At 45.8% G+C, this 71,227-nt stretch overlaps 2 protein-coding genes across 5 annotated transcripts in view; one reads left to right on the forward strand and one right to left on the reverse strand.

Moving 5' to 3' along the window:
- Positions 1 to 3,555: 3,555 nt before the first annotated feature.
- Positions 3,556 to 42,608, forward strand: LOC112253773 (protein FAM131B). 4 transcript variants are annotated; one of them, XM_042305000.1, is made up of 8 exons: positions 3,556 to 3,702; positions 28,200 to 28,234; positions 32,501 to 32,606; positions 33,787 to 34,011; positions 34,383 to 34,523; positions 36,016 to 36,323; positions 36,735 to 37,004; positions 38,950 to 42,608. In XM_042305000.1, exons 1-8 carry the CDS (start codon positions 3,675 to 3,677, stop codon positions 39,202 to 39,204), a joined length of 1,368 nt encoding a protein of 455 aa, XP_042160934.1. In that variant the 5' UTR covers positions 3,556 to 3,674; the 3' UTR covers positions 39,205 to 42,608. The 4 variants fall into 4 exon arrangements, with proteins under 4 accessions (XP_042160934.1, XP_042160935.1, XP_024281521.2 ...); XM_042305001.1 differs by having other exon boundaries at positions 32,501 to 32,597; XM_024425753.2 differs by lacking the exons at positions 3,556 to 3,702; positions 28,200 to 28,234 and adding an exon at positions 31,303 to 31,633 and having other exon boundaries at positions 32,501 to 32,597.
- A 4,211-nt stretch (positions 42,609 to 46,819) lies between these two features.
- Positions 46,820 to 71,227, reverse strand: part of clcn1b (chloride channel, voltage-sensitive 1b) — a 52,390-nt gene continuing 27,982 nt past the window's right edge. The window contains exons 4-23 of the mRNA XM_024425751.2: positions 69,645 to 69,773; positions 69,364 to 69,497; positions 67,243 to 67,320; positions 65,596 to 65,674; positions 60,758 to 60,883; positions 60,514 to 60,598; positions 59,996 to 60,097; positions 59,169 to 59,253; positions 57,958 to 58,113; positions 57,693 to 57,762; positions 57,328 to 57,438; positions 56,261 to 56,474; positions 55,977 to 56,110; positions 55,426 to 55,580; positions 55,162 to 55,243; positions 54,706 to 54,785; positions 54,088 to 54,132; positions 53,805 to 53,909; positions 53,606 to 53,692; positions 46,820 to 48,108 (exon numbers count right to left, since the gene is read on the reverse strand). Of these exons, the coding sequence (XP_024281519.2) occupies positions 47,563 to 48,108; positions 53,606 to 53,692; positions 53,805 to 53,909; positions 54,088 to 54,132; positions 54,706 to 54,785; positions 55,162 to 55,243; positions 55,426 to 55,580; positions 55,977 to 56,110; positions 56,261 to 56,474; positions 57,328 to 57,438; positions 57,693 to 57,762; positions 57,958 to 58,113; positions 59,169 to 59,253; positions 59,996 to 60,097; positions 60,514 to 60,598; positions 60,758 to 60,883; positions 65,596 to 65,674; positions 67,243 to 67,320; positions 69,364 to 69,497; positions 69,645 to 69,773 (2,603 nt within the window). The 3' untranslated portion in view covers positions 46,820 to 47,562. The remainder of the gene's footprint in view (positions 48,109 to 53,605; positions 53,693 to 53,804; positions 53,910 to 54,087; positions 54,133 to 54,705; positions 54,786 to 55,161; positions 55,244 to 55,425; positions 55,581 to 55,976; positions 56,111 to 56,260; positions 56,475 to 57,327; positions 57,439 to 57,692; positions 57,763 to 57,957; positions 58,114 to 59,168; positions 59,254 to 59,995; positions 60,098 to 60,513; positions 60,599 to 60,757; positions 60,884 to 65,595; positions 65,675 to 67,242; positions 67,321 to 69,363; positions 69,498 to 69,644; positions 69,774 to 71,227) is intronic.

Genomic DNA, 71,227 nt, shown 5'->3' on the forward strand with positions numbered 1-71,227 from the left:
ATCCATAATGGAGATGTATGGATAAAACACTTCTCCCATCGTTTTGGCTCTATAACAAACAACAACACAAAGAGCTATCTATCCATAATGGAGATGTATGGATAAAACACTTCTCCAATCTTTTTGGCTCTATAACAAACAACAACACAAAGAGCTATCTATCCATAATGGAGATGTATGGATAAAACACTTCTCCAATCTTTTTGGCTCTATAACAAACAACAACACAAAGAGCTATCTATCCATAATGGAGATGTATGGATAAACCACTTCTCCCATCGTTTTGGCTCTATAACAAACAACAACACGAAGAGCTATCTATCCATAATGGAGATGTATGGATAAACCACTTCTCCCATCGTTTTGGCTCTATAACAAACAACAACACGAAGAGCTATCTATCCATAATGGAGATGTATGGATAAACCACTTCTCCCATCGTTTTGGCTCTATAACAAACAACAACACGAAGAGCTATCTATCCATAATGGAGATGTATGGATAAAACACTTCTCCCATAGTTTTGGCTCTATAACAAACAACAACACGAAGAGCTATCTATCCATAATGGAGATGTATGGATAAACCACTTCTCCCATCGCTTTGGCTCTATAACAAACAACAACACGAAGAGCTATCTATCCATAATGGAGATGTATGGATAAACCACTTCTCCCATCGTTTTGGCTCTATAACAAACAACAACACAAAGAGCTATCTATCCATAATGGAGATGTATGGATAAACCACTTCTCCCATCGTTTTGGCTCTATAACAAACAACAACACGAAGAGCTATCTATCCATAATGGAGATGTATGGATAAACCACTTCTCCCATCGTTTTGGCTCTATAACAAACAACAACACGAAGAGCTATCTATCCATAATGGAGATGTATGGATAAACCACTTCTCCCATCGTTTTGGCTCTATAACAAAGAACAAACAGCAAAAACATAAACATGATCAAATACAGATCTTAGAATCAACTATTAAAGACTCCCAGAACCCACTGGATTCTCCAATTACATTGAATGAACTACAGCACCAAATACAACCCTCCAACCCAAAAAGGACTGTGGTGTTGATGGTATCCTCAATGAAATGATCAAATATACAGACAACAAATTCCAATTGGCAATACTTAAACTCTTTAACATCATCCTTAGCTCTGGCATCTTCCCCAATATTTGGAACCAAGGCCTGATCACCCCAATCCACAAAAGTGGAGACAAATTTGACCCCAATAACTACCATGGGATATGCGTCAACAGCAACCTTGGGAAAATCCTCCGCATTATCATTAACAGCAGACTCATACAATTCCTCAGTGAAAAAAATGTTTAACAAGTCAGCTAAGAACAATTATCAAAATCCAGAAAAGAGCCATTCAATTCTACAATCACCTAAAAGGAAGTGATTCCCAAACCTTCCATAACAAAGCCATCACCTACAGAGAGATGAACCTGGAGAAGAGTCCCCTAAGCAAACAGACCCCACAGAGCCCCAAGACAGCAACACAATTTGATCCAACCAAATATAACTACTTGACACTGGAAAGAATTAACAAAAAAACAGAGCAAACTAGAATGCTATTTGGCCCTATACAGAGAGTACACAGTGGTAGAATACCTGACCACTGTGACTGACCCAAACTTAAGGAAAGCTTTGACTATGTACAGACTCAGTGAGCATAGCCTTGCTATTGAGAAAGGCTGACATAGCCTGTCTTCTCTTGAGAGCCAGGTCTGCCTATGTGCACACTGCTCATAAAATGAGGTGAAAACTGAGCTGCACTTCCTAACTTCCTGCCAAATGTATGACCATATTAGAGACACATTACTCTCTGATTACACAGATCCAAAAATAATTTGAAAATTTGATTTTGATAAACTCCCATATCTACTGGGTGAAATACCACAGTGTGCCATCACAGCAGCAATATTTGTGACCTGTTGCCACAAGAAAAGGTCAACCAGTGAAGAACAAACACCATTGTAAATACAACCCATATTTATGTTTATATATTTTCCCTTTTGTACTTTAACTATTTGCACATCGTTACAACACTGTATATATACATAATTTTACTTTGAATTGTCTTTATTCTTTTGAAACTTCTGTGAGTTTAATGTGTACTGTTAATTTGTATTGTTTATTTCACTTTGGTTTATTATCTACTTCACTTGCTTTGGTGATGTTAACATATCTTTCCCATGCAAATAAAGCCCTTAAATTGAAATTGAATTGATAGGGGCTTTATATTTGGTGGGAGGTGTATGCAGGTCAGATGAGATGAGAGAGATAGATGGGTGCAGATAATGAGGCTACTCCTCTCATTGTTTTTGTCACTAGGAAAGAGGGGGATGGAGGGGAGGGGAAGAGTGAGAGAGAGAGGGAAGGTAAGAGGAGGAGAGGGAGGGAAAAACAGAGAGGGGGAGGGAGAGAGAATAAATGGAGAGAATACAGAGAGAGCTAAATCAAGAGAGAGAAGGAGGGAGATGAGAGAGAGAGAGAGAGAGATGACAGAGAATAGGATCGATGGAGAGAGGGATGACACAGAGCAAAGGCTTTGGAGAGCTTTGATGCTGAAGGAATACCCTCCTGTGTTTTGTCATGATTCTGTGTATGTGTGTGTGTGTGTGGTGTGTGTGTGTGCGTGCGTGTGTATGTGTGTGTGTGTGTGGTGTGTGGTGTGCGTGTGCGTGTGTGTGGTGTGTGTGTGTGTGTGGTGTGTGTGTGCGTGTGTGTGTGTGTGTGTGTGTGTGTGTGTGTGTGGTGTGTGTGTGTGCGTGTGTGTGTGTGTGGTGTGTATGTGTGTGTGTGTGTGTGTGTGTGTGTGTGTGTGTGTGTGTGTGTTATTTGAGAGTGTGAGTGTGTGGTGTGTGTGTGGTGTGTGTGTGTGTGTGTGTGTGTTATTTGAGAGTGTGAGCGTGACAGAGAGGGGGAGAGAAGGATGGGTAGAGGGGCTGGGAAACCGCTGCAGTGCGTTGTTAGGCAGCTCGTGCACAGGAGAGGGAGACAGAGAACCCCGTTTTACAGCTCCAATATTACAGCAGTGCAGTTATATCCACAACAATGACAACAATGACAAAGCCCACCACTCAGTCCCCTGCTATTGAACCTCTAATGGTATGGCTACAAGCCACAGCATTCAACACACTGGCCTTCACAGGCTAATGGACAAGAGTATTGCCTGTCAATAATATGATGCTTCCCTTTCCTATTAGCCTGATTTCCCAATTACCATATCTCTAGGATTTCACTACAGATATAATACAGATATAATACGCTTATGGTAATAATAATGTTCACAATGTCAACACATGTTGATGATAATAATAGTAATAATACAAGTTATAGTTATAGCAATAGTAGTAGTCGTAGTAATAAATATGATATCACTCTTCCATATTTAACTAAAAGCTGTCTTCCTCAGTCATACTAACTTACTAACGGGATCGTATAAGAGTCTCACTGCACTGGTAAAGAGAGAGGGAGAGAGACTGAGCGAGCAAGCGCAGAAGAGAGAGAGAGCCAGAGAGGGAGGGAGAGACAGTGTGCAGGACAGCGAGTGAGAGCGAAGCGAGCAGGAGAGAGAAGCGCAAGAGAGAGAATGTATGGTGTCAGGGTAACGCTTCCTTGCTTGTATCCAGGGCCTTTGTGAATACACCATGGGATGCATCGGCTCACGGAGACTCAGTAAGACCTGCTATTCTTCCCTAATGGCTGGGGGCTGTGGTTGGGGCTGGGGGCTGGGGCTTGGGTGAGGGGACAGGGCTCCTGCTTGCTGCTGTTACGTACAGTGTGTGTGTGTGTGTGTGTGTGTGTGTGTGTGTGTGTGTGTGTGTGTGTGTGTGTGTGTGTGTGTGTGTGTGTGTGTGTGTGTGTGTGTGTGTGTGTGTGTGTGTGAATAGGCTGTGAGGACCGCGGGATGAAGAAGGGGGTGGATGGTAACCACGTCACTGTTTAGATGGGGCTTGACAATTCACGTTTGGCCAAGATGTCAGAGACAATATGTGTTAAAATGCGCTGCTGAGTGTGTGCATTCTCCCCCCCTCCCTCCATCCCACCCTCTTCTCCTGCCTTGATTCAGGATGATGCCTGGCAGAATATATGTGTGTGTGTGGGAGGGAAAGAGAGAGAAGGATGGAGAGGAGGAGACGGGGGAGGCAGATTGAAAATGCTATGACAGTTGCTGTACACAGAGAGGGAGAGATAGATAAGGGAAGAGAAGGAGAGGGAAAGATAGATGAAGCAAGAGAAGGAGAGGGAAGAAAGAGGGGAATATTCTACTGTGTGGTGTAGTATTATGTGTATAAATAGAGAGAGAGAGAAAGAGAGATGAGGTGGGCTGGAGGGAGAGAGGCAGGCAGCGAGAGGGAAGACATGCTGAATTGTATTGCAGGCAAAGAGGAGGGGAGATGGAGGGAGGGGTTGAGATGGAGAGGGGGAGAGGGAGAGGGGGAGAGGGAGAGGGGGAGAGGGAGAGGGATACGTGAGGGAAAGAGTGTATGGGATTGCATGGAGGGCTATTCAGGTTGGGATTGTCCTGGACAATACCCATCTGTGACACTTTAGGTAAATCAACGTCAGGACTGCTGAGGAGTCAGGGTGGGGTGGGGTGGCGAGGTAGTAAATAATAATGCATATGATTAAAGGTAAACACACCTCAGAAATCATATAATGTATGTACAGAATGAGAATATGAAATGATTCATGTGTACAGTAGCATCTTCAATGGGAAACATCAACAACAAGTGGATTGTGATATGCCACAGAAAAACAGAGGAGGACGTCCCAGTAGTCTATAGATGATGACTGCATTGGTCTGTTCTGTGTGCAAAATGTGTACATCGGGTTTACTTTGGATTTAAATACAGGCCTAAAGTACTGACATAAAGTGCATTGTGAAATATTTGTCATCCACTTTGTACATTCACAAACGAACGTTGAATACATAATGATTCATGAACACTCAGTACAGCATGATGGTGTGGCCGGTGACACGTTGCTTCTTGAAAGTCCAATCGCTTGAAAACTCGGACTGTATCAACAGTGGACTACTGAAAAGAACACCAAAATGTTGTTTTTGAGTGGATTTTCCCTTTAAGCAAAAACCTCTAGACATACTGGAGGCTACTTACTTGAAGTGATATTAGTATTGTAGTAGTCTTTTTCAGCACTGAGATACAGTACCTAGTAGTTTTAAATGGCTGAAGGACACTGGTAGGTTAGAGGTGAACAAGGATGGGATCAATTCCATTTAAATTCAGCAGGAAATTACTTGAAATTCAGTTAACAAATTTAAAGCTGCCTACTATTATCATTATTTCAACTGCCTGAACTGAAATGGAATTGACCCCAGCTGTGGTATTGAGGTCAGCAGTGTGACATGGTGGTGAGTGAGTGAGGTGCCCCCCCCCCCCCTTTAGAAATAACTGCGAACTAGAGATAACAACACATGAAGTATCCAAAGGATGAAAGACATTGTAGAATGAGTTGATGTCCAGAATGTAAACCAGCTGGCAGCGGGTGTGAGGTGAATAGTGAAGCCATGATAACTGTGTTAAACTAGCGCTATACACATAGAATTAGAAGTTTGATTATTAACAAGTGATTTAATTGTATCTCCATGGATATACAGTTGAAGTCGGAAGTTGACATATACTTAGGTTGGAGTCATTAAAACTTGTTGTTCAACCACTCCACAAATTTCTTGTTAACAAACTATAGTTTGGCAAGTCGGTTAGGACATCTACTTTGTGCATGACACAAACAATTTTTCAAACAATTGTTTACAGACAGATTATTTCACTTATAATTTACTGTATCACAATTCCAGTGGGTCAGATGTTTACATACACTAAGTTGACTGTGCCTTTAAACAGCTTGGAAACATCCAGAAAATGATTTCATGTCTTTAGATATTTCTGATAGGCTAATTGACATCATTTGAGTCAAATGGAGGTGTACCCGTGGATGTATTTCAAGGCCTAGCTTCAAACTCAATGCCTCTTTGCTTGACATCATGGGAAAATCAAAATAAATCAGCCAAGATCTCAGAAAATAATTGTAGACCTCCACAAGTCTGGGTCATCCATGGGAGCAATTTCCTAACACCTGAAGGTACCACATTCATCTGTACAAACAATAGTACGCAAGTATAAACACCATGGGACCATGCAGCCGTAATAACGCCCAGGAAGGAGACGCGTTCTGTCTCCTAGAGATGAACGTACTTTGGTGCGAAAAGTGCAAATCAATCCCAGAACAACAGCAAAGGACCTTGTGAAGATGCTGGAGGAAACAGGTACAAAAGTATCTATATCCACAGTATAACGAGTCCTATATCGACATAACCTGAAAGGCCGTTCAGCAAGGAAGAAGCCACCGCTCCAAAACCGCCATAAAAAAGGGTTTGCAACTGCACATGGGGACAAAGATCGTGCTTTTTGGAGAAATATCCTCTGGTCTGATGAAACAAAAATAGAAATGTTTGGCCATAATGACTATCGTTATGTTTGGAGGAAAAAGGGGGATGCTTGCAAGCTGAAGAACACCATCCCAACCGTGAAGAACGTTGTGGGGGTGCTTTGCTGCAGGAGGGACTGGTGCACTTCACAAAATAGATGGCATCATGATGTCGGAAAATGATGTGGATATATTGAAGCAACATCTCAAGACATCAGTCAGGAAGTTGAAGCTTGGTCGCAAATGGGTATTCCAAATGAACAATGACCCCAAGCATACTTCCAAAGTTGTGGGAAAATGGCTTATGGACAAGAAAGTCAAGGTATTGGAGTGGCCATCACAAAGCGCTGACCTCAATCCTTTAGAAAATTTGTGGGCAGAACTGAAAAAGTGTGTTCAAGCAAGGAGGCCTACAAACCTGACTCAGTTACACCAGCTCTGTCAGGAGGAATGGGCCAAAATTCACCCAACTTATTGTGGGGAGCTTGTGCAAGGCTACCCAAAACGTTTGACCCAAGTTCAACAATTTAAAGGCAATGCTACCAAATACTAATTGAGTCAATGTAAACTTCTGACCCACTGGGAATGTGATGAAATAAATAAAAGCTGAAATAAATCCTTCTCTCCACTATTATTCTGACATTTCACATTCTTAAAATAAAGTGGGGATCCTAAATGACCTAAAACAGGGATTTTTTTACAATGATTAAATGTCAGGAAATGTGAAAAACAGAATCATTCTTAAATGTCAAGCATGTTGTAACTATGGCAATGTTTCTGTCCTACGATTTTAACCACCATGGTGACTGAATATAGGCTAGGGTTCTTCTAAGCTGTTTAACACTTGATTTAGTGAAGAAGTGAGTGTGTGCTGCTGATACTGCAGTGTAAAGAGCTGGAGAGAGCAGCGGGGTGTGTAGGTCCGCCTGCCTGGGTGTGGCAGCAGTGTTTGTCCTGGGTGAGAAGGGGTTTAGTGTCCAGTATTGATCAGCCTCCTCAGCTGCAGTCCTCCCTGCCAACCACAGATCAACAGGAGGAGGCAGAGGAATATCTACACACTGGAGTAAGACAGAGTATCTACACACTGGAGTAAGACAGAGTATCTACACTGGAGTAAGACCAGAGAATCTACACACTGGAGTAAGACAGAGTATCTACACACGGGAGTAAGGCAGAGTATCTACACACTGGAGTAAGACAGAGTATCTACACACTGGAGTAAGACAGAGTATCTACACTGGAGTAAGACCAGAGAATCTACACACTGGAGTAAGACAGAGTATCTACACACGGGAGTAAGGCAGAGTATCTACACACTGGAGTAAGACAGAGTATCTACACACTGGAGTAAGACCAGAATATCTACACACTGGAGTAAGACCAGAGTATCTACACACTGGAGTAAGACCAGAGTATCTACACACTGGAGTAAGACTAGAGTATCTACATACTGGAGTAAGACCAGAGAATCTACATACTGGAGTAAGACCAGAGTATCTACACACTGGAGTAAGACCAGAGTATCTACACACTGGAGTAAGACTAGAGTATCTACATACTGGAGTAAGACCAGAGAATCTACATACTGGAGTAAGACCAGAGTATCTACATACTGGAGTAAGACCAGAGTATCTACACACTGGAGTAAGACTAGAGTATCTACATACTGGAGTAAGACCAGAGAATCTACATACTGGAGTAAGACAGAGCATCTACATACTGGAGTAAGACCAGAGTATCTACATACTGGAGTAAGACTAGAGTATATACACACTGGAGTAAGACCAGAGTTTCGACACACTGGAGCAAGGCTCATGCAGGTCTGTATGTGTAACGGTATAGCTTCCGTCCCTCTCCTTGCCCCTACCTGGGCTCGAACCAGGGACCCTCTGCACACATCGACAACAGCCTCCCTCGAAGCATCGTTACCCATCGCTCCACAAAAGCCGGGGTCCTTGCAGAGCAAGGGGAACAACTACTTCAAGGTCTCAGAGCGAGTGATGTCACCGTTTGAAACTCTATTAGGGCGCTCCCCCCTAACTAGCTAGCCATTTCACATTGGTTACATATACAATGTCAGTTTTTAGTAAGCACCTGATAAATAGCCTACTAACTGATTGACTATTCTGTACCACTAGAGGTGTGGATAACTACAGTATACCACATCACTATACTGTACCACCAGTGGTGTGGCAACCTATACCTCATCACAATTCTGTACCACCAGTGGTGTTGATTCCTACAGTTTACCACATCACTATTCTGTACCACCAGTGGTGTCCATTCCTATACCACATCACTATACTGTACCACCAGTGGTGTTGATTCCTATACCACATCACTATTCTGTACCACCAGTGGTGTTGATTCCTACATTATACCACATCACTATTCTGTACCACAAGTGGTGTTGATACCTACAGTTTACCACATCACTATTCTGTACCACCAGTGGTGTCCATTCCTATACCACATCACTATTCTGTACCACCAGCTGTGTTGATATCTATACCACATCACTATTCTGTACCACAAGTGGTGTTGATTCCTACATTATACCACATCACTATTCTGTACCACCAGTGGTGTTGATACCTACATTATACCACATCACTATTCTGTACCACCAGTGGTGTTGATACCTACATTATACCACATCACTATTCTGTACCACAAGTGGTGTTGATTCCTACATTATACCACATCACTATTCTGTACCACCAGTGGTGTTCATTCCTACATTATACCACATCACTATTCTGTACCACCAGTGGTGTTGATTCCTATATTATACCACATCACTATTCTGTACCACCAGTGGTGTTCATTCCTACATTATACCACATCACTATTCTGTACCACCAGTGGTGTTGATACCTACATTATACCACATAACTATTCTGTACCACAAGTGGTGTTGATTCCTATATTATACCACATCACTATTCTGTACCACCAGTGGTGTTCATTCCTACATTAAACCACATCACTATTCTGTACCACCAGTGGTGTTGATTCCTATATTATACCACATCACTATTCTGTACCACCAGTGGTGTTCATTCCTACATTAAACCACATCACTATTCTGTACCACCAGTGGTGTTGATTCCTATATTATACCACATCACTATTCTGTACCACCAGTGGTGTTCATTCCTACATTATACCACATCACTATTCTGTACCACCAGTGGTGTTGATTCCTATATTATACCACATAACTATTCTGTACCACAAGTGGTGTTGATTCCTACATTATACCACATCACAATTCTGTACCACCAGTGGTGTTGATACCTACATTATACCACATCACTATTCTGTACCACCAGTGGTGTTGATTCCTATATTATACCACATCACTATTCTGTACCACAAGTGGTGTTGATTCCTACATTATACCACATCACTATTCTGTACCACCAGTGGTGTTGATTCCTATATTATACCACATAACTATTCTGTACCACAAGTGGTGTTGATTCCTACATTATACCACATCACTATTCTGTACCACCAGTGGTGTTCATTCCTATATTATACCACATCACTATTCTGTACCACAAGTGGTGTTGATTCCTATATTATACCACATTGCTATTCTGTACCACCAGTGGTGTTGATTCCTACATTATACCACATCACTATACTGTACCACAAGTGGTGTTGATACCTACATTATACCACATCACTATACTATACTATATTCTGTACCACAAGTGGTGTTGATTCCTATATTATACCACATCACTATTCTGTACCACCAGTGGTGTTGATACCTACATTATACCACATCACTATTCTGTACCACCAGTGGTGTTGATATCTATACCATATCACTATTCTGTACCACCAGTGGTGTTGATACCTACATTATACCACATCACTATTCTGTCCCAACAGTGGTGTTGATACCTACATTATACCACATCACTATTCTGTACCACCAGTGGTGTTGATACCTACATTAAACCACATCACTATTCTGTACCACCAGTGGTGTTGATACCTACATTATACCACATCACTATTCTGTACCACCAGTGGTGTTGATTCCTACATTATACCACATCACTATTCTGTACCACCAGTGGTGTTGATTCCTACATTATACCACATCACTATTCTGTACCACAAGTGGTGTTGATACCTACATTATACCACATCACTATTCTGTACCACCAGTGGTGTTGATACCTACATTATACCACATCACTATTCTGTACCACCAGTGGTGTTGATACCTACATTAAACCACATCACTATTCTGTCCCAACAGTGGTGTTGATACCTACATTATACCACATCACTATTCTGTACCACCAGTGGTGTTGATACCTACATTATACCACATCACTATTCTGTACCACCAGTGGTGTTGATAACTACAGTTTACCACATCACTATACTGTACCACCTGCTGTGTTGATATCTATACCATATCACTATTCTGTACCACCAGTGGTGTTGATATCTACAGTTTACCACATCACTATTCTGTACCACCAGTGGTTTTGATATCTATACCATATCACTTTTCTGTAACACCAGTGGTGTTGATACCTACAGTTTACCACATCACTATTCTGTCCCAACAGTGGTGTTGATACCTACAGTTTACCACATCACTATTCTGTCCCAACAGTGGTGTTGATATCTACATTATACCACATCACTATTCTGTACCACCAGCGGTGTTGATATCTATACCACATCACTATACTGTACCACCAGCGGTGTTGATATCTATACCACATCACTATACTGTACCACCAGCGGTGTTGATATCTATACCACATCACTATACTGTACCACCAGCGGTGTTGATATCTATACCACATCACTATACTGTACCACCAGCGGTGTTGATATCTATACCACATCACTATACTGTACCACCAGCGGTGTTGATATCTATACCACATCACTATACTGTACCACCAGCGGTGTTGATATCTATACCACATCACTATACTGTACGACCAGCGGTGTTGATATCTATACCACATCACTATACTGTACCACCAGCGGTGTTGATATCTATACCACATCACTATACTGTACCACCAGCGGTGTTGATATCTATACCACATCACTATACTGTACCACCAGCGGTGTTGATATCTATACCACATCACTATACTGTACGACCAGTGGTGTTGATATCTATACCACATCACTATACTGTACCACCAGCGGTGTTGATATCTATACCACATCACTATACTGTACCACCAGCGGTGTTGATATCTATACCACATCACTATACTGTACGACCAGTGGTGTTTATTCCTGTACCACAACACCATACTGTACCACCAGCGGTGTTGATATCTATACCACATCACTATACTGTACCACCAGCGGTGTTGATATCTATACCACATCACTATACTGTACCACCAGCGGTGTTGATATCTATACCACATCACTATACTGTACGACCAGTGGTGTTTATTCCTGTACCACATCACTATACTGTACCACCAGCGGTGTTGATATCTATACCACATCACTATACTGTACCACCAGCGGTGTTGATATCTATACCACATCACTATACTGTACGACCAGTGGTGTTTATTCCTGTACCACAACACCATACTGTACCACCAGCGGTGTTGATATCTATACCACATCACTATACTGTACGACCAGTGGTGTTTATTCCTGTACCACAACACCATACTGTACCACCAGCGGTGTTGATATCTATACCACATCACTATACTGTACGACCAGTGGTGTTTATTCCTGTACCACAACACCATACTGTACCACCAGCGGTGTTGATATCTATACCACATCACTATACTGTACCACCAGCGGTGTTGATATCTATACCACATCACTATACTGTACGACCAGTGGTGTTTATTCCTGTACCACAACACTATACTGTACCACCAGCGGTGTTGATATCTATACCACATCACTATACTGTACGACCAGTGGTGTTTATTCCTGTACCACAACACCATACTGTACCACCAGCGGTGTTGATATCTATACCACATCACTATACTGTACCACCAGCGGTGTTGATATCTATACCACATCACTATACTGTACCACCAGCGGTGTTGATATCTATACCACATTACTATACTGTACCACCAGCGGTGTTGATATCTATACCACATCACTATACTGTACCACCAGCGGTGTTGATATCTATACCACATCACTATACTGTACCACCAGCGGTGTTGATATCTATACCACATCACTATTCTGTACCACCAGCGGTGTTGATATCTATACCACATCACTATACTGTACCACCAGCGGTGTTGATATCTATACCACAACACTATACTGTACCACCAGCGGTGTTGATATCTATACCACATCACTATACTGTACCACCAGCGGTGTTGATATCTATACCACATCACTATACTGTACGACCAGTGGTGTTTATTCCTGTACCACAACACTATACTGTACGACCAGCGGTGTTGATATCTATACCACATCACTATACTGTACGACCAGTGGTGTTTATTCCTGTACCACAACACCATACTGTACCACCAGCGGTGTTGATATCTATACCACATCACTATACTGTACGACCAGTGGTGTTGATATCTATACCACATCACTATACTGTACCACCAGCGGTGTTGATATCTATACCACATCACTATACTGTACGACCAGTGGTGTTTATTCCTGTACCACAACACCATACTGTACCACCAGCGGTGTTGATATCTATACCACATCACTATACTGTACGACCAGTGGTGTTTATTCCTGTACCACATCACTATACTGTACCACCAGTGGTGTTTATTCCTGTACCACAACACCATACTGTACCACCAGCGGTGTTTATTCCTGTACCACATCACTATACTGTACCACCAGTGGTGTTTATTCCTGTACCACATCACCATACTGTACCACCAGCGGTGTTTATTCCTGTACCACATCACTATACTGTACCACCAGTGGTGTTTATTCCTGTACCACATCACTATACTGTACCACCAGTGGTGTTTATTCCTGTACCACAACACCATACTGTACCACCAGCGGTGTTTATTCCTGTACCACATCACTATACTGTACCACCAGTGGTGTTTATTCCTGTACCACAACACTATACTGTACCACCAGTGGTGTTTATTCCTGTACCACAACACCATACTGTACCACCAGCAGTGTTTATTCCTGTACCACATCACTATACTGTACCACCAGTGGTGTTTATTCCTGTACCACAACACTATACTGTACCACCAGTGGTGTTTATTCCTGTACCACAACACCATACTGTACCACCAGCGGTGTTTATTCCTGTACCACAACACCATACTGTACCACCAGTGGTGTTTATTCCTGTACCACAACACCATACTGTACCACCAGTGGTGTTTATTCCTGTACCACATCACTATACTGTACCACCAGCAGTGTTGATATCTATACCACATCACTATACTGTACGACCAGTGGTGTTTATTCCTGTACCACAACACCATACTGTACTATGTCCTCATTTAAAACCATGGTTATTACACATGCACATCATTTACAGTGATTATATACACTGAGTGTACAACACATTAAGAACATATTATGTTGCACCCCCCTCTGCCTTCAGAACAGCCTCAATTCATCGGGACATGAACTCTACAAGGTGTCCAAAGCGTTCCACAGGGATGCTCCACAAGGTGTCCAAAGTGTTCCACAGGGATGCTCCACAAGGTGTCCAAAGTGTTCCACAGGGATGCTCCACAAGGTGTCCAAAGTGTTCCACAGGGATGCTCCACAAGGTGTCCAAAGTGTTCCACAGGGATGCTCCACAAGGTGTCCAAAGTGTTCCACAGGGATGCTCCACAAGGTGTCCAAAGCGTTCCACAGGGTGCTGGCCCATGTTGACTCCAATGCTTCCCACTGTTGTGTCAAGTCGGCAGGATGTCCTTTGGGTGGTGGACCATTCTTGATCACATGGGAAACTGTTGAGTGTGAAAAACCCAATGTAACAGTATTGCTTCCGTCCCTCTCCTCACCCCTACCTGGGCTCAAACCAGGGACCCTCTGCACACATCAACAACTGATACACTCCAAGCTTCGTTACCTATCGCTCCACAAAAGCCACGGCCCGGCATGGGAAACAACTACTTCAAGGTCTCAGAGTGAGTGATGTCACCGATTGAAACGCTATTAGCGCGCACCCTACTAACTAGCTAGCCATTTCACACGGGTTACACCAGCAGCGCTGAGGTTCTTGACATACTCAAACCGGTGCACCTGGCACGTACTACCATACCCCGTTCAAAAGCACAATCTTTTATCTTGCCCGTTCACCGTCTGAATGGCACACATGCACAATCCATGTCTCAATTGTCTCAAGCCTTAAAAATCCTTCTTTAACCTGTCTCCGCCCCTTCATCTACACTGATGTAAGTAGATTTAACAGGTGATATCAATAAGGAATCATAGCTTTCACCTGGTCAGTCTATGTAATCCTAAAGTTTTGTATACTCAGTGTAAAACCATAGTGATTATACAGCCACATAATTTACAGTGCATTACCTGGGCTGATGTTGAGGAAACGAGTAAACAGATGTGATGTCAACTGGTGCATAAGGAAGGCTCCACCAGCTGACTGTCTGGTGTGTGTCTACATGTGTGTGCGTGTGCACGTGACCTGTAGGCAGACCCCGTCTGCAGGGTGGGCATAGTGTGTTGCTGCTGACATGTCGCTGAAGGTGGGCAAAATAGGCACTATAATCTAATTCTAATAATGCAGCCTGAGTGCCTGTGGGATTGTGTGTGTGTGTGTGTGTGTGTGTGTGTGTGTGTGTGTGTGTGTGTGTGTGTGTGTGTGTGTGTGTGTGTGTGTGTGTGTGTGTGTGTGTGTGTGTGTGTGTGTGGGGGGATTCTCATGAAACCAGTTTTAAAATGTCTGCAGCAAATTGGGTTACAAAGCCATGATGCATCTGCAAAAATCAACTGTCAATTTGACTAAGATGTTTCGTTTTTGGCTAAGTGTCTTATTTGAAATACGTTTTACATTTTCACCTCATTTCAAATCAAATCAAATGTATTTATATAGCCCTTCGTACATCAGCTGATATCTCAAAGTGCTGTACAGAAACCCAGCCTAAAACCCCAAACAGCAAGCAATGCAGGTGTAGAAGCATGGTGGCTAGGAAAAACTCCCTAGAAAGGCCAAAACCTAGGAAGAAACCTAGAGAGGAACCAGGCTATGTGGGGTGGCCAGTCCACCTGTTTTTTGTACATTTTCAGCCCAAATTCTCTATACCGAACTGCGTCCAGATTCAATTCCCAGGTCATTTTATACCATTTTACTTTAGAAAACCTAACTTATTTGAATAAAACACATAACAGGTTGCTGTAGTTTGTCCATAAATCATGCAAATGAAAGTCTACATTAAATAATATGTATAAGGTAAAAACAGTGTCTGTGGTCTCATTACACTTTTTCAAGTTCCTTTAAAAACCTTTAAAAAAAATAATGTTTTAGGCACCCATGATGCATCATCTAGAGGAGTAGTCCTAGATGAGCACAAGTTAAAGTGGCACTCCAGTCTCCTTTTCAGCTCATTCAACACCTGATCTTCTTAACAAAAGACACATCTCAATAGGTGGTACAGGTAAGTAATGAGGGGGGGGGGCTTTCCTGTTTTGTTCCTCAATCAAGGGGGGAGGCTGATGACATCAGAGGCCACCATCAGACCAACTCCTTCAATGTCCTACTCCTTGAAGTTTGCAGTTGTGTCTAAAAAACACTATTTTGCTCAAAACATACTATTTCATCCTTTAGTGTGTTTATTTTACTGTATTTATGCTTGGCATATCGGTTTTCAACAGTAGAAGTTCCAAAATGGCTGGAGGATGTCTTTGTTAGTTTATTTGCTTATATGCCTTCAGAATGTGGTTCTTATTTTCAAACACCCCCTTCACCCCACTTGTCCTCATTCCCAAAACGACTAAAATTGGAAAAAGTCAGAGAACCATTACTTTACCAAAGTGGAGGCACGAATGGACTTTAGCGATGTGGTCAATTTTTATCTGAATCATAATGGCTGTTTCCTAATATTTGCAGATTGAGCTAAGGGTCCCTTATTACTGAAACACAAACTTCTCATTACCATGTCATTTTGGGAATGAAAACATTCCTTTTGGTAATCGAGAGCTTCTTAATTATTGACATAGCCTTGCTTTGTTCAATGTTCTCTACCTACAGTGCATTCAGAAAATATTTTCCACATTTTGTTGTTACACAGTGGGATTCAAATGGATTTAACTGTCATTTTTTGTCAACGATCTACACAAAATACCATAATGTCAAAGTGGAAGAAAAATTTTAACATTTGTAAAAACAAAAAACAAGTAATATATCTTGATTAGATAAGTATTCAACCCCCTGAGTCAATATATGTTAAAAATCACCTTTGGCAGAGATTACGGCTGTAAATCTTTCTGGGTAAGTCTCTAGGAGCTTTCCACTCTGGAATGTGCAACATTTGGCCATTATTCTTTTAAAAATTCTTCAGGCTCTGTCAAATTGTTTGTTAAACAACCATTTTAACGTCTTGGCATAGATTTTCAAGCAAATTCCTCTCTGGCAACTGAGTTAGGAAGGAAGTCTGTATTTTTGTAGAGACTGGGTGTGTTGATACACCATCCAAAGTGTAATTAATAACTTCACCATGCTGAAAGGGGTATTCAATGTCTGCTTTTTATTTTTTACCCATCTACCAAAAGGTGTTCTTGTTTGCGAGGCATTGGAAAACCTCCCTGATCTTTGTGGTTGAATCTGTGTTTGAAATTCCCTGCTCGACTGAGGGACCTTACATATATTTGTATATGTGAGGTACAGAGATGGGGTAGTCATTAAAAAAATATTTTTGCACACAGAGTATGCAACTTACTTTTTGACTTGTTAAGCAAATATTTACTCCTGAACTTATTTAGGCTTACCATAACAAAAGGGTTGAACACTTGACTCAAGACATTTCAGGTTTTCATTTTTAATTCATTTGTAAAACATCATTCCACAACCCAGATGTTTTGGGATGAGTTGGACTGCAGAGTGAAGGAAAAGCAGCTAACAAGTGCTTAGTATTCACCCCCCTTGGCATTTTTTCTATTTTGTTGCCTTACAAACTGTAATTAAAATGGATTTTGTGTAAGGGTTTCCTTAGGTGAAGTAGAGGCGGACCAAAATGCAGCGTGGTTTCTTTGATTCATGTTTAATAAAAAAAAGATAAACACGAACACTACAAAATAAACGTGGAAAACCAAAAAACAGCCCTATCTGGTGCAAAACACAGAGACAGGAACAATCACCCACAAACACACAGTGAAACCCAGGCTACCTAAATATGGTTCCCAATCAGAGACAATGACTAACACCTGCCTCTGATTGAGAACCATATCAGGCCAGACATAGAAATAGACAAACAAGACATCCAACATAGAATGCCCACTCAGATCACACCCTGACCAACCAAAACATAGAAACATACAAAGCAAACTATGGTCAGGGTGTGACATTTTGTATAATTTGATTTACATAATATGCCTACCACTTTGAAGATGCAAAATATTTTTTTTTATTGTGAAACAAACAAGAAATAAGACAAAAAAATTAACTTGAGCGTGTATAACTATTCACCCCCCAAATGTCAATACTATGTAGAGCCACCTTTTGCAATAACTACAGCTGCAAGTCTCTTTGGGTATGTCTTTATAAGCTTGGCACATCTAGCCACTGGGATTTTTACCCATTCTTCAAGGCAAAACTGCTCCAGCTCCTTCAAGTTGGATGGGTTCCGCTGGTGTACAGCAATCTTTCAGTCATACCACAGATTCTCAATTGAATTGAGGTCTAGGCTTTGACTAGGACATTCCAAGACATTTAAATGTTTCCCCTGAAACCACTCGAGTGTTGCTTTAGCATTATGCTTAGGGTCATTGTCCTGCTGAAAGGTGAACCTCCGTCCCAGTCTCAAATCTCTGGAAGACTGAAACAGGTTTCCCTCAAGAAGTTCCCTGTATTTAGCGCCATCCATCATTCCTTCAATTCTGACCAGTTTCCCAGTCCCTGCCGATGAAAAACATCCCCACAGCATGATGCTGCCACCACCATGCTTCACTGTGGGGATGGTGTTCTTGGGGGGTGATGAGAGGTGTCGGGTTTGCGCCAGACATAGCGTTTTCCTTGATGGCCAAAAAGCTCAATTTTAGCCTCATCTGACCAGAGTACCTTCTTCCATATGTTTGGGGAGTCTTCCAGATGCCTTTTGGTGAACACCAAACGTGTTTGCTTATTTTTTTCTTTAAGCAATGGCTTTTTTCTGGTTACTCTTCCATAAAGCCCAGCTCTGTGGAGTGTATGGCTGAAAGTGGTCCTATGGACAGATACTCCAATCTCCGCTGTGGAGCTTTTACAGCTCCTTCAGGGTCATCTTTGGTCTCTTTGTTGCCTCTCTGATCAATGCCCTCCTTGCCTGGTCCTTGAGTTTTGGTGGGTGGCCCTCTCTTGGCAGATTTGTTGTGGTGCCATATTCTTTCCATTTTGTAATAATGGATTTAATGGTGCTCCGTGGGATGTTTCAGATATTTTTTTATAACCAAACCCTGATCTGTACTTCTCCACAAATTTGTCCCTGACCTGTTTGAAGAGCTCCTTGGTCTTCATGGTGCCACTTGCTTGGTGGTGCCCCTTGCTTAGTGGTGTTGCAGACTCTGGGGCCTTTCAGAACTGGTGTATAATTCCTGAGATCATGTGACAGATCATGTGACACTTATATTGCACACAGGTGGACATCTGAAGGTAATTGGTTGAACCAGATCTTATTGAGGGGCTTCATAGCAAAAGGGTGAATTCATATGCCACTTTGGATTTGTGGATTTGTTTATAACTTTTTTGGACTGTTTCGGTAATGCGAATGTTTGTGTTGATCGTTGTGGGAATTGTGGTAAAATACATCATATCTAATAGAAAAAGCATAGATAAGTACAGATCCTAATCTCAGTTATCCAAGAGAAAATTACAAGAAAAATTACACTTCAGAATTTATGCGTCAAATGTCAGTTCCGTGAGAATGACGCATGTGTGTGTGTGAGCATACTCACTCCTCTTTTTTGGAGTGTGTGCTCTAGTGTGTGTGTGTGTGTGTGGGTGTGGTGTGTGGTGTGTGTGTGTGTATGGTGTGTGTGTGTGTGTGTGTGCAAACTCTCTCCTCTTTCTGAGGTGTGTGCTTTAGTGTGTGTGTTGTATGTGTATGTTGTCATGACGTTGGCCTGTTGGGGGAGGTTTATGACCCCTGTAAATACCTTTCCCCTTTTCTCTCTCTCTACTTTATAGAGTTGACTCTTGTAAAGACTTTGTAACATAGAGAGTCTGGTAACATCCAAAAGGTGGGAAACGGAACCATATTTCGGTAATCCAACCAGTTGAAAATATGCGTTGGTACTTAATGAATATGATCTCAGATCAGTTGTTGTCTGAGATATTACTACTAATGACAGGATGACATAAACTGTACCTTGGAAAGTCGACACATTCTAGATATCAGATTAAATGCTTGAATGCTTAAATATGAAACTATTTGTGAAAAGATTAAATGTAATTTTAGCTTCTTAAATGAGAGAACGGTGTGTCATAGAGAAACTCTGCTCACTCAGAGGCCCCGCCCAAGTGAACAGACATTGGTTGTAAACAATGAAACATACAAGAAAATTCAACTTTCTGTTCCGAGGACGTGAGGATGACAGTCCTACGTTAAAAGGGCTCAGAAAATAACCTAACGAAATTAGCATCGTGTTCAATGTGAAGGTGACTATCGACACACCGAAAGGATGAATTTCGACTATAACTCCAAGAATATAGCACGATCTTAAAAGTATGGCAACTTGGTATGAACTTTGAACTCTTATTCACTCCAGAAGTGATACCTCCTAGCCGTTGAGTTAGCAGCAGCCACTGTTGATTGTGGGCTAGGAAAGGACAGACGACATATGCAGTCTAACACACACAACAATACTACAACGTATCCAGTTTACCACCAAAGACATTCTTCAGAGGACAAGAGATCCCTGCTGGGCAACCCAGCCTTCCATCTACGGCAAACCTATTGAAGCGCAGCTCAGAGTAAATATTCCTTGCATTTTCCTTTTCCAAATGGGAGGTTATTTAGAATGCATAAGATTCTGTATTTACGATAGCATAGCTTTTCCCTTTGTTTCTCAGTCTTCCCGCTCTTTCATTCAAAACCCAACCCCCTTTCTTTGTGTAACCAGCCGGTATATCTGTTCTGTCCACCAGGGACGTTTTCCTTTATGACATAATTTGTAATCAATGTATGATCAATTCTGTGTAGATGTAATTCTGTGTGATTATTTAGGTATTTAGTAAATAAATAATTAAACCAAATTTTGTATTGCTAATTCAACTTGTTAGCCAGGGTTCGTGAAGATAACCAAGAATTTACAACTTTCAGATGAGAATGAATAAAGTGACGATTAAATATTGACTGCTACTGATGTAAAAGATTACTAGGTCTTTAAGAGTGTATTTGGAAGATAACAGCTCTATAAACATTATTTCGTGGTGCCCTGACTTTCTAGTTAATTACATTTACCTGATTAGCTTAAACAGGTAATATTAATTACAGAGAAATTATTTTATAGAATAGCATGTCATATCACTTCATCCGGCATAGCCAAAGACACAACAATGTATTCAGTGTGTATGTATAAACTGTGTGTGTGTGCATACTCACTCCTCTTTTTGAGGTGTGTCCTTTAGTGTGTGTATTGTATGTGTATGTATACAGTGTGTATGTATAAACTGTGTGTGTGCACGCATGCTTGACTGCCGCCAGCTTACTCCATTACACTGCTTTGTTTATGATATTTCGTTACTGAAAGGGATTCCCTGACATTGATTTGATTAAAAATGCTGACAGACAGACAGACAGATACGATTCACTCCACACTCTTAGAAGAAAAGGTGCTATCTAGAACCTTAAAGGGTTCTTCGACACTCCCCATAGGAGAACCCTTTGAAGAGCCCTTTTTGGTTTCAGGTAGAACCCCTTTGGTTCCAGTTACAACCCTTTTGGTTCCTTGTAGAACTCTTTCCACAGAGGGTTCTACATGGAACCCAAAAGGGTTCTACCTGGAACCAAAAAGGATTCTATCCGGAACCAAAAAGTGTCATCCTATGGGGACAGCTGAAGAACCCTTTTGGAACGCTTTTTTTCACAAGCACAGTGATTGGAGCATTGATTGGCTGAGGACTGAATCAACTGACACATAAACACAGTCAAGGTGAACGACTCAGTGAAGAACTACTTCAGTGAAAGTGTGTGTGTGTGTCATCTGGCCTTGCCAATGTGTCATCATTCTGTTGCTCAATTATGTGAGTGTCTCGGTGACGGTGTAGGGTGACAACCCTTGATCAGTGTGTTTGGGAGAAAAAGGCAGTGATTATGAGAGTGCCTGCGTGTGTGTGTGTGCGCGTGTATGAGAGTGGCCGAGTGTGGGCGCAGGGTGGTAGTCCTTGCTGGTGAACACAGTGACACAGTCTGAGAGTGAGTTATGAAACTGACACGCCATCTTGCCTTTAATGCTGACAGGAGAATATTATTATCAGATTGCTGTGTGTGTGTTGGCATGTGGACAACACTGCGACTGTCTATATCATTACCACTAACGACAGATAGAAGAAATAAAGCACAGTTATCTATTACAGAGCACCGTGCTTCACATTTGCTTTGAAGAATCAATTGGATTTACTGATATTGAGGGTGAACAAATAAAGTGTGACTTAAACCAGCAACCATTTGGTAGACTGAAGGCACTTCCATCTGTGACAAAAAGCTCCAGACAGACCACACCTTTCCCCACTTATCCCCCGATTGTACAGGCCTTTATTAGTTGAATCAGATGAATCGGGTTAGTGTAGGGCTGGAGAAAGAACTTGGTGACCACTGCTTAGTTCTTAGCCCAGGCTGTCAGTCATGGTAACCCATGCAAGGTCCTACAGGTGGTGGGGTTAATAACTAAGCTGGAGTAATGAGGCATGGCCTACCCTCTCATGACAGGTGTATGTATCATTGGAGGGTGGAGCAGAGGGAAGAAATTTTTTCAGGAACAGGCCATCCACCCGTATCTTTCTCTGTCTGACAGACTGGCTTTTACACTTTCACCCACAGCCTCCCCATACGCTCTCTTTGTACCATCTGGAGCTCTGGTGCTCAGCTGTTTCCCAGCCAAACTCTCTCACACACCAGCCCGCTACAAGTTTAGCCTGCCTCCCACGTGTCAACTAGCCTCACCACAGCTGTCACCACCAGCACCAGCCAACCAGAACAGAGACCCCACGTTCATATCCAGCTCTGCATCGCTTGTTTGCAGCAGGGCCTCTGAAATAAAAAGACAGATGATGCTCAAGCGCTTCTTCCCATGTCAGTGGGAGTTGTCAGGTCGCCGCCGGAGTCCGAGCTGCAGGGGCAGCTGCTGCAGATCTATGGTTATTCGTTTGGCATGGCCGCCATGCTCTGTCACCCCCCCCTCTCTTCCTCCTCTCTTGCTCCTCTCTTTCTCCTCTCTTCCTCCTCTCTTCCTCCTCCTCTCGTTCTCCTCTCTTTCTCCTCTCTTGCTCCTCGCTTCCTCCTCTCTTTCTCCTCTCTTCCTCTTCTCTTCCTCCTCCTCTCATTCTCCTCTCTTTCTTCTCTCTTCCTCATCTCTTCCTCTCTTCCTCATCCCCTTCACTGCCTCTCACTCTCCAGAGTGGCTGCGTCTTGGCTGGACCCGTCTCCTCCGTTGCCGCAGGGGGATATCTATCTAAAAAGAGAGCTGGGCTGGGTATAGGGGAGAGAGCTGGGCTGGGGATGGGGGAGAGAGCTGGGCTGGGGATGTGGGAGAGAGCTGGGCTGGGGATGGGGAGTGAGCTGGGCTGGGTATAGGGGAGAGAGCTGGGCTGGGGATGGGGGAGAGAGCTGGGCTGTGGATGGGGGAGAGAGCTGGGCTGGGGATGGGGGAGTGAGCTGGGCTGGGTATAGGGGAGAGAGCTGGGCTGGGTATGGGGAGAGAGCTGGGCTGGGGATGGGGAGTGAACTGGGCTGGGGATGGGGGAGTGAGCTGGGCTGGGTATGGGGGAGAGAGCTGGGCTGGGGATGGGGGAGTGAGCTGGGCTGGGGATGGGGGAGAGAGCTGGGCTGGGGATGGGGTAGTGAGCTGGGCTGGGTATGGGGGAGTGAGCTGGGCTGGGTATGGGGAGAGAGCTGGGCTGGGGATGGGGGAGTGAGCTGGGCTGGGTATGGGGGAGAGAGCTGGGCTGGGGATGGGGGAGTGAGCTGGGCTGGGGATGGGGGAGAGAGCTAGGCTGGGGATGGGGGAGAGAGCTGGGCTGGAGATGGGGGAGTGAGCTGGGCTGGGGATGGGGGAGAGAGCTTGGATGGGGATGGGGAGTGAGCTAGGCTGGGGATGGGGGAGAGAGCTGGGCTGGGGATGGGGAGAGAGCTGGCTCATCGCTCTGCTCTGGTCATGTGCTCCCTTGTTGTTGCTGTGGAGGCTCCTAAAGCTGCAGCAGTTACTCTTCATCAGAAAAGATGATGTATGTCGAGTAGCTGTTGTGTTGATTTGCTTTCCTTGCATCTTGTAGCTGACTAAAAATAGCGTTCAAATGCAGTTGTTCAAGGAATATTGTGCTGATTTGAAATATATGACCTCAGAATAAGACTCTTATCTGATCTGATGTTTGTGTGTGTATGTAAGTAAGCATTTCACTGTAAGGTTGTTGTATTGTGACAAATAAACCTGTTTGCACCTGGCGCACATGACAAATAAACTTTTGATTTGATGTGTGATGCCGTATTCATATGATATGTGTGTTTTTATTAGTGCATATCTATGTGTGTTTGTGTCTTTTAGCCACACAGAGGAAACCTGGGACACTCTATGACCCTAGAGAGAAAGAGACGGAGAGATACCCGCTAATTATCAAAATCCAGAAAAGAGACGTTAAATTCTATAATCACCTAAAAGGAAGCGATTCCCAAACCTTCCATAACAAAGCCATCACCTACAGAGAGATGAACCTGGAGAAGAGTCCCATAAGCAAGATGGTCCTGGGGCTCTGTTCACAAACACAAACACACCCCACAGAGCCACAGGACAGCAGCACAATTAGACCCAACCAAATCATGAGAAAACCAAAAGATAAATACTTGACACATTGGAAAGAATTAACAAAAAAACAGAGCAAACTAGAATGCTATTTGGCCCTAAACAGAGAGTACACAGTGGCAGAATACCTGACCACTGTGACTGACCCAAACAAAAGGAAAACTTTGACTATGTACAGACTCAGCGAGCTATTGCTATTGAGAAAGGCCGCCGTAGGCTGACCTGGCTCTCAAGAGAAGACAGGCTATGTGCTCACTGCCCACAAAATGAGGTAGAAACTGAGCTGCACTTCCTAACCTCCTGCTAAATGTATGACCATATTAGAGACACATATTTCTCTCAGATTACACACTTCCACAAAGAATTTGAAAACAAAACCAATTTTGATCAACTCCCATATCTACTGGGTGAAATACCACAGTGTGCCATCACAGCAGCAAGATTTATGACCTGTTGCCACAAGAAAAGGTCAACCAGTGAAGAACAAACACCATTGTAAATACAACCCATATTTATGCTTATTTATTTTCCCTTTTGTACTTTAACCATTTGCACATATTTACAACACTGTATACAGACATAATATGACATTTGTAATGTCTTTATGCTTTTTGAACTTCTGTATGTGTAATGTTTACTGTTCATTTCATTGTATATTTCACTTTGGTTTATTATCTACTTCACTTGCTTTGGAAACATCAACATGTGTTTCCCATGCCAATAAAGCCCCTTGAATTGAAATGAGATCTAGCCTGGTAGGCTGACTAACTGTGTGTCTCACACCTCAGCTGTGTCAGCCCCACAAGGTCAGCCTGGAAGACACTCAGACTGGCTGGAGGCCAGGGGGTCACACTACAGGAAACTCTAACAGGGTCATGATGGGGTCAGACAGACCTGACTTCATCTGTCAGCTTTAATCGCTGAAACTCTTTATTTATCCAGATGGAATAGGTGTAAATGGTGTGGCGGGAATCAGATGGAAGCAGGTGCTAACAGCTACTCAGTCAGCTGAGAGCCCTGTAGAGGAGTCAGGCAGGGCAGACAGACCTGACTAACAGCTACTCAGTCAGCTGAGAGCCCTGTAGAGGAGTCAGGCAGGGCAGACAGACCTGACTAACAGCTACTCAGTCAGCTGAGAGCCCTGTAGAGGAGTCAGGCAGGGCAGACAGACCTGACTAACAGCTACTCAGTCAGCTGAGAGCCCTGTAGAGGAGTCAGGCAGGGCAGACAGACCTGACTAACAGCTACTCAGTCAGCTGAGAGCCCTGTAGAGGAGTCAGGCAGGGCAGACAGACCTGACTAACAGCTACTCAGTCAGCTGAGAGCCCTGTAGAGGAGTCAGGCAGGGCAGACAGACCTGACTAACAGCTACTCTGTCAGCTGAGAGCCCTGTAGAGGAGTCAGGCAGGGCAGACAGACCTGACTAACAGCTACTCAGTCAGCTGAGAGCCCTGTAGAGGAGTCAGGCAGGGCAGACAGACCTGACTAACAGCTACTCAGTCAGCTGAGAGCCCTGTAGAGGAGTCAGGCAGGGGAGACAGACAGGAGGAGGCAGCGTGTTGGAATGTCCTCTCTGTAAAGCTAACACTACTCTACTGGTGGGTCGCTGGACATCAAGTAGCTCAGTGTATTAACTGACTGGTTTAATTCAATACTTCTACAGTCTGCAGATACAGCATTACACACACACACTGTACACACACTCAGTGTACACACACAGAGAAGCAAACCCCCCAGAGAGAGAGAAAAGGGGGAGACAAGGCCACAGACTCTGATAAAGAGAGCGAGCGCCCAGAGACGGCTGCTGTATTTAAACTCCATTACCACCAATGTCTCACTAATTAAACCTGTGTTTTAATTAGGATTTGGACAGCCAGGAAAAGAGGAGGGATAAAACAATTCATTATTCCAACATAATGTTGGGAATGTACTTGTAGGTTCTCTCAATCCCTTTGTCACCCCCAGGAAGGATTCACAGTGTGTGTGTGTGTGTGTGTGTGTGTGTGTGTGTGTGTGTGTGTGTGTGTATGTATGTGTGTTTTTATTTGCGGGTGTATGTTGAGTAGCAGTGTCCTGTGGTCAGTCAGTGAAGTGATGCTCTTCTCTCTAACACAGTTAGACAGTAATGATTAGCCTACTGTTTTATGACTGTTTAGTGTTACAGCCAGTCACACCTTATCCCCCTGACCATGCTTTTCCCTCTCTATTGGCCGTGTGAAGGAACTTGCATCTATTTACATTGCTAAAACAAATTCAAACGATTTATCTCTCCTCGTTTCTTCTTCTCTCTCTCTCTCTCTCTCTCTCTCTCTCTCTTTCTCTCTCTATTTCCCTCCCTCCCTCCCTCCCTCCCTCCCTCCCTCCCTCCCTCCCTCCCTCTCTCTCTCTCTCTCTCTCTATTTCCCTCCCTCCCCCTCCCTCCCTCCCTCTCTCTCTCTCTCTCTCTCTCTCTCTCTATTTCCCTCCCTCCCTCCCTCCCTCCCTCCCTCTCTCTCGCTCTCTCTCTCTATTTCCCTCCCTCCCTCCCTCCCTCCCTCCCTCCCTCCCCTCCCTCCCTCCCTCCCTCCCTCCCTCCCTCCCTCCCTCTCCTCTCTCTATTTCCCTCCCTCCCTCCCTCCCTCCCTCCCTCCCTCCCTCCCTCCCTCCCTCCCTCTATTTCCCTCTCTCTCTATTTCCCTCCCTCCCTCCCTCCCTCCCTCCCTCCCTCCCTCCCTCCCTCCCTCCCTCCCTCCCTCCCTCCCTCTCTCTCTCTCTCTCTCTCTATTTCCCTCCCTCCCTCCCTCCCTCTCTCTCTCTCTCTCTCTATTTCCCTCCCTCCCTCCCTCCCTCCCTCCCTCCCTCCCTCCCTCCCTCCCTCCCTCCCTCCCTCCCTCCCTCCCTCCCTCCCTCCCCCCCCTCTCTCTCTCTCTCTATTTCCCTCCCTCCCTCCCTCCCTCTCTCTCTCTCTCTCTCTATTTCCCTCCCTCCCTCCCTCCCTCCCTCCCTCCCTCCCTCCCTCCCTCCCTCCCTCCCTCCCTCCCTCCCTCCCTCCCTCCCTCCCTCCCTCCCTCTCTCTCTCTCTCCTCTCCCTCTCTCCCTCCCTCCCTCCCTCCCTCCCTCCCTCCCTCCCTCCCTCTCTCTCTCTCTCTCTCCCTCCCTCCCTCCCTCCCTCCCTCCCTCCCTCCCTCTCTCTCTCTCTCTATTTCCCTCCCTCCCTCCCTCCCCTCCTCTCTCTCTCTCTCTCTCTCTCTATTTCCCTCCCTCCCCCTCCCTCCCTCTCTCTATTTCCCTCCCTCCCCCCTCCCTCCCTCCTCTCTCTCTCTCTCTCTCTATTTCCCTCCCTCCCCCCTCCCTCCCCTCCTCTCTCTCTCTCTCTCTATTTCCCTCCCTCCCTCCCTCCCTCCCTCCCTCTCCTCTCCTATTTCCCTCCCTCCCTCCCTCCCTCCCTCCCTCCCTCCCTCCCTCCCTCCCTCCCTCCCTCTCTCTCTCTCTCTCTCTCTCTCTCTATTTCCCTCCCTCCCTCCCCCTCCCTCCCTCCCTCTCTCTCTGTGTTTTAGCGGCAGATGGAGTGCCAGTAAAGGATGGGGAACAGGTAAGCCTGACATTCAGGACTTTAACTATCACTCTTAATTCACACAGCTCAGCCACCCTGTTACACCCAATGGCTCCAGCAGTGGGGTTCTCACTATTCCACAAATGGGGATCTTGGTCCAAGATGGTGACCAACATCAACTTTAGCTCTCTACTACTGAAGCCATGAGTGCTACTGCATCTGCTTATAGAGTAGCTAGCTAGCGCACATGTTGCTGTTGGATTGCTAACTTCGTCTACACACAAAATGGCGTCTGTAGCTGGAAGGAGGACCAACCACTGTGGTTGGCTCATTGCTGTTGCTATGACGTCTGCTGCTTCTCTGTCACGCCTCAGTGCTGGCTCACTGTAGAACAGTAGGGGCATCACCCACCTCTCCTCCTCTCACTCCATCCCTCACTCCTCTCTTCTCAGATCCTTTCCTCTCCACTTCTCCTTTCAAGTCCTCTCTCCTCTCCTTCCTTTTGAGATACTGTTACTAAAATGATCTTCAGCACTTCTTGGATAATTTTCTGGCAGGAGAAAGAGGACCATTTAAATTGAAACTGAATGTACTGTACTGTGGATTGATTATGTATTTCTCCTGACACACTTGCCCTTCAAAAATGTAATTAAAAAAAAAAAAAGAGAGAGAGAAACATCTGTGTCAGAGAGAGACAGACAGACAGACAGAGAGAAACATCTGTGTCAGACAGACAGACAGACAGACAGACAGACAGACAGACAGACAGACAGACAGACAGACAGACAGACAGACAGACAGACAGACAGACAGACAGACAGACAGACAGACAGACAGACAGACAGACAGACAGACAGACAGAGTGTAACAATAAGAGAGAGAACATGAGAGCTAGGTTTTCTGGAGACTGAACACATCTGTAAGGGGACATGGCACCATGCCGTCCTGCTGGTTCTAAGGCCCCGGCTCTTGTATTGTCAGGAACAATTCAGCTGATACAGGACTCAGAGGTGGTGTGACAGACGCTGGTGCTTATCTAGACTGTCACCATCCCCCTTCTGTTAGCCTGCTCCTCAACCCTCTGTCTGTCTGTCTGTCTGTCTGTCTGTCTGTCTGTCTGTCTGTCTGTCTGTCTGTCTGTCTGTCTGTCTGTCTGTCTGTCTGTCTGTCTGTCTGTCTGTCTGTCTGTCTGTCTGTCTGTCTGTCTGTCTGTCTGTCTGTCTGTCTGTCTGTCTGTCTGCTGACACAGATCTCACCAGAGAGGACACTGACACTGCTACCATCAGCCAGCTTACATCAGTTATAACACGCACACACACACACACACACACACAGAGATCGCACGCACACACATGAACACATGTGCACACATTCATACACACACGTGCCTACACGCTTGCACACAGACACTTCTGTATCAGCCCCCCTCAACCCCCACTGGCATGGATAGTGCTCAGTGTTTGGTGTGTCAGATGTAACCAGAACAGAAGAGGAAATGAGAAGAGAGAGAGAATCCTTCAGTCATAACATATTCACTCTGCTATACTATGGAACTGATCTGGCTTTCAACTCCTCCCTTCTCTCTGTCGTTCTGGTCTTTGACTCTTCTCTATCTTTCTGTTCTTTGAATCTTCTCCTCTCAATCTTTCTGGTCTTTGACTCCTCTCTATCTTTATGTTCTTTGACTCTTCTCCTCCTCTGTCTTTCTGGGCTTTGTCTCCTCTCTATTTTTCTGGTCTTTGACTCTTCTCCTCCTCTGCCTTTCTGGATTTTGACTTCTCTCTCCTCCTCTATCTGTCTGGGCTTTGACTCTCCTCCTCTATCTTCTGGGATTTGACTCCTCTCCTCCTCTATCTTTCTGGGCTTTAACTTCTCTCCTCCTCTATATTTCTGGTCTTTGACTCCTCTATCTTTCTGGTCTTTGACTCCTCTCCTCCTCTATCTTTCTGGGCTTTGACTCATCTCCTCCTCTATCTTTCTGGTCTTTGTCTCCACTCCTCTTCTGTCCTTCTTGTCTTTGACTCCTCTATCTTTCTGGGCTTTGCCTTTCCCCCTCTATATTTCTGGTCTTTGTCTCTCCTCATCTATCTTTCTGATCTTTGACTCCTCTCCTTCTTTCTGGTCTTTGACTCCTCTATATCTTTCTGGTCTTTGTCTCTCCTCCTCTATCTTTCTGGCCTTTGTCTCCTCTCCTCCATCTTTCTGGCCTTTGTCTCTCCTCCTCTATCTTTCTGGCCTTTGTCTCCTCTCCTCCATCTTTCTGGCCTTTGTCTCTCCTCCTCTATCTTTCTGGCCTTTGTCTCCTCTCCTCCATCTTTCTGGCCTTTGTCTCTCCTCCTCTATCTTTCTGGTCTTTGCCTCTCCTCCTCTATCTGTCTGGGCTTTGACTCTCCTCCTCTATCTTTCTGGTCTTTGTCTCTCCTCCTCTATCTTTCTGGTCTTTGTCGCTCCTCTATCTTTCTGGTCTTTGTCTCTCCTCCTCCATCTTTCTGGTCTTTGTCACTCCTCCTCTATCTTTCTGGTCTGTCTCTCCTCCTCTATCTTTCTGGGCTTTGACTCCTCTCCTCCTCTATCTTTCTGGTCTTTGTCTCCTCTCCTCCTCTATCTTTCTGGTCTTTGTCTTTCCTCCTCCATCTTTCTGGTCTTTGTCTCTCCTCTATCTTTCTGGTCTTTGTCTCTCCTCTATCTTTCTGGTCTTTGTCTTTCCTTCTCCATCTTTCTGGTCTTTGTCTCTCCTCCTCTATCTTTCTGGTCTTTGTCTTTCCTTCTCCATCTTTCTGGTCTTTGTCTCTCCTCCTCTATCTTTCTGGTCTTTGTCTCTCTCTCCTCCTCTATCTTTCTGGTCTTTGCCTCTCCTCCTCTATCTTTCTGGTCTTTGACTCCTTTCTGTCTTTATGGTCTTTGTCTCTCCTCCTCTATCTTTCTGGTCTTTGTCTCCTCTCCTCTCTCTCTGGTCTTTGCCTCTCCTCCTCTATCTTTCTGGTCTTTGACTCCTTTCTGTCTTTATGGTCTTTGTCTCTCCTCCTCTATCTTTCTGGTCTTTGTCTCCTCTCCTCTCTCTTTCTGGTCTGTCTCTCCTCCTCTATCTTTTTGGTCTTTGACTCTTCTCTTCCTCTATCTTTTTGGCCTTTGAGTCTTCTCCTCTGTCTTTCTGGTAAAACCTTGTATTTGTCTCTTTGCGATCTTCTCCCTCTTTCCCTCTCCTATCCTTCTTTCTATTTCTGCATGTTGGTTATACTACTCTACCCCTGTCACTATCACTTCTTTCCTCCTCCTCTTTGTCTCCTCCCATTTCTTCCATGCATGTGTACGTCTTTCTCTCCTTGTCTCTTGTTCCTACTCTCTTCCTCTCTCCTGCTCCTTCTTTCCCCATCCCTCTCTCCTCCTATTTTTCTCCTTCAGCATGGATGTTCAGACTTTTCATGGGAAAGAATCAATGTAAGTGTTGTGACATCATTCCTTCATCTACCTTTATTTCTCTATCTATTTGTTTTGATTTATTTGATTGAACTCACCTTAGGTAACCTACTACTTCGTCCCCTCACTTCCCCTCCCATCTAGCTCTCTCTATAGAGTATCTAACTCTCTCTATACAGTTCCCCTCCCATCTAGCTCTCTCTATAGAGTATCTAACTCTCTCTATACAGTTCCCCTCCCATCTAGCTCTCTCTATAGAGTATCTAACTCTCTCTATACAGTTCCCCTCCCATCTAGCTCTCTCTATAGAGTATCTAACTCTCTCTATACAGTTCCCCTCCCATCTAGCTCTCTCTATAGAGTATCTAACTCTCTCTATACAGTTCCCCTCCCATCTAGCTCTCTCTATAGAGTATCTAACTCTCTCTATACAGTTCCCCTCCCATCTAGCTCTCTCTATAGAGTATCTAACTCTCTCTATACAGTTCCCCTCCCATCTAGCTCTCTCTATAGAGTATCTAACTCTCTCTATACAGTTCCCCTCCCATCTAACTCTCTCTATACACTCTCTCAATGTAGTAGTGCACTGTGCACTGTAGTGACCACAGCAAACAATCAACCAGTGTGAATGTGCACTATGTTTTTATTGATTGCAGATTATAAAACACAACACTCCCCATAATGCACTTCAGCACGAAGTTGTTCGAACAACAACCTTGGGAAATTAAGATTTTTTTTTGTCAAATGATGACATTGTTTCTTTTTGACGCTGTATTAACCCAATATCTACCTAACTTCTCCTCTCACCTACCCTCTGAACTCTGTGTGCTTCTGTGGCACACATCTCTTCCTCCATCTCTCTGTCATCCTCTTCCCTCGCTCCTCTAGCTGTCTATGGAAGACACCACGTCCATCCTGCCTCGTCTGAAGAGGAACAACTCCAATAACTATGGGATCGGTGCTCTGGCTAAGTCCTCACTGACAGGTGTGTCAGGTGTGTGTCTGTCCTGTAACTGGTAAACTGACCCCATGTCAGCTCCCGCCTGGACAGGCGCTGGAGCCAACATGGCCCCAGAGTGGGTTCCCCTGATTCACTTCCTCTCTCCATAATGATAATACTCGTCAATGGCTGACCCCCCAGTCATTGGTGGAATAACACTTAAACCTAACAACAACCCTATAAAAAAATACACTACCCACAGTACATTGTTATGTGGCTTGTTGAGTTAACAAGAGGTGAGTGGGAGGTGTAGTTGTTTGTCTGTTAAGTGGTTGTGAAGCCGCGTTGACCTACTCTAGTGTCTGTGTGATGTGTCTACTGTCTCTGAGTGTAGTCTGAGTTTGTGTCTGTGTGTTACAGTGTGTATAATTGTGTAATGTGCATTGTGCACTGCGCAGTGTGGTGCAGTTGTAATGTACAGTGAAGTGTATTGGAATGTAGTGAACTGCTAACTCATCATATATTGACTTGGACACATTAATTACTGAGCAAAGCCATAATGTAACCAGCAGACAGAATACAGACCGTCATGGCGGAACATGATTTCTAAAGTAGAGTGTCTTCCACAGTGCACTGCATGCATCAGCTGAGGATGTCTTAACAGACACTGCAGGGGGAGTGGGGTTTCTGCTTAGCCAGTGCAGGCAGCTTAGCAGAGGTGTGAAAGCTATCATGTCAACAAGCCAACCTCTCATTACTGACACCCCTCTGGCCATCTCACCCCAATTAACCTCCTCTGTCCCATGATGCACCTCTCCCAGAGCAGACGTATCCATTTGCTCCTCCCTCTCCCCCATCATCCTCCTCGGTTCCACGCGTCATCTCATCTACATTATAAGCATCTCCTCCCGATTCATTTAGCCATGAATCTAAAGCATGTTCATTAAGCCGCTCATTTAACCACTCATCCAGAGGCCCTTATCAGCACCAGCTAAATACTGACAGTATCAGACAGACCTAAATGTGGAATAATAACATAATATCTCATCTGTTTCCTTCCCCCTCTCTCTCCAACCTGATGCCTGTCTCCTAACTCCCCCAAACTCCACATTCACCCCTTCTCTAAACCCCTTAATATCCCTCCAACTCTCCCTTAATCCACTGTCACCCTTCTAACCCTCCCCAATACCCGCATCAATCCCTACATCCCTCTTCACTTCTCCCCCTTCCCCAGGTGTGAATCGCTCCATGAAGGACAAGGTGACCAAGCCTACATCCATGGCCCAAGGCCGGATGGCACACATGATCGAGTGGCAGAACTGGGACATGTCTGTGGTGGGCCCGGGGGGTGTCTCTGTCCCACGTAAGTCCACAGCAGAGCAGGAGATGGAGAGACGGTTGGAGAGCGACGCCTACAGCGACCTCAGCGACGGGGAGAAGGAGGCTCGCTTCACCGCAGGTCAGAGGGGGGAGGGGAATTTATCACTGTGAGAGGAGACAGAAGCAATAGGAGTGGTTGATGCTGATTTATACAACCAGAGTGGTGTTCAGAGGAAACCCTCACAAAATGAAGCCTTTAGGAAAAAGGGTTCTCATGTGTTGAACGCCACATCATAAACAGACTGTTTATAGGTCAACTAATCAGCATGGCATAACACCAGCCAAAGATGTCAAAATTGGCCTAGGCAGAGCATAACCATAGATATTAAATAGACTACATATTACATCTTTATTTAAATTAGCCATAGATATTAAATCATTAAGGTGCTGAGGGAAGGCAGCAGCCAACTGAGCCGTTACAATGACCCTGACTTACCCTCTGCACTCCAGGTATCCTGCAGCAGTTTGCCATCTCCCAGGCAACGCTCATGGCCTGGACCTCCATGGATGGAGAGAGCCTGAGGTCAGGGTCCAACCAGGGCAGTGTGGCCCACCTCAGCGAGGTTAACCAGGAGAGCATCACCAGCCGAGGTAAGGGACTACAAATATGGCATCTAAACCAGCATGTATCAGCCGAGATAAGGGACTACAAATATGACCTCTAAACAACCATATGTCAGTCGAGGTAAAGGACTATAAATATGGCCTCTAAACCAGCATGTCAGTCGAGGTAAGGGACTAAAAATATGCTTGACAAACTATAGTAGCACAAATCAACTAGGGCAACCAAGTTTAAGGGATAGTTTAAGGAGCTAAATAGGATCCTGCACTGCGGAACCTTGTCTAAAATGTGCAGACAAACACGTTTCTGCATAGGCTTGAGGTCAGGCAAAGCTGGAGTGTAGTGTGTGGGCTACATTATGCGTCGTTTTGCTCAGTAACGAAGGCATCTTATTCCGTCTCAGCCTGGAGGGTTAACTCTGTGCTAATTTCAGATTCGCAAACACAGCCTGGGGGAATGCAAGACCAGGGATTTCAACTGTATAAATAGTCCACTTGGTCATTATTATTCCACATCGCTGTGCTGTCCGTTACAGTGCTCCTGTATTTCTCCTTCTCATGCAAAGAGGCGTTCAGACATGGAGACATGTTGAAATCAGAAGGTGGTTTTCTCCCTGTGGTTTGTTATTGAGAGATAACAAATGGCCTTGAGGCTGTGTGATGATCATTAGTTGAATCACAACTTCATGTAATTATATTGCCTGAAGTCAAATAACCGTAGAATGTTAGTATTAAACATGATTTGGCTGTCTCTGGATGTATTTTGACAGTTTTGAGTCATCATTAAAGTGATATGATGTGAGGTTGCCGGCATGATGCTTGCTAACACTTAGCACCGCCATATCAACTCAGATCATGTATATACATCATTCCTCTATCTGAAACTTCTTAGGCCAATGTCACAAAGACGTGTCTGCGAATAAGTGTGATTTACCTCATCCTTTTGTGTTTGACAGCCTTTTTGTATATAACAGCATTGGCAACACACAAAGTGATATATTCTTCCATTTATTTTCCTCCTTCGCACAAAATGGCTACCATACTTCAAAAGTTTTAATGTTGTTATCAGTCAGTGGGGGATATTAGTCGCCTTGTTCATCCGTAACAAAACCAGATTGGAATATGAGATGGCAAAAACTACCATGACTTTCCCTTATTCATATCAGCCGTGCTATTGGCTGAATTATATTTCATTTTAATGCAGGGCAATGGCTATACAGAATCATAATGCTGATGTATTGGACTACTCGGTGTAGCTACACTTGGTGTCTGTCTGGGGATTGTTCAAGTAAAGTCATTTTCTCAATTATACATTTGGGTCTGAGAGGGTTGGGGTGTCCCCCAGGGATATCACATGATTCCTCTTCAGGTTTCCTCAGTCGGGAAAAGGCTGATGTCAGCATTGTAGATTTATTTGCAGTTTGATGTCCATGAGGTCCAATGTAGTGCATCCGTCAAGGACAACCAACCGTTTATCCCGCCTCTTCACTCTTCTGTTTTCTCGTTCTTTTCATCCTCTCAGACCAGATATTGCACCACTCTTCTGCGGACATGTGGCCCAACACCTATGTTGCCCAGGGCCTCTACTGCCTCTCCTCCTCTGACGCCTGGGAGCCAATCAGCAACGAGCCCTCCGGAGTGGCCTCTCCCGCTGCTGGCTCCTACGTGATGCAGCAGGGCGGGACTTCCTGTGATGGGTATGATGGGAACGCGTTGCAGCAGCAGCAACAGCAGTTCAACCTACAGCAGCAGAGTCAGCTCCAGCAGCTGCAGCAGCTACAACAGATACAGCACTACCAGCAACAGCAGCTCCTGTATCAGCAACAACAGGTGAGGAAAAACAACAGTCTAAAATGAGAGGAAAGCATGAACAATTTATTTCCATGGATAGACAATATTCATTCATGGTGTAGTCGGGCAGCTGACATTTTGTTTTTTAGTGTTTTTCTCTTTTTTCTCTGGGGTATTTTGATCGAGACAAGAATACTGAATTCGGCTTTTGATATGGTAATATCGTCAGAGATTCATTATTGTATCTCGCTTCTTAGTAGAACACAGTTACCCTGTCCCTTTCAATTCAACATTACGCTCAAAGGAAGAAACCCTTCACCACAGATTTAGGATCATATTTCCAGATTCTTTACCATTAGGGGGATAAACAAATATCTGATCCTATATCAGTGGTGAAGGGGAACCTCTACCTACCTCCAGCTCCTCATTTTCTTGTCTTTCTCTCCACAGTCTCTGGAGCAAAGGCTGCACAGCGCCAACCACTCGTTGCAAGCCACGCCCAACAGCACCATCCATAGCCTTGCCCCTGCCACCCACGCCCCATTGGTGGACCTGTGGGGGGCGGGCCAGACAGGGTCCTATCACACTGATATTGGAGGGTACAACATAGGCGTGGCAGCGGTGGTGGAGGCGGCTCTGAATGTTCCGTCTGGGGATGAGGGGGCGGGGACAGAACATTCCCCTCTGCTGGAGCAGCAAGAGGAGGAAGATGAACTGAAGGTGAGCTCATATTAGGTCACAGGGTTATCAGGGCCCAGTTTAAAAAAAAAATATCTATCTGGACTTCGCCTATCGGATAGGATTAAATGCATAGAAATAAAATAAATAGAACGGGAGTCCACATTCAAGACAAGGATTCATCCATTCTATTCATTATATTTCTATGCATTTAATCCAGATCGATGATTTTTGAAAACTGCAGAGAGGTATATCCTTGATGCTTTAATATACAGTACCAGTCAAAAGTTTGGACACACCTACTCATTCCAGGGGTTTTCTTTATTTTTACTATTTTCTACATTGTAGAATAATAGTGAAGACATCAAAATTATGAAATAACACATATGGAATCATGTAGTAACCAAAAACGTGTTAAACAAATCAAAATATATTTTATATTTCAGATTCTTCAAAGTAGCAACCTTTTGCCTTGTTGACAGCTTTGCACACTCTTGGCATTCTCTCAACAAGCTTCATTAGGTAGTCACCTGGAATGCATTTCAATTAACAGGTGTGCCTTGTTAAAAGTTCATTTGTGGAAATTCTTTCCTTCTTAATGCATTTGAGCCAATCAGTTGTGTTGTGACAAGGTAGGGTGGGTATACAGAAGATAGCCCTATCTGGTAAAAGACCAAGTCCATATTATGGAGAGAAAAGCTCAAATAAGCAAAAATAAATGACAGTCAATCATTCCTTTAAATATGGTCAGTCAATCCGGAAATTTGAACGTTTCATCAAGTGCAGCCGCAAAAACCATCAAGCGCTATGATGAAACTGGCTCTCATGAGGACCTCCACAGGAAAGGAAGACCGAGAGTTACCTCTGCTGCAGAGGATAAGTTCATTAGAGTTACCAGCATCAGAAATTGCATCCCAAATAAATGCTTCACAGAGTTCAAGTAACAGACACATCTCAACATCAACTGTTCAGAGGAGACTCCGTGAATCAGGCCTTCATGGTCGAATTTTTGCAATAAAAAAAGGACACCAATAATAAGAAGAGTCTTGCTTGGGCCAAGAAACACGAGCAATGGACATTAGACCAGTGGAAATCTGTCCTTTTGGTCTGATGAGTCCAAATTTGAGATTTTTGGTTCCAACCATGTTCCAACCGTGTCTTTGTGAGACGCAGAGTAGTTGAACGGATGATCTCCGCATGTGTGGTTCCCACCGTGATGCATGGAGGCAGAGGTGTGATGGTGTGCTTTGCTGGTGGCACTGTCAGTGATTTATTTAGAATTCAAGGCACAAGTAACCAGCATGGCTACCACAGCATTCTGCAGCGATACGCCATCCCATCTGGTTCACGCTTAGTGGGACTATCATTTGTTTTTCAACAGGACAATGACCCAACACATTTCCAGGCTGTGTAATGGCTATTTGACCAAAAATGAGAGTGATGGAGATGACCTAGCCTCCACAATCACCAGACCTCAACCCAATTGAGATGGTTTGGGATGAGTTGGACCACAGAGTGAAGGAAAAACGGTCAACAAGTGCTCAGCATATGTGGGAACTCTTTCAAGACGGTTGAAAAAGCATTCAAGGTGAAGCTGGTTGAGAGAATGCCAAGAGTGTGCAAAGCTGTCATCAAGGCAAAGGGTGGCTACTTTGAATAATCTAAAATCTAAAATCCATCTACACATTTTTGGTTACTGCGTGATTCCATATGTGTTATTTCATAGTTTTAATGTCTTCACTATTATTCTACAATGTAGAAAATAGTCAAAAATAAAGAAAAACCATTGAATGAGTAGGTGTGTCCAAACTTTTGACTGGTACTATATGACAGAGAGACATTTCCATCTGAACTCGTGAATACACCCTTGCTTTCTCCTCTCCATGGTCAGAGAATCATGTGGTATCTGTTATATTCAAAAAGTTTCTCTCTGAATGTTCTGTAAGTGTCATCCCCTGACCAAGCCCCTGCTCTGTCCCCTGAACAGGACGAGGAGGTGACACTCTGCATGGAGCCGGAGTCTGCCACTCTAACACAGAGAGATGAAGCCGTCACCTCCGGGGGCAGTAGTCCTGGGCAACGTAGTCCTGGGCAACGTAGTCCGGGGCGCAGTAGTCCAGGGCAACCAGCACAGCAAATCACAGAGCGGAAGGCCTCTGATGTCAGCTGTGGAGGCATCCAGATTCTGGAGGAGAAGGAAGAGAAGCAAGGGTCTGCTGTTGCTGCCATGGCAACCAACTGATTGACAGATTGCCCTGAGAGACGTGACAGACTGACCCTCAGCGTCAGGAATGACTGATCCTAATAATGAAATATTTATCAATAAATCTGTTCCTTTTCAGGTATCAAACACATTTTTGATGGGATATAAACTCTTGTGACCACTGAAGAGCAGAGGAGGAAGATTTGGAAACGGACTCACGCAGGGACAACAGCTGGTCCAACGGACAACTTGTTTTTGGAAGCCTTACATTCCCAGAGAGAAGGAGGAGGGAGGGATGAATAGAGGGAGGGAGAAAAGACTGAGCGAGAAAAAGGAGGTATGAGGGGATGATAAAAAGAAGAGGAGCAGCTGAGATTGAGACATTTGTATGAGGAAGAGGAAACGGAGGAGGAGGGAATTGAAACATGCATGCTTTTTAAACAAACGACTTTATCCAGTCCAAGGTCAAATATGATAATGATCATTAAATCTATAGTAATAAAACGTTATCATGACAACAATGATTTTCTAACAAAGAAAACAATCATGACAACACAAAAATCTATGTATAAGTGAATGATAAAAGAATATATATCAAAATCACTGTTTTTACAACCCTATCTCTCAATGGGAGAACTACTCTGTTTACAGCTTACACTCAACACATCATATAGAATAATGTCAACCCCATAACTTGAAGAATAGAAACACTCACACGTTATACCCTCTCCTCTTATGTCATTCACATCTAGCATCCACAACACTTATAGAACTAACTGCACGAATACAGAGCAACTTTAGTATGTTGAGTTCATCATAACCCCCTAAAAATTACACCTATTCAATTATCCCCAAAAATGATTTAAATCCAAATTGGCTCTCTGCAACCTAACCACTGCAGTGAAATCTACTTGAACCCTCCTAACACAGTTAGAAAGACAACAACGTTACTATGTTGCTGTGTTCTCCAGATGTCCAAGGCACATAAAGGCTGCAGGCCTGTTGGCCACACACACAGCACTGCACAGTTAAAGGAATGTACTATACAGTAAGATAGTGTGCTTCCTACTCTGTCTTTCCATATGTTTCTTCAGAATACTATGGAGTACCTGTCCTATAGTGAACTGTATAGACTATGCACTGAACCTAGGACACGGCTGGCCAGAGAAGACTCAGGGCATGGAGCTCCTTGTAGTCTGCTTGACTGTGCATCATGACTGACAGGTCCGTGTCATGGAGTGAATGGTGAAGAGACAGAGCTGTAGTAGTGAATCCCTTTGCACTGATGCCATCCAACAGATCAGAGGCTGCCTTTGGACTCTGTCACACGTCAATGTCCTTGATTACTGTTCAGAAAGAGCTCTTAGCATCACCAAGAACCAAAACAGAACCACTAGACGAGATGGATTCTGAGCTGTTGTTCCAGGTTCCAAACTAGAGATGGCTGGAGGAAGAGGGAGTGCTCTGGAATGTTTTGGTACCAACAGAAAGAGGTAGAGATGTGCTTCTGTTTTAACCCAGATTATTGTTTTGATGTCAGCTCTTGGGGACAATACCAAGCTTTTCTTTGTGGAGAAAAGATGAGGAGCAAATGTTTCTCTGAAAGGTGTAGGTTAGAGCTGTTTGAATTGGGTGCTGATTCTTAGAAGGGAAAAAACACATCTTCAAAATTGTAACTAATTAATGAGGAGCCAAACACAGGTCTCCTAAACGGCTTGTGGCCACGACTGTCATATAGATGTAAATACTAATGAGAGAGGATATAAACCATCTCTCACAGTCCCCACTGCAACAGTTTCTTTATTTTCTACACGTCTCAGTCCCAGCTCTTTTCTTTGGGAATCTTCCTGAGCTCCCAAATTAAGCGTATTGCGTTTAGATTTGTTTCTATCACCACACAAGTAAAAGGAAAAGGATAGTGGAATGTCAACATTGTAAATAGTGTGAACGTTAAAATATTGGATATCGGAATATTGCTTTAAAATAATGCAAAGGACCTAATTTGACTGGGTCTAAGGAGAACATTGAAGTAAATCAGGGAATAGAACTGAATACTAGAACCAAACACTAGAACCGAACAGAACCGGTATCTTCCTGCTCATGGTGACTACAGCGATGGAGCAGAACTCTGCCTGAGTCGAGTGTGACGTTTGAGTTAGCGTGTGTATTTCCTGAAGAGGAAAGTGTGTATCCCAACGGAGGAATGGTAGTGAAGTTCAGAGACATGATAGAATAGTGGAATTTTGGAGATACTGGTCTGGAATATCTGTGCATGTGTCACTAATAAAAACAACAACAATAGCAGTTATTATTAGTAGTAGTATTCTTATTAATATTATTCTTATTAATATTATTATTAATATTACTATTATTTGATGGAGAACAACCTTCTCCTTTCACTCTGTGTGAAAAAAAAATTAAGATAGATAAAAGGTTTAATGACTTGAATTCATTCATTTATTGATTGATTATTTATGCAATATTGGGACAATGTTTATTTTTCTACTGAATGATTGACACGTCCTCCAGTATAAGACAGAATATGTGTGGTTGATGTAGAGCAGTTTCGTGTTGGTTGGGGCTCTCTCTGATCGGACAAACAGACAGTGAAAACTTCTGGAGGGCTACAATGTGGCCACAATTAATTGTAATCAGTTGTGTTAAAGCTGGGCTGGAACAAAACCCTGCACACACTGACTGCATCCCTCCAGGACAAGGGCTAGGGTTAAGGTTACCCACCTCTTCCCTGGAGCTGTCCATCATGAAACACACAATGATGTCATTTATATAGTCATAACCAGTCATGAAGATTCATGTCACAGCTGCCATGATCACCCAGGCAATGACAACGCAACCTCAACCACACAACTTCCTTTAGGCTACTAGTCATAAGTGTCCATCAGCTGTCATGACACGTATGACGTGTCTGCAAGACAGGATGCATATTGATGTTAGAACTAACCAAGGCTAGGAGTCTATCCTGACCACATCACCTGACCAGGATAGACTAAGCACCCCTACTTCTAACAGATGGTTCTGGTGAGCTGCAACCTTGTGGTGTTCTTCAGTTTATGTTATGCATTAGCCTTCACCTGTCTGCCTCAGACTGGCTCTGAGAGCTACAACCTACAGGATGTCTTTACCCAACCACTCTTATTCATTTATTTATTTAATGATTATTTGGGGGGAGGAATAACATGACAGCCTGTACATAGTTTATTATTTATTGTAGGTAAGTCTTTTTGAAGCAGTATTGTTCTGTGTGTTGTCCTTGGGACTTTCTGTAGTGATAGACCTTTGACCCCAGAGAGATTGTTCTGCTTCATTGAAAGCACCAACATGGACCCAGAGAATGATACTACTTCAACAAAGATATTTTACAGATTCTTTTGACGATTAAGAACTTAATGAATTAATAAACTAATAACAAGACGCCAAATGTATTTCCTTGGAAGTTCCGGTTTATCGATTGTCTTTGTTGATTGATTGACTGATTGATTTCCAGTTAATTTCTTGTTATATATGATTCTACTGCCATCTTTCAATATGTAACTTTTTGCCTTTCTAGCCCTTACTCTCTCTTTGTACCTGTTCTGTATATTTGTGTCTCTGTTTGTCTGAGTCTGTCTGTCCATGTAGTTGTCTGTTTTCTTGTTGGAAGAATCACTGCCTGAAAACATTGTTTAAAAAAATCGGACAGATTGACCAAATTTGAGGCAAACAGACATTTAAAAAAATGATGTAGTCAGTTGGAACTGTGTGGCACAGAACCCTGAGGTAAATACACTTGTATACAATTGGGTTGATTGAATGTTTTAATTTGAGATGATCAATGTAAACTGGCAAGACCAGTATATTAAAGCCCATACCTATGCATGCTTATGGGAAGGTTGTGACGGGATGGTTCTTCCACGGGGTCTCCCCTCCCTTCCTCTTCGGCCGTAAACCTATATCTTTCTCTTTTCCTCCCCCTCTCTGTTTCCCCTGCACGAGCGAACACCCTCTTCCATCCCTTTCTCCTCTACTCCATTCTCGTTCTTCTCCCCTCCTCCCCTCCTCCCTCTCCCCTCCTCCCCTCCCTCCCCCTCCCCTCCCCTCCCCCTTCTCCCCCTCCCCTCCCTCCCCCTCCCCTTCTCCCCTTCTCCCCTCCTCCCCTTCTCCCCTCCTCCCCTCCCCTCCCCTTCTCCCCTTCTCCCCTCCTCCCCTCCTCCCCTCCTCCCCTCCCCTCCTCCCCCCTCCCCTTCTCCCCCTCCTCCCCTTCTCCCCTCCTCCCCCTTCTCCCCTCCTCCCCTCCCCCCTCCCCTCCTCCCCTTCTCCCCTCCTCCCCCTCCCTCCCCTTCTCCCCTTCTCCCTTCTCCCCTCCTCCCCTCCTCTTCCCCCTCCTCCCTTCTCCCTCCCCTCCTCCCCTTCTCCCCTTCCTCCCCTCCTCCCCTTCTCCCCTCCTCCCCTCCTCCCCTTCTCCCCTCCTCCCCCTCCCCTCCCCTTCTCCCCCTTCTCCCCTCCTCCCCTTCTCCCCTCCTCCCCTTCTCCCTTCTCCCCTCCCCTCCTCCCCTCCCCCTTCTCCCCCCTCCCCTCCTCCCCTCCTCCCCTCCCCTCCCTCCTCCCCTCCCCCTCCCCTTCTCCCCTTCTCCCTCCTCCCCTTCTCCCCTTCTCCCCTCCTCCCCTTCTCCCCCCCCTCCTCCCCTCCTCCCTTCTCCCTCCCCTCCTCCCCTCCTCCCCTTCCTCCCCCTCCTCCCCTTCTCCCCTTCTCCCCTCCTCCCCTTCTCCCCTTCTCCCCTCCTCCCCTCCCCTTCTCCCCTCCTCCCCTTCTCCCCTCCTCCCCCCTCCCCTTCTCCCCTTCTCCCCTCCCCTTCTCCCTCTCTCCCCTCCTCCCCTTCTCCCCTCCTCCCCTTCTCCCCTCCCCTCCCCTCCTCCCCTTCTCCCCTCCTCCTCCTTCCTCCCCTTCTCCCCTTCTCCCCTCCTCCCCTTCTCCCCTTCTCCCCCCTCCCCTTCTCCCCTTCTCCCCTCCTCCCCTTCTCCCCTCCTCCCCCTCCCCTCTCCCTTCTCCCTTCTCCCCTCCCCCTTCTCCCCCTCCTCCCCCTCCTTCTCCCCTTCTCCCCTCCCCCCTTCTCCCCTCCTCCCCCTCCCCTCCTCCCCTCCTCCCCTTCTCCCCTTCTCCCCTCCTCCCTTCTCCCCTCCCCTTCTCCCCTCCCCTTCTCCCCTCCTCCCCTCCTCTTCTCCCCTCCTCCCCTTCTCCCCTCCCCTCCTCCCCTTCTCCCCTTCTCCCCTCCTCCCCTTCTCCCCTCCTCCCTCCTCCCCTTCTCCCCTCCTCCCCTTCTCCCCTCCCCTTCTCCTTCTCCCCTCTCCCCTTCTCCCCTCCTCCCCCTTCTCCCTCCCCTCCTCCCCCTCCTCCCCTTCTCCCCTCCCTCCTCCCCTCCTCCCCTTCTCCCTCCCCTCCTCCCCTCCCCTCCTCCCCTTCTCCCCTTCTCCCCTCCTCCCCTTCTCCCCTTCTCCCCCCTCCCCTTCTCCCCCCCCTCCTCCCCTCCTCCCCTTCTCCCCTCCCCCTCTCCCTCCTCCCCCTCCCCTCCTCCCCTCCCCTCCTCCCCTTCTCCCCTTCTCCCCTCCTCCCCTTCTCCTCCTCCCCTCCCCTTCTCCCCTCCTCCCCTTCTCCCTCCTCCCCTTCTCCCCCTCCCTTCTCCCCTCCTCCCCTCCCCTCCTCCCCTCCTCCCCTTCTCCCCTCCTCCCCTTCTCCCCCCTCCCCTCTCCCCTCCCCCCTCCTCCCCTCCCCTCCCCTTCTCCCCTCCTCCCCTTCTCCCCTCCTCCCTTCCTCCCCTTCTCCCCTCCTCCTCCCCCTCCCCCCTCCCCTCCTCCCCTTCTCCCCTCCTCCCCCTCCCCTTCTCCCTCCTCCCCTTCTCCCCTCCTCCCCTTCTCCCCTCCTCCCCCCTCCCCTCCTCCCCCCCCCTCTCCCCTTCTCCCCTCCCCTCCCCCCTCCCTCTCCTTCCCCTCCTCCCCCCCTTCTCCCCTCCCCCTTCTCCCCTCCTCCCCTTCTCCCCCCCTCCTCCCCTTCTCCCCTCCTCCCCTCCCCTCCTCCCCTCCTCCCCTCCTCCCCTTCTCCCCCTCCCCCTCCCCTTCTCCCCTTCTCCCCTCCTCCCCCTCCCCCTCCCCTCCCCCTCCCCTCCCCCCTCCCCTCCTCCCCTCTCCCCTTCTCCCCTCCTCCCCTTCTCCCCTCCTCCCCTTCTCCCCTTCTCCCTCCTCCCCTCCTCCTCCCCTTCTCCCCTCCTCCCCCTCCCTCCTCCCTTCTCCCTCCCCCTCCCCTTCTCCCCTCCTCCCCTCCTCCCCTCCCCTCCTCCCTCCCCCCCTTCTCCCCTCCTCCCCTCCCTCCTCCCCTCCCTCCTCCCCTTCTCCCCTCCTCCCCTCCTCCCCTCCTCCCCTTCTCCCCTCCTCCCCTCTCCCCTCCTCCCCTTCTCCCCCTCCCCTCCTCCCTTCTCCCCTCCTCCCTCTCCCCTCCTCCCCTCCCCTCCCCTTCTCCCCTCTCCCCTCCCCTTCTCCCCTCCTCCCCCTCCCCTCCTCCCCTCCTCCCCTCCCTTCTCCCCTCCCCCTTCTCCCCTCTCCCCTTCTCCCCTCCTCCCCTCCTCCCCTCCTCCCCTTCTCCCCTCCTCCCCTTCTCCCCCTCCTCCCCTTCTCCCTCCTCCCCCTCCCCTCTCCCCTCCTCCCCTCTCCCCTCCTCCCCCCTCCCCTCCTCCCCCTCCCCTCCTCCTCCTCCCCTCCTCCCCTTCTCCCCTCCTCCCCCTCCCCTCCTCCCCTTCTCCCCTCCTCCCCTCTCCCCCTCCCCTCCTCCCCTCCCCCTCCCCTCCTCCCCTTCTCCCCTCCCCTCTCCCCTCCTCCCCCTCCTCCCTCCCCTCTCCCTCCTCCCCTTCTCCCCTCCTCCCCTCCCCTCCCCTCCTCCTCCTCCCCTCTCCCCTCCTCTCCCCTCCTCCCCTTCTCCCCCTCCCCCTCCCCTCCTCCCCTCCTCCCCCTCCCCTCCTCCCCTCCCCTCCCCTTCTCCCCTCCTCCCCCCCTCCTCCTCCCCTCCCCTTCTCCTCCTCCCCTTCTCCCTCCTCCCCTTCTCCCCTCCTCCTCTCTATCCAAATAAAAGAAAAATGGTGGAGAAAGAGCAAATAAACACACAAAGAGAATCCTGATGTGTGTGTGTGTGTGTGTGTGTGTGTGTGTGTGTGTGTGTGTGTGTGTGTGGACGTCTTTGAACAGTGAGAAGGGACATTGTTTTTTATATTGTGAGGATGAGGAACGTCACCGAAAGCGTGCTTTTCTTTATGGTCAGTGAACACGGAGATGCAAAGCCTGCTGGGGCTTTGTGACGCAGTTCTTCTATCATGTTTCCATTCCCTCCCTGTCAACCCCAAACACACATTCTAGGTGTCTTTCATCCTGAATACATGACAGTGCATCCATCCTTCCTGCCTTCATGTATGGTAGTGTAGAAAACTTGCTGGTAGACATCATTACTTAAAGGAAGGATGGATAGATGTTTTAAGTACTGATATAGGGCCCCAGCCTGGTAGCCAGATCTGTTTCTTGTTCAACTTCTTTGTCAAAGCCATACCAAACATGACAACCACAGAAACAGCAGAAAGCTGTTATTGCCATGCTCCAAGTCCAATGAAATGTTACTGAAAACGGTTCAATATTTATTGTATTCCATAAGAATAGTAGATAGGCATCAGTATGAACAATTTCAATATTTGCTTTACAGTGGTAACAGTAATAATTTAAAGCCTGTATATTCATTAATCAGTAAACGTTCAATCGATTTGATCAAATATAAATCAGTCCATTGACAGACATGGAGTCATGATTAATGATGTGATTTCATTATCAAACACTTAATTGCTGTCATATACAGTGTCATAAAGACACATGGAGTTCAGTGATACAGACATACACTACCATGTAGCTACAAACACATTCATACATTCAACAATACCGGGACAAGGAGACCAACAATGATATGCACAGATGAAGAACTTAGAACATCTGTCCATTTTTGTAGTTTTAAAGACACGGAGAGAAACCTGAGAAACTGAAATAGTGAAAAAGAAGTTTGTCTTGAGTAGAAAAAAATCCTTAAAAAAAACTGCTGAGATCAGGAAAGAGACTACCATCTTACAAAAAGTATTATTAGCTACCAGAAATTCCAGAACTACAAGTCCCAGAAGAACTGTGTGCACCTGTTCTTCCTGCTCTCTGTAAGCTGAACATCTGCAGAGCCTCGAATGAGCCTGCACAGAACTCCAATACCCAGGATGCTCCTTGTTACGCTCTACTTGAAACGCTCACTGAATGAGGTAAGTGGAGTGAGGCCAGAGAGGAGAAAGTCTTCATTTAAGAAACAGAATCCACAGAATTCCCTGTCGTCATCTAAATTGGCTCTTCAGAATCTTCGCTCTCCCTCTCTCCATCTGTCTCCGGCACAGTAGGAAGGGATGACACAATGAAGATACGAGTGGAGGAGTGTGGTGACGTGGGGGAGGAAGGCTCCTGAGGGGGACAGTCTGTCCCTCGGCTGTTGGGGGTGGAGGTATCACACTCTGCCCCTGCACTGGAAGCACCTGCTTCTCCTGCGTTCCCCCTGGGTTCCTCCTTAGCCTCATCCATGTCACCCTCTCCCTCTGTCCCAACCACCTCATCCTTCAACCTTACCACCTCTCCCTCCCTCTTTCCTCCATCTCCCTCCCCCTTTTCTTCCTTAACCTCCCATTTAAACCCATCGCTCCCCTCCTTCCTACTACCCCCTCCCTCCCTCTTCCCCCCCTCACCCCACAGCTCCCTCTCCCCGGTGGGGGAGGAGGGTGTGGAGGGGGGAGCCGCATGCTTCTTGGCTTTACGGTTGGCATCTCTGAAACTGGCCAGAGGGGGGCGCAATCTCACCCCACTACGGGTGGAGCCCTCGATGGCCTTCTGCAACTGTGAAAGGTAAGAGAGAGGGAGAGATAGAGAGAAAGATTAAAGGGGAGAGATAAATATAGAGGGGGAGAAGAGAAAATGGAGGGAGAGAGAAGGGAGAAGGGGAGAGAGAGAAATAAAGAGGGGAGGGAAATAGAGATTGAGATGGAGGGTGAGAGAGGAAGGGAAAGAGAGTGAATAGAAGTGGTTAAGTTAACATAGCATGTCATAACACAAGCAAAGCATGTTAATACAGGTTTACTGTGACGCTGTGATAAGTCAGAGACAAACACCGTTGATGGTGTAATAGTGTGATTCACTATTCGAGTACAACAGAACAGCAAAGCAACAGCCAACTGAACAGGCTCCATGTATTTGTATGTGTATTTATTATGGATCCTCATTTGTTCCTGCCAAGGCAGCAGCTACTCTTCCCTCGGCCCAAACAAGATTAGGGCAATTACATCACCAAAAAAATGTGACAGTACATCATACAACACATTACTACACTACTACAATTCAAAATGTAGAATTTTACAATGTACATATGTGTAAACTGTGTGTGTCAGCGTGTGTGTGTGCGTATGCATATGTGTGTCTCTTCACAGTCCACGTTGTTCCTTATGTAGTATTGTGTGTTTCCCAGAGTCTGTTCTGGACTTGGGGACTGTGAAGAGACCCCTGGTGGCATGGCTTGTGGGTTATTCATGGGTGTCTGAGCTGTGTGCTCGTTGTTTGAACAGACAGCTCAGTGCTTTCAACACGTCAATACCTCTCACAAAGACAAGCAGTGATGCAGTCAAACTCTCCTCTACTTTGAACCAGGAGAGATTGACATGCATGTTAATGATGTCAGCTCTCCATGTACATTTAAGGGCCAGCCGTGCTGCTCTGTGCTGCTCTGTGCTGCTCTGTGCTGGGCCAAATGTAATTTGCATATGTTCTTCTTTGTGGCACTTGTCCATATGACTGGGCAGTAGTCCAGGTGTGACAAAACTAGGGCCTGTAAGACTTGTTTTGTTGATAGCGATGTCAAGAAAGCAGATCTTAGCTAACGTTGCATCCATATGTTTTGACCATGACAGTTTACAATCCAGGGTTACTCCAAGCAGTTTAGTCTCCTCAATTTTCTCAATTTCCACATTATTCATTTAAATATTTAGTTGAGGTTTAGGGTTTAGTGAATGATTTGTACCAAATACAATGCTTTTAGTTTTTGAAATATTTAGGACTAGCTTATTTCTTGTCACCAATTTTAAAACTGACTGCTGCTCTTTGTTAAGAGTTGCAGTGAGTTCACTTGCTGTGGTAGTTGACGTGTTTAATGTTGAGTCATTAGCATACACAGATACACAGGCTTTACTCAGAGACAGTGGCAGGTCATTAGTAAAGATGGAAAAAAGTAAGGAGCCTAGCCAGCTGCCTTGGGGAATGCCTTACTCTACCAGGATTATCGTGGAGAGGCTTCCATTAAAGAACACCCTCTGTTTTCTCTTAGACAGGTACAGTGCCATGAAAAAGGATTTGCCCCCTTTTCTCTACTTTTGTATATTTTTGCTACTGAATGTTATCCGATCTTCAACCAAAACCTAATATTAGATCAAAAGGAACCTGAGTGAACAAATAACACAACAATAACATCATTATTTCATTTATTTTATCTAGAAGTTATGCAACACCAAACGGCCCTGTGTGAAAAGTAAATGCCCCCTTACACTCTATAACTGGTTATGCCACCTTTAGCTGATGACTATAACCAAACCCTTCTTGTAGTTGTTATCAGTCTCTCACACCGCTGTGGAGGAATTTTGGCCCACTCTTCCATGAATCTCAATTAGGATTAGGTCTGGACTTTGACTAGGCCATTTCAAATCTTCAAATGTGTTGCTTTTCAGCCATTGTCATGTAGACTTGATTGTGTGTTTTGGATCATTGTCTTGCTGCATAACCCAGCTGCGCTTCAGCTTCAGCTCACAGCCAGTTGCCCTGACATTCTCCAGTAGAATTCTCTGATACAGAGCAGAATTCATGGTTCCTTCTATTAAGGCAAGTTGTTCAGGTCCTGAGGCAGAAAAGCATCCCCAAACCATCACACCACCACTACCATGCTGACCATTGGTATGAGGTTCTTACTGTGGAATGCAGTGTTTGGTTTTCGCCAGGCATAATAAGAAGTATCAATTTTTTGTTATTTGTAACAGGTTCCCTTGATCTAATATTAGGTTTTGGTTGAAGATCTGATAACATTCAGTATAAAAAAAATGCAAAATATAGAAAATCAGAAAGGGGGCAAATACTTTTTCACGGCAATGTAACTCTCGATCCATGATATACAGTGGGAAGAAAAAGTATGTGAACCCTTTGGAATTACCTGGATTTCTGCAGAAATTGGTCATTAAATATAAATATGATCTCACCCATGACTGCGTGGCCATGCACGCCTCCAACTCAATCATCAAGTTTGCAGATGACACTACAGTGGTAGGCTTGATTACCAACAACGACGAGACGGCCTACAGGGAGGAGGTGAGGGCCCTCGGAGTGTGGTGTCAGGAAAATAACCTCACTCTCAATGTCAACAAAACAAAGGAGATGATCGTGGACTTCAGGAAACAGCAGAGGGAGCACCCCCCTATCCACATCAACAGGACAGTAGTAGAGAAGGTGGACAGTTTTAAGTTCCTCGGCGTACATATCACGGACAAACTGAAATGGTCCACCCACACAGAGAGCGTGGTGAAAAAGGCGCAACAGAGCCTCTTCAACCACACAAGGCTGATGAAATTTGGCTTGTCACCAAAAACACTTTCAAACTTTTACAGATGCACAACCGAGGCCATCAGACTGTTAAACAGCCATCACTAACATTGAGTGGCTGCTGCCAACCTACTGACTCAAATCTCTAGCCACTTAATAATAAAAAATTGGATGTAATAAATGTATCACTAGTCACTTTAAACAATGCCACTTTATATAATGTTTACATACCCTACATTACTCATCTCATATGTATATACTGTACTCTATGCCATCTACTGCATCTACTTACCTATGCCGTTAGCCATCACTCATCTATATATTTATATGTACATATTCTATTCATTCATTTACACTTGTGTGTATAAGGAAGTTGTTGTGAAATTGTTAGATACTTGTTATTTATTACTGCATGGTCGGAAATAGAAGCACAAGCATTTCGCCACACTCGCATTAATATCTGCTAACCATGTGTATGTGACCAATAAAATTTGATTTGATTTGAAATCAACAACAGAATGGCTTCAACAGAAGAAAATACACGTTCTGGAGTGGCCCAGTCATGAGGTTATTGCTGCCAAAGGAGGGTCAACCAGTTATTAAATCCAAGGGTTCACATACTTTTCCCACCCTGCACTGTGAATGTTTACACGGTGTGTTCAATAAAGACATGAAAACATATAGTTGTTTGTGTGTTATTAGTTTAAGCAGACTGTGTTTGTCTATTGTTGTGACCTAGATGAAGATCAGACAAAATTATGACCAATTTATGCAGAAATTGTCACACACTGATCATAGTTTGCTTTGTATGTTTCTATGTTTTGTTTGGTCAGGGTGTGATCTGAGTGGGCATTCTATGTTGTGTGTCTAGTTTGTCTGTTTCTGTGTTTGGCCTGATATGGTTCTCAATCAGAGGCAGGTGTTAGTCATTGTCTCTGATTGGGAACCAAATTTAGGTAGCCTGTTTGGTGTTGGGGTTTGTAGGTGATTGTCTCCTGTGTCAGTGTTTGTACCACACGGGACTGGTTTTGGGTTTTCACATTTATTGTTTTGTAGTTTGTTCATGTATAGTGTTTCTTATTAAAAAACCATGAACGCTGCGTATTGGTCCGCCTCTCCTTCGACGGAAGAACCCCGTTACAGAATCACCCACCAAAACAGGACCAAGCGGCGTGGTAACGGGCAACAGCAACAGCGACGCAAAGAAGAATGGACATGGGATGATGTGTTGGACGGCAAGGGTTGCTACACATGGGAGGAGATCCTGGTGGGAAAGGATCGCCTTCCATGGGAACAGGTGGAGGCTGCTAGGAGAGCAGAGGCAGCCGGAGAGAGGAGCCGGTGATATGAGGGAACACGGCTGGCAAGGAAGCCCGAGAGGCAGCCCCAAAAAATGTATTGGGGGGGGCACACAGGAAGTATGGCGAAGCCAGGTAGGAGACCTGCGCCAACTTCCTGTGCTTACCGGAGGACGAGAGAGACCGGGCAGGCACCGTGTTATGCGGTGGAGCACACAGTGTTCCCAGTGCGGGTGCATGAAGATCAGACAAAATTATGACCAATTTATGCAGAAATTGTCACACCCTTACCATAGTTTGCTTTGTATGTTCTATGTTTTGTTTGGTCAGGGTGTGATCTGAGTGGGCATTCTATGTTGTGTGTCTAGTTTGTCTGTTTCTGTGTTTGGCCTGATATGGTTCTCAATCAGAGGCAGGTGTTAGTCATTGTCTCTGATTGGGAACCATATTTAGGTAGCCTGTTTGGTGTTGGGGTTTGTAGGTGATTGTCTCCTGTGTCAGTGTTTGTACCACACGGGACTGGTTTTGGGTTTTCACATTTATTGTTTTGTAGTTTGTTCATGTATAGTGTTTCTTATTAAAAAACCATGAACTTCAACCACGCTGCGTATTGGTCCGCCTCTCCTTCGACGGAAGAACCCCGTTACAGAAATCCAAGTATTTCCAAAGGGTTCACATTTTTTCTTGCCACTGTAGCAGAGGATGTAAAGCCATAACACATACGTTTGTTTCAGCAGCAGATTATGATCAATAATGTCAAAAGCTGCACTGAAGACTAACAAAACAGCTCCCACAATCTTTTTAGTATCAATTTATTTCAGCCAATCATCAGTAATTTGTGTGAGTGCCATACATGTTAAGTGCCCTTCTCTATAAGCGTGCTGAAAGTCATTTGTCTACGGTTAAATAGCATTGTCTCTGGTCAAAAATGTTATTCAAACGTTTAGTAAGTGTTGGTAGCAGGCTGATTGGTCGGCTGTTTGAACCAGAAAAGGGTGCTTTGCTATTCTTAGGTAGTGGAATAACTTTTTCTTCCCCCCAGGCCTGAGGGAACACACTTTCCTGTAGGATTAGTTTAAAGACATGGCAAATAGGAGTGGCAATATAGTCCATCCTCCTCAGTCATTTTCCATCCAAGTTGTCATTCCCAGGTGGTTTGTCATTGATAGACAACAATATTTTTACCTCTTCCACACTCACTTTACGGAATTAAAAATGACCATGCTTGTCTTTCATAATTTGGTCAGTTATGCATGGATGTGTAGGTACAGAGTTTGCTGTTGGTATGGCATTCCTAAATTTGCTAATCTTGCCAATGTAATTACTGTGACACTGAGATCATCATCAGAGAACGATGACAGAGAGGCAGAACAAATGGACAAGCTGTGTGTCTGATGCTTCTACACTGCAGAAAAGGAAGACTCGGCATACAGAGAGAGAGCTTGTGTGATGTGTGATCTCACCTCCTTCAGTGCTACGACTCCCACCAGTTTCCCAATGCTGGTAACATAGGCATGACTGAGACCCAGCAAGGAGAACAAAGTGTGGGTCTGTCAGAGAGAGAGAGAGGGAGGCATATTTGTCAATATCCTACAGCATGTAGTGTTTATAATGGCTTAAAGTGGCTACATAAGAGCACAAGGTGCTAGCTACAGTTGATACCTTGTGAAGGGAGGTTCTCTCCACCAGCTGAAAGGGGGAGGGATCAATCCGTATCTCCTCCATACTGATTGGCTTATCCAACTCTTCTTCTTCCCAGGCTTTGATCTGCATTAGCCAATGAGAGAGCAGAGAGGGTGATTGACAATATAAAGAGAGAATAATCATTGATGATGTTTGATTCTATTTGTGGAATCCTTTTAGAGCTACATAGAGTGCCCAGGTCAGGGATCAGGGATCAGTGGTTAGGGGTTAAAGGTTGATCAGGGTCAGTGAGACACATTACCTCCTCTGAGGACATGGTGTCGGTGAGTGGAGGTGGGGTGGATCCCTGGAGAGAGGAAGAGAGAGAGAGAGAGAGAGAGAAAGAGAGAGAAAGAGAGTGAGAGAGAGAAAGAGAGTGAGAGAGAAAGAGAGAGAGAAAGAGAGTGAGAGAAAGAGAGAGAAAGAGAGAGAGAGAAAGAGAGAGAGAGGAGGAAAGAGAGAGAAAGAAAAGAGGGAGTGTGAGACAGAGGGGGGTGTTGGTTTAGAGATTTTAGTTATTTTCTCCCTCCAGGTTTACAAAGTGTCAGATCAGATGCCCCCTTGTGGTGCTATTTCTCCATCACACAGAATGACAAACCTGCTCATTACATATCATACATTATAGCAAGGTCATGCCATTGACGTGAGCGTGTGTCCCCTACTGGACAGAATGTGATATTGCTCCTCTTTGAACTACCAGAGGAAATTAGCTACCAGAGGAAAGCTTGAGGTTGATGTTAGCCTTAAGCACAGATCCAGGATCAGGTTGCCCTAGCCCCAATCCAAACCTCAACCATTATGGGAATGAAAAACATCTTCTAACATATCTGACCCTGTATCAGTGGTTACAGCCAACCTCTATCTTGACATGGAATGATACCTGAGCTTCAGCCTGGCTGGTTGAGGAAGAGGAGAAGAGGCGCTGAAATATTCCCCTCACAGACTGGAGGGAACGCTTCTCTGAAAGACAGGACAGACATTTAGAAGTGAGTAAATCTTGTAAACATTCTCACTCCAACACTTTTCTACAGAAGGTGCTGGTTAATTGTTGTAAACAAACCCCATGAGCAATCGATGGAACAGCAGGTCTAACACTGATTCTGCTGTATTGATTGCTTATTGTAGATACAGTATCTGGTTGTAGAGTAGTGGCCTAAGGGAACACACTTAATGTGTTGTGAAAAGTGTTATGTAATGTAATATTTGTTTGCCTTGGCAGCAGCTAATGGGGATCCTAAATAAATACAAATACAAATACAAACATGGATGCACTAGTAACAAAATAGCAATAGTGGGTACATCCCAATTCTATGACATTTTGTGTGTGTCATGTCACCTGAGCCGGTGTGATTGGTGGAGGACTCCTGTGGTTTGGGGGACGGGAGTGGCCTATTCTGTTCATCTTGTACTGGAGAGGTCTGGAGAACAGACAAAAGGACCAAGTTCATAACCAAGTATTATATGATGTTGTGGATAATTATAATGCATTATAAATGTGTTTATAAAGACATTATAAGTATACTGATATTTAAACAGTGTAAAAAATATGATGCTATCGTTCAATCATTCCATCTATCCATCCATCCTTCCATCCTGTCACCTCTCCTCCCTCCTCGTCTACGAAAGTGAAGGACTCCCAGCCCTGGCCCGGTGTCCCCTGACCCCTCTCAAAGACACGCCTCTCGGCCGAAAGCCACCAATCAGAGATGGCTTGCAGCTCTGTCCTCTCGATAGACCCTAAAAGGATCATAGACTCTGAGGAAAGACAGGGGGAACAGGGAGAGAGTAGAGATAGGAGAGAGAGAGAGACTTTAACTACTTTAACTATTTGTACATTGTTACAACCCTGTGTATATATATATATATATATGACATTTGTAATGTCTTTATTGTTTTGAAACTTCTGTATGTGTAATGTTTACTGTTCATTTTTATTGTTTATTTCACTTTTGTATATTATCTACCTCACTTGCTTTGGCAATGTTAACACATGTTTCCCATGGCAATAAAGCCCCTTGAATTTAATTGAATTGAATTGAGAGAGAGGAAGAGAGAGAGAGAGACAAAGAGAGAGAGAGAGAGAGAGAGAGAGAGAGAAAGACAAGTGTCATCTACGGTGCATGGCATCAAACATTCTATAACATGTCTCACCTTTGGAGTCGACAAGAGGGATGGTTTTGAGGGAGGTGGAGTCTAGCAGATAGCCCAGCTCCCGATAGGTCGACTGGGAGGACAGGAAGTTCACCTTCCGCACCATCATGTCCTCCACAAAGATGTTGTACTTACTGAGGGAGGAGAGAGGATATATGTGAACTGTGCCTGCTTGACTCATAATAGCACACAAGGTTGCATGTACTAGAACTGTTTGAGCCACAATGGCATACAGTTCTCTGCATAAACACTTATTAGAGCCATAATGGCGACCGTTCCAGTACCTGATGTGTCCGAGGCTGAGCTCAGGGAGGTATGGCAGTTTCTTGACCTGGATGATGGAGTCGTAGAGGGAGGGCTGCAGGCCCTGGGCCACCATGTTGGCCAGGATCACCGCCACCATCATGGGCAGGATGTGGGAGATCTGGCCTGTCAGCTCAAAACAGATCACAGCCGTGGACACTGTGTGGGTTACTGCCCCAGTCAGGGCCGCAGCACCTGGGATAAGGAGGGCGGGGAGAGAAAGGGAGAGGAAGGAGAGAGGAAGGGAGGGAGGTAGGGGAAGGAAAGAGGAAGGGAGGGAGGTATGGGAAGGGGAGAGGAAGAGAGAGTATAGAGGGAGGGAACGAGAGATCAGGAGTCACAACAAGGCAGAAAGGGAAGGAGAGATGGTGTTAAATGACATTGTGTATGACAGGGTAGTGAGCAGTCATTTTGATATGTATATTATAAATACATCATATGCGACTCGCAATAACACTAAGTAATTTACACCCTACTTCATAAAGAGAATCAACAATATGCAAGAGACTATGGTTGAGTTACAGTAATAGGCAATGAAGAAATGTCTGAGAATGGATTCTAAATATAAGTTTATTTAATTACTTTGTAAAAATGAATGGATTCACATACAAGGCATACAGCTTCAGTTACAAAGCATGAACAAGCATTACAAGGCATTATTCCAAGCATGGTCAGAGAGAGAGAGAGAAACCATAGCCTGAAAGGCCTTGCCCCAAAAGTTCACAGGGTGGAGAGAGAGAGAAAGAAAGTATCTCACAACAGCAGGTCAGGAACAAATAAGAAAAAGACCAATGAACCTTTAATAAACATCTGAGTTGTTGACCAATAGTATTACTGTAAAGTTAACCTCCAATCAGATGTCAGACCTACATGATGTAACCTCTCAGAGGTGTGACAATGGGGGTTGGCAAGACCAACACATAGAATGCTGAATTCCGAAGACAACACATAGCAAATTCTTGCATACAGCTGATAAGATGAGTCCCTTCTGGGGCTGGGCTGCCCTGCAACAGCAGCAAGGCAAGATGAGACTTCAGAGGAGACTCACCAATGACAGCATAGCCCCCGGGGAGGATGCGATAAACTATCCCATCAAACAGGATACCGTTTGGGAAGAGAGTGGCCATGATCTCCCCTACCAGACGCCCAAATGCTGCCCCTGGGGTGAGAGAAAGGGGAGAGAGAGGAGAGAGAAAGGGGAGAGGGGAGAGAGAAAGGGGAGAAGGGAGAGAGAAAGGGGAGAAGGGAGAGAGAAAGGGGAGAAGGGAGAGAGAAAGGGGAGAAGGGAGAGAGAAAGGGGAGAGACAGGAGAGAGAATACTCAGTTGTGCTTTAGGACAGGTTTATAGCATGTTTTAAGCCTGATATCTGATACATCATGTTTAGATTCCCAGGTCTGCTCTCAGCCTCTTACCCAGTATGAACACTGGCATGAAGGCTCCAGACGGGATGGGCATCGTCGTGGAAACTGCAGACATCCAGAACTAGAACATTGGGAAGGTATGTGAACAGAGAGACCTAATACAAATCCTTTATAGAATCTAATAGAGAAACAATGAAAAGGTCAACTTCCAGAGAATGCGGTTGCAACTCTTTTCATTTTGATTTGGTAGCCTGACCACAGCATAATATGAGAAGAAAGGTCATGTGTTTTATTCCATGATGGAGGGAGGACATACCTTCATGACGAAGAAGAGGAGGAGGATGAGGAAGACGCTGACGTCGGGGTGCAGCCAGGCTGAGGAGCGCCCCAGTCCAGGGGGAAGGGCGGTGGCAGACAGTTTGGTCCAGGTGAAGTTATCAAACAGAGAGTTAATACATTCTCGAGGCATCAGCTGAACAGAGAGAGATAGAGAGAGAGAGGGGAGAGAGAGAGAGAGAGAGTGAGTGAGAGACACAACAGAGAGAGAGAGAGAGAGAGAGAGAGAGAGAGAGAGAGAGAGAGATGAGAGAAAGAGAGAGGAGACACAGAGAGAGAGAGAGAGAGTGAGAGAGACACAGAGAGAGAGAGAGAGAGAGAGAGAGAGAGTGAGAGAGACACAGAGAGAGAGAGAGAGAGAGAGAGAGTGAGAGAGACAGAGGGAGAGAGAGAGAGACAGAGAGAGAGACAGAGAGAGAGAGAGAGACAGAGAGAGAGAGAGACAGAGAGAGAGAGAGAGAGAGAGACAGAGAGAGAGAGAGACAGAGAGAGAGAGAGAAAGAGAGAGGGGAGAGAGATAGATCAATCAATCAAATGTATTTATAAAAGCAGAAGTCACAAATTGCTTATACAGAAACTCAGCCTAAAACCCAGAGAGCACACAATGCAGATGTAGAAACACAGTGGCTAGGAAAAACTCCTTAGAAAGGCAGAAAAATAGGAAGAAACCTAGAGAGGGGTGACCAGTCCTCTTCTGGCTGTGCCAGGTGGAGATTAAAAGAGTACATGGCCATTTAGTCTAGATCGTTCTTCAAGCTGTTCAAAGTTCATAGATGACCAGCAGGGTCAAATAATAATCACAGTGGTTCTAGGTTATGACAGTGGTTCTGGGTTATGACAGTGGTTCTAGGTTATGACAGTGGTTCTAGGTTATGACAGTGGTTCTGGGTTATGACAGTGGTTCTAGGTTATGACAGTGGTTCTAGGTTATGACAGTGGTTCTGGGTTATGACAGTGGTTCTGGGTTATGACAGTGGTTCTAGGTTATGACAGTGGTTCTGGGTTTTTCATCTCTGCATGAGCGGCTATACAGTGGTGTTGAAAGATGTATTTATCCGTATCAGCTTAAAACCACACTAAAAACATAGTTAATAGGGTTGCTTGTTGCCTGTAGGCAATACATGGATTTATAAAAGGTTATTCTATAAGTCATGAACATAAACTCTAATGAGCTCAATAATGCTCTCTGACCTCTCCAGCCATGAACTGGCCGAATCCAGGAGGAAAGGTCAGGGTGGCGATGACAAACGTCACTGCACCTGGGTAGATCAACCGACTGAACACACACACACACGCATGCGCACAAATACACAATACAAAGACGGACACACACACATACACACACACACACACACACACACACACACACACACACACACACACACACACACACACACACACACACACACACACATACAGTACACACACACACACACACACACAATATTATTAAACAACTGGGATACTCAATCGTTAAAACAAACCACAATGCCATTACTTAAATGTGAAGCATTTTAGGGTAATAACGTAAATTGTCAGGAATCTCCTCCCAGTTCATTGTCTGGCTGTCAGGTTGTTGAGTTCATGGCAGGACACCTCTATTGCTCTGCCCCTCCTAATGTGTGAGCTCAATGTACCTTGACTGGTGAGTCAATGTGTCTAACTGAGTGAATGGCTGGCTGTTAAGCCCTGCTTGTCTGGGTCAATGTCGTGTAACAGATTACTTTGGAAGAAGAGGCTACCCAAATGAAACTCATCTGGAATGGAATGTGGAAAGTGTCAGGGATCTGGGTAATAGTGTCTGCTAAGCATTACAATTGTGAAGACATTTGAGTGAGTGTAACAGTGTGTGTGTACTGTGTGTGTGTACTGTGTGTGTGTACTGTGTGTGTGTACTGTGTGTGTACTGTGTGTATGTACTGTGTGTGTACTGTGTGTGTGTACTGTGTGTGTGTACTGTATGTGTGTACTGTGTGTGTGTACTGTGTGCGTATGCATGCGAGTGCGTGAGGTCTCACTGCTTGGTCAGAAACCGTGTGAGAGCCGTCTGTCTCCTCATCACTAGAACCACCTGTCTGTTCAGGTAGACAAAGAAGGCCCCGAGGAACCCACAGGAGATTCTAAAACAGACAGACAGGGGACAGAGAGTCAGGAACCCACAGGAGATTCTACAACAGACAGACAGGGGACAGGGAGTCAGGAACCCACAGGAGATTCTACAACAGACAGACAGGGGACAGGGAGTCAGGAACCCACAGGAGATTCTACAACAGACAGACAGGGGACAGAGAGTCAGGAACCCACAGGAGATTCTACAACAGACAGACAGGGGACAGGGAGTCAGGAACCCACAGGAGATTCTACAACAGACAAGGGACAGAGAGTCAGGAACCCACAGGAGATTCTACAACAGGGAGTCAGGAAGACACACACACACAATCCCATTGATCCCCACACCATCACAAAGTGGGTGAAGTTCAGTTGAAGACTGTAGGGTCTAAAAGGGGTGTGTAGAATGTTTACTAAGCGCTCTCACCCAATGATAGCGAAGGCTGGGAGCTCCTGCAGGTCAAAGGGAAAATCCATCCGGAAGTTGGTCCGGAAAAGAGCTGTAATGGTGACTGTGACAGGGACATCGAGAGAGTGAAAGCTGATCCTATTCTAAAACACCTGGCATGAATAAACATATGACATCATCATGAGAGAAAAGGTGTACAGTGGGATTATGTTGTTCTGGAGAGGAAATATGTTTGTGATGCGATGCTGCCTCCATGGCGTACCTGCATCTTTGTTCCACACAGACAACACCCTGAATATGAAGGCACTGAAGGTGGCAGCGAAATACCCTCTCCAGTAATTCCTCACAGCAAAGTAGGTAGATGTGACCTCAATGCTGAACAACACCCCTGGAGAGGAGGGAAGAAGACAGGGAGGACGAGAGAGAGAGAGAGAGAGAGAGAGATGGATGGATGGATGGATGGATGGAGGTGAGGGAGGGAGGGAGGGAGTGAGTGAGTGAGTGAGTGAGTGAGTGAGTGAGTGAGTGAGTGAGTGAGTGAGTGAGTGAGTGAGTGAGTGGAGGTAGGGGAGGGAAGTCGATTTGAGTTTAAGTGAGCAGAATGAGCACACACACACACACACACACATACACACACACACATACACACACAGAATAGCTAAATACTCGAGAGCAAAATAAACATCAGAGCGAATCAGAGACATGACTGTATGAATGGAGATTACAAAAGACAATATTTGAAAAGTAGAGACAAGCTTTAATGATTTTCGCTGAGTGTTTCCATTCTATGCTGAGGCTATCTGTAGATTACTGTTACAGGAAGGGGAGAGCAGTGTGGGGAGAGAGAGGGGTGTAGAGAGAGGTAGAGGGGGTTAGAGGGAGAGAGAGGGGTGTAGAGAGAGAGGGGGTTAGAGGGGGATAGAGGGAGAGAGGGATGTAGAGAGAGAGGGGTTAGAGAGGGGGTTAGAGAGAGAGAGGATGTAGAGAGAGATAGAGAGAGAGAGAGGGGGTTAGAGGGGAGAGAGGGGTGTAGAGAGAGATAGAGGGGGTTAGAGGAGAGAGAGGGGTGAGAGAGAGAGAGAGAGAGAGGGGGTTAGAGGGGGATAGAGGGGAGAGAGAGGGGTGTAGAGAGAGAGAGACGGGTGTAGAGGGGGGGAGAGGTAGAGAGAGAGAGGGTGTAGAGGGGGATAGAGGGGGGAGGGAGAGAGGGGTGTAGAGAGAGATAGAGGGGGTTAGAGGGGATAGAGGGGGAGAGAGGGGTGTAGAGAGAGATAGAGGGGGTTAGAGGGAGAGAGAGAGGGTGTAGAGAGAGATAGAGGGTTAGAGGGAGAGAGAGGGGTGAGAGAGATAGAGGGGTGTAGAGAGGGGGGATAGAGGGAGAGAGAGGGGTGTAGAGAGAGAAAAGAGGGGTTAGAGGGGGATAGAGGAGAGAGAGGGGGGTAGAGAGAGATAGAGGGGTTAGAGGGGGATAGAGGGAGAGAGAGGGGTGTAGGGAGAGAGATAGAGAGGGGTGTAGAGGGGGGATAGAGAGGGGTGTAGAGGGAGAGAGATGGAGGGGGTTAGAGGAGAGAGAGGGGTGTAGAGAGAGAGGGGGTTAGAGGGGGGGGATAGAGGAAGAGAGAGGGGTGTAGATAGAGAGGGATGTAGAGAGATAGAAGGGGTTAGATGGAGATAGAGGGATGTAGAGAGAGGGGGATGTAGAGAGAGATAGAGAGGGTTAGAGGGGGAGAGAGAGAGAGGGATGTAGAGGGAGAGATGGAGGGGTTAGAGAGAGAGAGGGGTGTAGAGAGAGAGGGGGTTAGAGGGGGATAGAGGGAGAGAGAGGGGTGTAGAGAGAGAGAGGGATGTAGAGAGATAGAAGGGGTTAGATGGAGATAGAGGGATGTAGAGAGAGAGGGGGTTAGAGGAGAGAGAGAGAGGGATGTAGAGAGAGATAGGGGTTAGAGGGGGATAGAGGGGAGAGAGAGAGAGGGATGTAGAGAGAGAGATAGAGGGGGGGGATAGAGGGAGAGAGATGGAGGGGTGTAGAGAGAGAGATAGAGGGGTTAGAGGGGGGGAGGGGAGAGAGAGAGAGAGAGAGATGTAGAGGAGAGATAGAAGGGGTTAGAGGGAGAGAGAGGGGTAGATAGAGAGAGATAGAGAGGGGGTTAGAGAGAGGGAGAGAGAGGGGTGTAGAGAGAGAGAGGGAGTTAGATGGAGAGAGAGGGGTTAGAGGGGTAGAGAGAGAGAGGGGATAGAGGGGGAGAGAGAGGGGTGTAGAGAGAGATAGAGGGGTTAGAGGGAGAGAGAGGGAGAGAGAGGGATGTAGAGAGAGATAGAGGGAGTTAGAGGGAGAGAGAGGGGTGTAGAGAGAGATAGAGGGGGTTAGAGGGAGAGAGAGATGGATGGATGTAGAGAGAGATAGAAGGGGTTAGAGGGAGAGAGAGGGATGTAGAGAGAGATAGAAGGGGTTAGAGGGAGAGAGAGGGAGAGGGATGTAGAGAGATATAAAGTAGTGGGAATTACATGGAGAGGTATTCAGAAAGGGAGAGCAGGGGTTAAAAAGGAGGATAGGGTTGTGATAGTGGTATAGAAAGAGGTGTAGTGAAGGAGTGATAGTGGTATAGAAAGAGGTGTAATGAAGGAATGATAGTGGTATAGAAAGAGGTGTAGTGAAGGAGTGATAGTGGTATAGAAAGAGGTGTAGTGAAGGAGTGATAGTGGTATAGAAAGAGGTGTAGTGAAGGAGTGATAGTGGTATATAAAGAGGTGTAGTGAAGGAGTGATAGTGATATATAAAGAGGTGTAGTGAAGGAGTGATAGTGATATATAAAGAGGTGTAGTGAAGGAGTGATAGTGGTATAGAAAGAGGTGTAGTAAAGGAGTGATAGTGGTATATAAAGAGGTGTAGTAAAGGAGTGATAGTGGTATATAAAGAGGTGTAGTAAAGAGAAAGGGAGAGAGTGATAGTGGTATATAAAGAGGTGTAGTAAAGGAGCGATAGTGGCATAGAAAGAGGTGTAGTGAAGGAGTGATAGTGGTGTAGAAAGATGTGCCGTGAAGGAGTGATAGTGGTATAGAAAGAGGTGTAGTAAACTAGTGGTATAGAAAGAGGTGTAGTAAAGGAGCGATAGTGGTATATAAAGAGGTGTAGTAAAGGAGCGATAGTGGTATATAAAGAGGTGTAGTAAAGGAGTGATAGTGGCATAGAAAGAGGTGTAGTGAAGGAGTGATAGTGGTATAGAAAGAGGTGTAGTAAAGAGGGATAGTGGAGATATAAAGATAGTGGTATATAAAGAGGTGTAGTAAAGGAGCGATAGTGGCATAGAAAGAGGTGTAGTGAAGGAGTGATAGTGGTATAGAAAGATGTGTCGTGAAGGAGTGATAGTGGTATAGAAAGAGGTGTAGTGAAGGAGTGATAGTGGTATAGAAAGAGGTGTAGTGAAGGAGATGATAGTGGTATAGAAAGAGGTGTAGTGAAGGAGTGATAGTGGTATAGAAAGAGGTGTAGTGAAGGAGTGATAGTGGTATATAAAGAGGTGTAGTGAAGGAGTGATAGTGGTATATAAAGAGGTGTAGTAAAGGAGTGATAGTGGTATAGAAAGAGGTGTAGTAAACGAGTGATAGTGGTATATAAAGAGGTGTAGTAAAGGAGCGATAGTGGCATAGAAAGAAGTGTAGTGAAGGAGTGATAGTGGTATAGAAAGATGTGTCGTGAAGGAGTGATAGTGGTATAGAAAGAGGTGTAGTGAAGGAGTGATAGTGGTATAGAAAGAGGTGTAGTGAAGGAGTGATAGTGGTATATAAAGAGGTGTAGTGAAGGAGTGATAGTGGTATAGAAAGAGGTGTAGTGAAGGAGTGTTAGTGGTATAGAGAGAGGTGTAGTGAAGGAGTGATAGTGGTATTTAAAGAGGTGTAGTGAAGGAGTGTTAGTGGTGTACAGAGAGGTGTAGTGAAGGAGTGGTAGTGGTGTACAGAGAGGTGTAGTGAAGGAGTGATAGTGGTATTTAAAGAGGTGTAGTGAAGGAGTGATAGTGGTATAGAGAAGAGGTGTAGTGAAGGAGTGTTAGTGGTATAGAGAGGTGTAGTAAAGGAGTGATAGTGGTATAGAGAGAGGTGTAGTGAAGGAGTGATAGTGGTATAGAGAGGTGTAGTGAAGGAGTGATAGTGGTGTACAGAGAGGTGTAGTGAAGGAGTGATAGTTGTGTACAGAGAGGTGTAGTGAAGGAGTGATAGTGGTGTACAGAGAGGTGTAGTGAAGGAGTGATAGTGGTGTACAGAGAGGTGTAGTGAAGGAGTGATAGTGGTGTACAGAGAGGTGTAGTGAAGGAGTGATAGTGGTATAGAGAGAGGTGTAGTGAAGGAGTGATAGTGGTGTACAGAGAGGTGTAGTGAAGGAGTGATAGTGGTATAGAGAGAGGTGTAGTGAAGGAGTGTTAGTGGTGTACAGAGAGGTGTAGTGAAGGAGTGATAGTGGTGTACAGAGAGGTGTAGTGAAGGAGTGATAGTGGTATAGAGAGAGGTGTAGTGAAGGAGTGTTAGTGGTATAGAGAGGTGTAGTGAAGGAGTGATAGTGGTATAGAGAGAGGTGTAGTGAAGGAGTGATAGTGGTATAGAGAGAGGTGTAGTGAAGGAGTGATAGTGGTATAGAGAGAGGTGTAGTGAAGGAGTGATAGTGGTATAGAGAGAGGTGTAGTAAAGGAGTGATAGTGGTATAGAGAGGTGTAGTAAAGGTTAGTGATAGTGGTATAGAGAGAGGTGTAGTAAAGGAGTGATAGTGGTATAGAAAGAGGTGTAGTGAAGGAGTGATAGTGGTATAGAGAGAGGTGTAGTGAAGGAGTGATAGTGGTATAGAGAGAGGTGTAGTGAAGGAGTGATAGTGGTATAGAGAGAGGTGTAGTGAAGGAGTGATAGTGGTGTACAGAGAGGTGTAGTGAAGGAGTGTTAGTGGTATAGAGAGAGGTGTAGTGAAGGAGTGATAGTGGTGTACAGAGAGGTGTAGTGAAGGAGTGTTAGTGGTATAGAGAGAGGTGTAGTGAAGGAGTGTTAGTGGTATAGAGAGAGGTGTAGTGAAGTACAGCAGAGAGGTCATAGTGCAGCGGTTAGGGATTTATACAGTACCTCCTAGAGGAGTGCCGAAACAGCAGCCCACCCCCACGGCACAGCCCACTGTCAGAATGTCTGTGTAACCACAGGGGTTCTACTGACAGAGAAGAGAGGGAGGAGAGAGGGGGAGAGGGAGGGAGGGGAGGCGAGAGACAGAGGTAGAAAATACAGAACAGCACAGCAGAGAACCGCCAAACCAACCAAGCTCACCAGAGAGTCACACAAGCCCTGAGCAAATCATCAAAATAGACAGAGACAGAGAGAGACCAGACAGACAGAACATGCTGTCTAGTCAATATGACAAAATGCTCAGGCCATTGCAGATAGAATTACTTACACCCAGTAATATTCATTTTTCATTGCAGTTATTTCCATTCTATACAATACATTTCTATCTGTAACATTCTATGCATTGCAACCCACTGCTCCATAACCCCCAGGTCTCTGGTGCTGCCATGGAGAGGTGCATGTAGGGATATGTGGACGGGACTTGCCTCCCACGGGGGCGGCGAAACAGGTGGCCACTCCCACAGCACACGCACATACCAGCAGGTCCTGGTTATGGGCACTACTCTGGGGGCAGGGGTCCACGGAACAAACGAGAGGTGGTGGGTGGGTGGAGGGTGAGGGGATAAACAAGGGGGGAAAGAGAGAGCGGAGAGGGAGTGGGAGAGGAGAGGAAGGGGAGAACATGGGGAGGAGAGAAGTGTGTGTAGGGAGAGAGGGAAGAGCGAGGGGAGGGAGAGACAGAGACAGTCACGGGAGGTCAGTGTTAATACACATGCCAGACATAGCCATCACACTATTAATACACAGACAATGTGTGAGAGACTGCTGAGCCTAAACAAAGACAAGAGGGAAGGAGGGAGAGAAAGAGACAGAGAGAGGGAGAGAAAGAGACAGAGAGAGGGAGAGAAAGAGAGAGGGAGACAGAGAAGAGAGAGAGAGAGAGAGAGGGAGAGGAGAGAGAGAGAGGAGAGAGAGGAAAGAGAGAGAGAGAGAGAGAAGAGAGAGAGAGAGAGAGAGAGGAGAGAGAGAGAGAGAGAGAGAGAGAGGAGAGAGAGAGAGAGAGGAGAGAGAGAAAGAGAGAGAGAGAGGAGAGAGAGAAAGAGAGAGAGAGAGAGAGAGAGAGGAGAGAGAGAGAAGAGAGAGAGAGAGAGAGAGAGAGAGAGAGAGAGAGAGAGAGAGAAAGAAGAGAGAGAGGAAAGAGAGAGAGAGAGGAGAGAGAGAGATAGAGAGAGAGAAGAGAGAGAGAGAGAGGAAAGAGGAGAGAGAGGAGAGAGAGAGAGAGAGAGAGGAAAGAGAGAGAGAGAGAGAGAAAGAGAGAGAGAAAAGAGAGAGGAGAGAGAGAGGAGAGCGAGGGAGGGAGAGAGAGAGAGTATGAGAGAAAGGGGAGAGAGAAAGAGAGAAAGAGAGAGAGGAAAGAGAGAGGAAAGAGAGAGAGAGGAAAGAGAGAGGAAAGAGAGAGAGAGAGAGTCATAACAGCAACAAGAACAAGAGCTGTGAGACTTAAAAAATACACAATTAAGAGGTCAGACATGACAGAGCGACAGCCTCACAGCCACATTCCATATTACTGTTATTACTCAGGTCAAATGTCATGCTGGTCCGAATGGGGGTTGCTGGGAGTCGTAGTTTGTTTTGGTCAGGGCTTCGGTTTACCTCATACACTCCAGAGAAGATGGACATGATTTTACTCAGCACAGCAGCACAGATACTGGCAATGTGGACGAAGGGACCCTAGGAAGCACGGGAGGGAGGAGGACAGTGTCAGTCATACACTTGAGGTAGAAGTTACCCTTCTCCAGTCCCCACAGATCTAGGATCAGATTACCCTTCCCTTAATCCTAATTCGTAACCATTAGGGGGTTGAGAAAATACCAGACCTTGTATCAGTGGTTGGGAAAATCTCCTGCTACTCACAGAGACAAAGAGCACAGAGCACAGAGGTAGACCCACCATACACAGGATCTGCATCGACATGGACAATTTGCTTTGACTTGAATCTTTATTTACTAGGGCACATTGTATCAGCAAAGATGAATCATGATATAATTGCTTTGTTTGACAGTTGACCAGCCTCCATTAAGGGAAATGTTGATGAGTTGAGTAAATTTGTTTCTGTCCCACAAGGAGGAGCAGAAAACACAACAGAAGATGATTTATTATACTGCTCACTGGGAGAGAAGGAGACAGAAAGGAGGAGAGGGGGAGGGCAGATACAGTAAGGGAGAAGGAGACAGAAAGGAGGAGAGGGAGAGGGCAGATACAGTAAGAGAGAAGGAGACAGAAAGGAGGAGAGGGGGAGGGCAGATACAGTAAGGGAGAAGGAGACAGAAAGGAGGAGAGGGGGAGGGCAGATACAGTATGAAGGGAGAAGGAGACAGAAAGGAGGAGAGGGGAGGGCAGAGACAGTAAGGAGAAGGAGACAGAAGGAGGAGGAGGGAGGGAGGGCAGATACAGTAAGGGAGAAGGAGACAGAAAGGAGGAGAGGGGGAGGGCAGATACAGTAAGGGAGAAGGAGACAGAAAGGAGGAGAGGGGGAGGGCAGATACAGTAAGGGAGAAGGAGACAGAAAGGAGGAGAGGGGGAGGGCAGATACAGTAAAGGAGAAGGAGACAGAAAGGAGGAGAGGGAGAGGGCAGATACAGTAAGAAGGGGAAGGAGACAGAAAGGAGGAGAGAAAGGAGGAGGGCAGATACAGTAAGGGAGAAGGAGACAGAAAAGGAGGAGAGGGAGAGGGCAGATACAGTAAGGGAGAAGGAGACAGAAAGGAGGAGAGGGAGAGGGCAGATACAGTAAGGGAGAAGGAGACAGAAAGGAGGAGAGGGAGAGGGCAGATACAGTAAGGGAGAAGGAGACAGAAAGGAGGAGAGGGAGAGGGCAGATACAGTAAGGGAGAAGGAGACAGAAAGGAGGAGAGGGAGAGGGCAGATACAGTAAGGGAGAAGGAGACAGAAAGGAGGAGAGGGAGAGGGCAGATACAGTAAGGAGAAGGAGACAGAAAGGAGGAGAAGGGGAGAGGGCAGATACAGTAAGGGAGAAGGAGACAGAAAGGAGGAGAGGGAGAGGGCAGATACAGTAAGGGAGAAGGAGACAGAAAGGAGGAGAGGGAGAGATACAGATACAGTAAGAGGAGAAGGAGACAGAAAGGAAAGGAGGAGGGAGAAAGGCAAAAGATACAGTAACTTGGGAGAAGGAGACAGACTTCACAAAAAGGAGGAGAGGGAGAACACCAAATAAGCAGGCAGATAGGCCGATACCCACAGTCAAAAAGGAGAAGGAGACACAAAGGCCATCACCTACAGAGGGAGAGAAGGCAGATACAGTAGAGCCCCAGGAGAAGGAGACAAAAAGATAACTACTTAAAAGGAGAGAGAATGGGAGAGGGCAGATACAGTAAGAAAGGAGAAGAGACAGAAAGGAGGAGAGGGTAAGGGCAGATACAGTAAGGGAGGAAAGTAAGGAAAGAGAGGAAGAGGAAGGGAAGAAGCAGAGAGACCATTGTAAATGCTTAGATACAGAGAGAGAGTTAGAGAAACTATGTACAGACTCAGTGAAAAAAAGGGTGAGATAATAGATCAGAGAGAGACATATTTTAGAGAAAGAAAGAGGTCAGAGAGAGAGAAAGAGGTCTTTAGCCATTTGTACATTGTTAGAACACTGTATATATATATATAATATGACATTTGTAATGTCTTTACTGTTTTGAAACTTCTGAGAGTTTAGGAAGTGAGAGGGAGAGAGATAATACTAATAATTGGAGGAGAGGTGTAGGTCCACCTCTTTCCCCACAGGCATGCCACTGCCCAGGCCGGCGGTCAGCCCGATGACTTTGGCCACAAAGGCTTTAAGAGTTAGATACTCCTTCAACACCACCCCTCGCAGAATGGTCTTCAGCTCAGGAATACCAGAACCTACATGAGACAGAACAACAGAGAGAATGTGTGAACGGTAGGTAGATCCTGGAAACAGAGCAGTTATATCCCACTTATGTACTTTTGGGCAACCGGGTGGGAGAAATAGATGGAGATAAGGAGAGCAACACTATGTTCAGTACCTACCTATGGCCTGAGGGGCGACTATGTTGCAGAAGAGGGAGGCGAACATGACGAGGACCATGGGGTAGACGACCCAGGCCAGGTACTGGATCAGGACATTCCCCCTCAGCTCCCCGTGCATCCACTTATACGCTGGGAGAGGGGAGAGAGGAGGAGGAGGAGGAGGAAGGGAGATTGGAGCAGTGGAGTACAATCTTTAAAAAAAGGTTATATCTACAACCTAAAACAGTTATTCGGCTGTTCTTATAGGAGAATCCAGGTAGAACCCTTTCCACAGAAAGTTGAAACCAAAAATGGTTCTACCTGGAATCAGAAAGGGTTCTGCTATGGGGACAACCAAAGAACCCCTTTGAATCTTTTTTTTCTGTGTGCAGCGCAGGGAAGAGTGAAGAGCAGGGAAGAGTGAAGAGCAGGGAAGAGTGAAGAGCAGGGAAGAGTGAAGAGCAGGGAAGAGTGAAGAGCAGGGAAGAGTGAAGAGCAGGGAAGAGTGAAGAGCAGGGAAGAGTGAAGAGCAGGGAAGAGTGAAGAGCAGGGAAGAGCAGGGAAGAGTGAAGGAGGGAAGAGTGAAGAGCAGGGAAGAGTGAAGAGCAGGGAAGAGTGAAGAGCAGGGAAGAAGGGAAGAGCAGGGAAGTGAAGAGCAGGGAAGAGCAGGGAAGTGTGTAAAGCAGGAAAAGAGCAGGGAAGGGGAGTGTAGAGCAAGGAAGAGCAGGGAAGAGTGTAGAGCAGGGAAGAGCAGGGAAGAGGAAAGAGCAGGGAAGAGTGTAGAGCAGGGAAGCAGGGAAGAGTGTATAGAGCAGGGAAGAGCAGGGAAGAGTGTAGAGCAGGGAAGAGTGTAGAGCAGGGGAAGCAGGGAAGAGCAGGGAAGAGCAGGGAAGAGCAGGGAAGAGTGTAGAGCAGGGAAGAGCAGGGAAAGAGGGAAGAGCAGGGAAGAGTGTAGAGCAGGGAAGAGTGTAGAGCAGGGAAGAGCAGGGAAAGTGAGAGCAGGGAAGTGTGTAGAGCAGGGAAGAGCAGGGAAGAGCAGGGAAGAGTGTAGAGCAGGGAAGAGCAGGGAAGAGTGTAGAGCAGGGAAGAGCAGCAGGGAAGAGTGTAGAGCAGGGAAGAGCAGGGAAGAGTGTAGAGCAGGGAAGAGCAGGGAAGAGCAGGGAAGCAGCAGGGAAGAGTGTAGAGCAGGGAAGGGAAGAGTGTAGAGCAGGGAAGAGAGGGAAATAGCAGGAAAAGAGGGAAGTGTGTAGAGCAGGGAAGAGTGTAGAGCAGGGAAGAGTGTAGAGCAGGGAAGAGAAGGAAATAGCAGGGGAGTGTGAAGAGCAGGGAAGAGCAGGGGAGTGTATAGAGCAGGGAAGAAGAGTGTATAGAGCAGGGAAGAGCAGGGGAGTGAAGCAGGAAGAGCAGGGGGAGTGTATAGAGCAGGGAAGAGCAGGGGAGTGTGTAGAGCAGGAAAGAGCAGGGGAGTGTGAAGAGCAGGGAAGAGCAGGGGAGTGTGTAGAGCAGGGAAGAGCAGGGGAGTGTATAGAGCAGGGAAGAGCAGGGGAGTGTATAGAGCAGGGAAGAGCAGGGGAGTGTGTAGAGCAGGGAAGAGCAGGGGAGTG

The sequence above is a fragment of the Oncorhynchus tshawytscha genome, linkage group LG23 (assembly GCF_018296145.1).
Source record: "Oncorhynchus tshawytscha isolate Ot180627B linkage group LG23, Otsh_v2.0, whole genome shotgun sequence".
NCBI lineage: Eukaryota > Metazoa > Chordata > Actinopteri > Salmoniformes > Salmonidae > Oncorhynchus > Oncorhynchus tshawytscha.

Bases quoted from the DNA above. Each gene is read 5' to 3' on its own strand.
- LOC112253773 (XM_024425752.2), top strand. From the start codon at position 31,421: ATGTTGGTTATACTACTCTACCCCTGTCACTATCACTTCTTTCCTCCT. The intron at 31,634-32,500 runs GTAAGTGTTGTG...TCGCTCCTCTAG, and splicing joins TTTCATGGGAAAGAATCAAT to CTGTCTATGGAAGACACCAC. The intron at 36,324-36,734 runs GTGAGGAAAAAC...TTCTCTCCACAG, and splicing joins TCCTGTATCAGCAACAACAG to TCTCTGGAGCAAAGGCTGCA.